This window comes from Mobula birostris, unplaced genomic scaffold (genome assembly GCF_030028105.1).
Source record: "Mobula birostris isolate sMobBir1 unplaced genomic scaffold, sMobBir1.hap1 scaffold_268, whole genome shotgun sequence".
Classification (NCBI taxonomy): Eukaryota; Metazoa; Chordata; class Chondrichthyes; order Myliobatiformes; family Myliobatidae; genus Mobula; species Mobula birostris.
This window is the reverse complement of record NW_027275732.1, coordinates 3153-73938: the sequence shown is the minus strand read 5'-3', so window position 1 is coordinate 73938 and position 70786 is coordinate 3153. Positions and strand designations below refer to the sequence as shown.

At 52.6% G+C, this 70786-nt stretch overlaps 2 protein-coding genes across 2 annotated transcripts; both read left to right on the top strand.

Annotated features, from left to right (window-relative positions):
- Positions 1–5407: 5407 nt before the first annotated feature.
- LOC140192803 (cathepsin F-like) lies at positions 5408–20381 on the top strand. The gene is made up of 12 exons (XM_072250281.1): positions 5408–5487; positions 6093–6224; positions 7340–7406; positions 7754–7867; positions 10003–10166; positions 11653–11749; positions 12402–12482; positions 14471–14590; positions 16154–16218; positions 18345–18435; positions 19440–19498; positions 19608–20381. Exons 2-12 carry the CDS (start codon positions 6132–6134, stop codon positions 19677–19679), a joined length of 1023 nt encoding a protein of 340 aa, XP_072106382.1. The 5' UTR covers positions 5408–5487; positions 6093–6131; the 3' UTR covers positions 19680–20381.
- Positions 20382–35244: 14863 nt separating this feature from the next.
- On the top strand, positions 35245–52798 carry LOC140192804 (cathepsin F-like). The gene is made up of 12 exons (XM_072250282.1): positions 35245–35317; positions 36136–36264; positions 37372–37438; positions 37983–38096; positions 40148–40311; positions 43884–43980; positions 44076–44156; positions 46183–46302; positions 46872–46936; positions 49002–49092; positions 49862–49920; positions 51909–52798. Exons 2-12 carry the CDS (start codon positions 36163–36165, stop codon positions 51978–51980), a joined length of 1032 nt encoding a protein of 343 aa, XP_072106383.1. The 5' UTR covers positions 35245–35317; positions 36136–36162; the 3' UTR covers positions 51981–52798.
- The last annotated feature ends 17988 nt before the right edge of the window (positions 52799–70786 follow it).

Below are 70786 nucleotides of genomic sequence, written 5' to 3'. Positions count from 1 at the left end.
CCTGAACCAGCGAGGACAACCTCAACTCTGAACTGATTCCATCAACCAACAGAATCACTTTGAAGGACTCTACACCTCATGTTCTCAGTATTACTCATTTATTATTCATTTTATTTGTGCAATTTCTCTTGCTTTACACATTCGCCAGTCTTTGTTTATGTATATTTTTTATGAGTTCTATGTTATTTCTTTAAAATTCAGGTAAATGTCTGCAATGAAAACTAATCTCCAGGTAACCTGAGAACATAAAATAGGGATGTAGAATTAGGCCCATCGAGCCTGATCGGCCATTTCATAAAGTCTGAGTTATTATCCCTCTCAACGCCGTCGTCTTGCCTACTTCCTGTAACCTTTGATGACCCAACTAATATAAAACCTATCATCCTCCACTTTAAATAGACACAATGACTGGCCTCCACAGTCATTGAATGAATTCCACAGATTCACCACCTGCTGTTTTAAATGGGCGTACCTCTGTTTTGAAGCTGTGCCCTCTGGTCCTAGACTCCCCCACTACAGGAAACATCCTCTGCACGTCCACTCTATCTGTGTCCTCTGGTCCTAGACACCCTCACTATAGGAAACATCCTCTCCACATCCACTCTATCTGTGTCCTCTGGTCCTAGACTCCCCCACTATAGGAAACATCCTCTCCACATCCACTCTATCTGTGTCCTCTGGTCCTAGACTCCCCCACTATAGGAAACATCTTCTCCACATCCACTCTATCTGTGTCCTCTGGTCCTAGACTCCCCCACTATAGGAAACATCCTCTCTACATCCACTCTATCTGTGTCCTCTGGTCCTAGACTCCCCCACTATAGGAAACATCTTCTCCACATCCACTCTATCTGTGCCCTCTGATCCTAAACTCCCTCACTATGGGAAACATCTTCTCCACATCCACTCTATCTGTGTCTTCTGGTCCTAGACTCCCTCACTATAGGAAACATCCTACCCACATCCACTCTATCTGTGTCCTCTGGTCCTAGACTCCCCCACTATAGGAAACATCTTCTCCACATCCACTCTATCTGTGTCCTCTGATCCTAGATTCCCTCACTATAGGAAACATCTTCTCCACATCCACTCTATCTGTGTCCTCTGATCCTAGATTCCCTCACTATAGGAAACATCTTCTCCACATCCACTCTATCGGTCCCCAGCTATAGGAAACATCCTTCTGATGTCCACTCTAACTCGGCCTTTCAACATTTGATAAGTTTCTATGAGATCCCTCCCCCCCGAATCTCATCGTTCTAAACTCCAGTGGGTAACAGCCCAGAGCCATCAAATGCTCCTCATGTGACAAGCCTTTCAAGCCCAGTATCATTCCCGTGAACCTTCTGCAAGGTCAGCACATCCTTTCTTAGATAAGGGGCCAAAAACTGCCCACAATACTCCAAGTGCTGCCTCACCAGTGGCCTATAAAGCCTTAGCATTACATCCTTGTTTTTATCGTCAGTCCTCTGACGTTACTGACTTAATGAGCTCCTTCAGTCATGGACTTCATTGATTCTGTTATGGTTATCATTGTAGGATGAATTTATTGAGTATGCCTGCCAGAAAATGAATCAGGGTACTTATAAGCAAGATTGTGGTCAATGATGTTCGCCACTTGATTGTCAACTGCTGCAGGATCCTGTCGCATGTTGGATTGTCTCCAGGTTTCTCCATCGATCATCTTCAATACGTGCTCTTGATAACTTTTTGTGTTAACCACCTGGTCCTGTCTGGAACTTCTCTGTTCCTAGGAAGGTGGTCTCCAACTCTGAGCAGCTTCCTTGTGGACATCTAGGCTGCTCAGATCGTGGAGATGCCTTCGGTGGAGGGCCATGGTCTTCCATTTGTTAAGTCTTTCTTCTGTAGTTATAATTTCTTCAGTTTTTTGGGCTGTGCTTTCATTTAGGTTTAGTGTTGTGTCCTTCTTATATCACAAATGCATATCTTTGTGTCGCGCGCAGATTCCTGTTTTCGTTGATGAAAATATATCTTTGGAAGTTTTATCTAACTGTTGGGTAAACCTTTATGTGTCTGTTATACCTCTTCCTCCTTCTGTCCAACCTACGTGTGTTCGGGTGTATGTTGTGTTTTCTAAAGCTCGTCATTCCAGTCCTTATGTTTCCCTGTGAATTTTCCAGACCAAGATATTGTGCCAAAAGATGATATTAATACGGGTGAAAGACTCCAGTCTGTCAGCAGTGTAAGTCCAGGGAAGACAATCTCTGGCCCCACCAAACCTCTGAGATGGAGGCGCAAGCCCACCCACAAACCACTTGTTTGTGTGGATGGTGCGTGATTCATTACCCTGTTATAAATAAGTGCCCACGATATACAGACAGTACACAGCTTACATTTAAAGTTTTTAGCTTTATAATTCTTCATTTGACTGAAGGGTTATTAAAGAAAGAGCGAAAAAGGGCCCATTTTAACGGAGCAGTCCAATGTGCTCAGGTTGGAGCTCACGGTTTCCCCTTCACCGATCCTCCTTCGATCAACCCGGGCTTCGTCGAATCATGGCCCCGCTCCTGTTCGAATCCGACGACCTCTTCTCCCTGGCGTCTACCCTCTTCCTCTCCTTAACAAAGGACCCCAAGCCCCACATTAGTGCCCCTCACCAGAGAAACCTCCCCTTAAACGTCTCTCACTGGACAGCACACAATTCCCCTATCTCTTATCTTCAACAGTAACTCAAACAGGCAGCTTATACAGAACCAAATGCAGAACAGTAAAAAAAATACAAACCAGAGCATTACATGGGTGTAACGAAAGTGCTTTTTGCCTCTGATATATATTTACTGTTAAAATCTATTTGGTAGATTTCCTTAAGCCTTGAAGTAAATTCTGTCAGAAGATTTTCCTTTCTCACAGTATGATCTATTTTCTTTTGTTTGCTGATATCCCAGATATTGAAATGTTTCAAATTCACCCCTCGACTGTATGGTATCCTGTTACTCTGTTCCCTATTCTGGACAATTAATATTATTATTAGCATTTTTCTCTCTTTTTATATTTGTAAAGTTTGCTCTTCTTTTGCACATTGGTCGTTTGTCCAGTTTGCGGGGGGGGGGGGGGTGGGGGTGGCGCGATCTTTTGTTGGTTCTATTGCGTTTCTTGTATTGACTGTGAATGCCCACCAGAAAATGAATCTCGGGTTGTATGTGGTGACACAGACTTGTGCTGAGATAATGAATTTACTTTGGCTAGCACGAGAGGGCACAGTTTTAAGGTGCCTGGAAATAGGTACAGAGGGGATGTCAGGGGTAAGTTCTTTTACGCAGAGAGTGGAATGGGCTGCCGGCGACGGCGGTGGAGGTGGATACGATAGGGTCTTTTAAGAGGCTCCTGAATAGATGCATGGAGCTTAGAAAAATAGAGGGTATGGGTAACCCTAGGTAACTTCGAAAGTAAATACATGTTCGGCACAGCAGTTTTCCATGTTTTCAGGTTTTCTATGTTTCTAATGAGGCTCTAAGTTTCTGGTGGATCCTTTTACGCTTCCTTGTACAAGAACCGATGAATTAACACTCACAACACGCTGGAGGGACTCAGCAGCATCCGTGGAAACGAAGAGTCAACGTTTCGGGCCAGAACCCTTCGTCAGGACTGAAGAGAGAAGGGGCAGAGGCCCAATTCAAACAGGTCCAGAGGTTCTCTCAGCGTCCCGCCGGGCTCCATCATTGTGTTACAGAAGCTGCAAGGCACCTTACAGTCCTTACGGAGAACTTTAGAAGTTGACGAGAAGCTCTCCTGGTTTGTGGCGTTCACTGCGACCATTGTAGACAAAGGGTCCGAGGCATTGTCGAGGACCGCTACCTCCTGTCCCGCAATCTCTCCGACCCACTGCCGCCAGCAAGGAGGCACTTTAGGAGGACCAGTCAGGGTAGATCTTACACAGAGAATGGTAGGGCACTGAGGATAGAACGAGGCATCTGGGAATACAGAGACACACCCAGCCCTGAGACACCAGGCTATGTCATTTAATTTCAAACAATTGGTTTATTGATCATTACAGAATGTCTCTCTGGTGCTTCCCGCTCCCTCCCCTCTCCCTTCCCGTTTTCACAGCCAGGATTCCCCTCTCCCTGCCCCCTTCCCACTCTCAGTCCACAATAGAGACCCAGATCAGAATCAGGTTTATCATCACTCACACATGTCAGGAAATTTGTTTTTTTGTGTGACAGCAGTACAGTGCAATGCATAAAGTTACTACAGGACTGTGCGAAAGTCTCAGCCTATATAGGGGGCCAGGACTTTTACACAAGTATGAGCCTATGATGCCACTCCCCCGTTCGACCAAAGGGCAGTAGCTGATGGCAAATCCAATTCCACCTTCTCTGAAAGTAGCCACCCTTGTCCACAGGGCTGTCCAGGAAGCCGACGACAAGCTCGTCTTTCTTAAGTTCAGGAGTCAGGAAGTAACGTTGCAGCTTTCTGCAACTCTAGTTGAGCCACTTCTGGAGAAATTTCCCTCAGTTCTGGCCTCCCCTCCACAGGAAGGGTGAGGAGGCTTTGGAGGGCTGCAGAGGAGTTCCACCCAGATGCTGCCTGGATTACAGGGTGTGTGCTGTTGCGAGAGGCTGGAGAAGCTTGGGTGGTTTTCTCTGGAGCGGCGGAAGCTGAGGGGAGATGCCATAGAGCATCACAGCGCAGGACTGGCCCTTTGGCCCACAATGTGGTGCCAACCTCTTCTATCCCTTCTCACTTGGACTGTGTGGAGGACAATGAGATAGTGAGTGAGGGAGTGCCGAGGGCTGCTGACTCCACTCTGCTGCCCCCCAGATCCCCGTGGCTTCTCTGGAGTGGGAGAAAGAGATACCGGGACCCCGGGGAGGGCAAGATGGAGTAGGCAGCTGGTACCTTTCCATCACCTGCATTGTAACGTCTAAAACTAGAGGACATGTGTTTAAGTTGAGAGGGGGAAATTCAAATGAGATGTGTGTGTGTGTGTGTGTGTGTGTGTGTGTGTGTGTGTGTGTGTGTAGAGGTGTGACAGGCCATTCAGCCCATCGAGTCTGCTTCTCTATCCCATCTTGGCTGATTTATTATCCATCTCAACCCCATTCTCCTGCCTTCTCCCTATAACCTTTCAAGGCCTGTCTAATCAAGAGCTTATCGACCTCTGCTCTAAATTCACTCAGTGAGTTTGCCTCCACAGTCGACTGTGGCAACGCATTCCTCAGATTCTGAGGCAGAGCGGCGAGGGCTGCTGCTTCAGTAGAGAGGGCCGAGGAGAGGGTTACTAACGTCCGAGCAGTTCGGGAGGGTGGGGGGAAGTGGGCGACGGTGGGCGACCGTTGGTGGAAGGGGGAAGTGGGATTGTAACATCGTTCAGGTCCTTATCAGTTCGGGGTGTCCATTGGACGGGGGCGGGGGGTTGATAGGATCAGATGGGGGGGGGGGGTGAAGGGGCCAGACAGGGACTATAAGAGACGGTAGACATCCTTGCAGTCCACCACAGCGGCTGGAGTTGTCCGAACGAGTGTGGTGAGTGAGCACGATGTCAGGAATTGCCAGTGTTCGTCCTTGGAGAGACTGGCTTCCTGGAACGGGGCTAGTCTGACGGGTGGGGCAGAGGATGTCGATCTCCCTCTCAGTCAGTCACCGTCTCCCCCACCCAGCTCAGTGCAGTGAGGCACCCCTGGTGTCAGTGCTGAGGGAGGCGCGAGTGAGGAGGGATCCCTCACCGAGGTGGGGTGTGAGGGAGATCTGCGCTCCGGGACAGTCAGGGGGTGAGACCACCGCACTGCTGGAGGGGCAAATCAGGCAGGATCTCCGCACAGTGTAAGCGGAGGGGTGGGGAACAGTGCTGGTGAGGGGGGACTCCGCACCGTAGGAAGGGTTTGAGGGATCCGTGTTGAGAGGGGAGTGGGACGGGAGGGAGGGAGGGGGTTCCTAATGGTCAGAGGAGTGATGACGGTGCTCCATTCTGAGTCAGGGAGGGCTGCGCTGTGATGGGCGGTGAGGAGGAGGTTCGCACTGTGGTGGGGTGCTGAGGGAACTCTGCCCCACGGAAGGGCGCGACCCTTGTACAATTTTCTGAGCCGCCCATCGGTTCGAAATTGTTTTATCACTCTCACCCCCAACTCCAGGTCCTGCTCTGTTGTTCGGTATCGGGTGCGGATATCGCAATGTTCCGGCTTCTCGTTGCCTGCCTGGTGGCGACCCAGGTCGTCCCGTCTCGGTGCTCCTCCCCGGCGGATCTGCCAGAAGATGAGGCGATGGTGAGTGAGGGAGCGCCGAGGCGCGCTGACCATGAGGTCCCTTCGGCCGTTTCGGAGCGGGACGTCGGGACCCTGGGGGACCCGCTCGCCTACGACCCGGGACACCAGGCAGCCGAGGCGGCTGCTGAACAGCGGTAGTGCTGGAGAGTCTCACCGCTGCGGGGTCTCGGAGGGGACAGGCCATTCGGCTCAACCAGTCGCTGCCGACCACGGTGCCCGCCCTGCGTTCGGTACTGGCCCATCACGGTCCCTTCCGAATGTGGACGGATGGAGCTGCCCTGGGAATAATCCGGCTCACCCTTACTTCACCCGGCAGCTCGTCCCATGCATTCAGTACCCGCTGGGTGTAGAATTTACCGCTCAGATTCCTGCTCAGCCTTTCACCACTCAACCTAAACCTCTGCCCCACTCTTGCAGAGACCACCCCCCCCCCACCCCACCCCATCCAACAGCATCGCCCATTCCTCTCGGTTCCTTTTCATCCCGTTTCAAACTCTGCGTCCGTCTTCCCTCCCTTCACCCAACACAACCACTCATCCCCCACCGTCCACATGCACTCACTTCAACTCCACACTCACTCCCTCCGTTCCCTCCCCCAACACTTCCTGTCCTCACCCCATCCGGCCTCCCTCCCTCGCCACTGCTCCACCTCATTTCCCTTCCCCTCAGTGCCCTCCCTCGCCCTTGACCTCACTCCCCTACCGCCTGTCCCCTCACTGCCCTGTATTTTCCTTTCGCTCCCCACTCCGTCCCCATCCCCCTCCCTCTCCATCCCCATCTATCCCCCTACAACCCCCTCCACCACTCCTCACTCCCCTCCCCTCTAAACCGCCCCCCCTCCATTCCTCTTCACTCCCGTATTCTCGACAGTTTCATCCCCCTCCACTGCATCAACCACCACGGCCACTTCCACACTGTCCCCTTCCCCTCTACCGCACCTTCACTAACCCCGTCGCCCTCCACGCCCTCCACACCAAGGGTGTGTCCGTACCGGGGAGAGGGCGGGCGGGGGCGGCCCGCACTGCTCAGGGCTGGGATGGCCTTCTCAGAGGTTCCCAGCGACACGGATTGAGGGAAGGAGATTCCCGACTAACGGCAACTTCTTCCGTCCCCAGTTCCAAATGCGGTCCGATTTCGAGGAGTTCAAAGTGGCTTACAACAGGAGTTATGACGGAGAGGAAGGTAAGGGGAACCGGACTCGTTCTGTCCCGGGAAGGGATGGGGAGAAGGGGGTCGGGCAAAGGGAGTGGGGAGGGAGGGAGAGAGGGGTGGAGGAACAGAGGGTTCTACTGGGCACCAACAACCCCTTCTACACCCTCCCCCACTCCCTTTTTCTCTGTCCTGCTCTCTCTTACACATTCACACTCTCCTCCTCGCCCCACTCTCTCCTCCTCATTCTGTCCCTTCTCACTTTCTCTCTGTCCCCACACACACACTTTACATTTCTCTCACCTCTTTATCTCTGCCTCTCACTCTCATCCTCCTCTCCCCTCTCTCCCTCTCCTTACACACTCCCTCTCTCTCGGCAGAAGAGAATCGCCGTTTCCAGATCTTTGTGGAGAACATGAAGAAGGCTCAGATGTTTGAGAAGGACGACACAGGAACGGCCGAGCATGGAATCACCGAATTCAGTGACATGACAGGTACCGGCAGCCTGTTGTGACACAACACCCCTCCCCACCCGTGCGGCTGTGGGAGAGTCCGGTCCACATTCGCACAGCACAGCACCTGCTCTCCATGCCAAATGGCCGGTGTGAATTTGGACCTGCCCAAAAGCCCATTGAGCCGGTTGGTTAATTACAGTGATTCACACATACGTACCCCTCTCTCTCTCACACACACATAACTCTACTCACACACACACGTATCTCTCTCACACTCACACACATAACTCTCTCTCTCTCACACACACGTACCGCTCTCTCTCTCTCTCACACGCACACACACACGTATCGCTCTCTCCCTCTCACACACACATGTATCTCTCTCTCTCTCTCTCTCTCTCACACACACACACACACACACGTATCGCTCTCTCCCTCTCACGCACACATGTATCTCTCTCTCTCTCACACACTCACACGTATCTCTCTCTCTCACACACACACGTATCTCTCTCTCTCTCACACACACACGTATCTCTCTCACACACACACGTATCTCTCCCTCTCTCACACACACGTATCTCTCTCACACTCACACACTCATAACTCTCTCACACACACACACGTATCGCTCTCTCTGTCTCTCTCTGCCTCTCTCTCACACACAAACGTATCTCTCTCTCCCTCTCTCTCTCTCTGACACACACACACGTATCTCTCTCTCTCTCTCCCTCTCTCTCTCAGACACACACACACGTATTGCTCTCTCTGTCTCTCTCTCCCTCTCTCTCACACACACACGTATCTCTCTCTGTCTCTCTCTCTCACACACACACGTATCTCTCTCTCTCTCTCACACACACACGTCTCTCTCTCTCTCTCTCCCTCTCTGTCACACACAGAAACACACGTATCGCTCTCTCTGTCTCTCTCTCCCTCTCTCTCACACACAAACGTATCTCTCTCTCCCTCTCTCTCTCTCTCACACACACACGTATCTCTCTCTCTCCCTCTCTCTCTCTCTCTCACACACACGCGTATCGCTCTCTCTGTCTCTCTCTCCCTCTCTCTCACACACACACGTATCTCTCTCTCTCTCACACAAACACACGTATCTCTCTCTCTCTCTCTCACACACACACGTATCTCTCTCTGTCTCTCTCTCACACACACACGTATCTCTCTCCCTCTCACACACACGTATCTCTCTCTCTGTCACACACACACGTATCTCTCTCTCTCTCTCACACACACACACACGTATCTCTCTCTGTCTCTCTCTCTCACTCACACACACGTATCTCTCTCTCTCTCTCTCACACACACACACGTATCTCTCTCTCTCTCTCACACACACACGTATCTCTCTCTCTCTCTCACACACACACACACACACACACACACACACACACACACACACACATGACTGGAGACGGGGATCGAACCCGGATCTCTGGATCACTGACGCAGTGGCTCAACCCTCTGCGCCACTGTGGAAGAAAGGAACTTTGTTTTGCAGCACTCTCCCTGCTTCCATCACCACAGACGCTGTCTGACAAGCTGCGATTCTAGAATCTGCTGTGTTCATCAGAGAAGGTGCTGTCTCGATAAATCAGTATTACATGTCAGGAGAAGTTGGCCAAACTTGGGTTGTTTTCTCCAGCAAAAGTTCATAAAGTTGTTAAGCATAGTCCGGAATGAGACTGATGGTCCTGTTCCAAGAGTGCACGGGTCAAATAGAAGAGGGAACATCTTTGAAACGAGGCTACCCAGACGAGACAATCTTTGAGAAGGGGTGAAGGGAAAAGTTTAGGGGAGATGTGAGGGCAGATATTTTACACAGTGGTGGGAGTCCGGAATGGGCTTGCAGGGCGGTGCGGAAAGCCGCTACAAGCGTGGTATGTAAACGGCATTTAGGCAGACACGCAGACATGCAGGGAATAGAGGGATGTAGTTCCCGTGCAGTCAGATGAAGAGAGTTGAATTTGGCATCAGAGTTGGCACAAAGAGGGCCGAAGCACGGGCTCCAGTGCAGTACATCTGAAGCCCAGCATTCCCAGGCCTGCCAGCCATAAACCTCCAGCCCACGACTCCACGCCTCCAGAGGAACTGCCTGCGCCTGGGCAGAAACGTCGATAATTCTAAAATGCATCCCTTCCTTCCCCGCTCCTCAGACGAAGAATTCAATCAGTTCTACCTCAACCCGGTAATGATGAACGACTCATCCTGGATGGAGGAGATGGCGAAGATACCCATGGCCAAACCCCTGACAGAATGTCGGATAACACGCCAATGGGACTGGCGTAGCAAAGGAGCTGTAACTGTGGTCAGAAATCAGGTGCGTCCCAACTTCTGTTTCAGAACTTCGACAGTTTCCTTTAGTAGGAGAGTCTAGGACCAGAGGACACAGATAGAGTGGATGTAGAGAGGATGTTTCCTATAGTGGGAGAGTCTAGGTCCAGAGGACACAGATAGAGTGGATGTGGAGAGGATGTTTCCTATAGTGGGGGAGTCTAGGACCAGAGGACACAGATAGAGTGGATGTAGAGAGGATGTTTCCTATAGTGGGAGAGTCTAGGACCATAGGACACAGATAGAGTGCATGTGGAGAGGATGTTTCCTATAGTGGGGCAGTCTAGGACCAGAGGACACAGATAGAGTGGATGTGGATAAGATGTTTCCTGTATTGGGGAAGTCTAGGACCAGAGGGCACAGATAGAGTGGATGTGGAGAGGATGTTTCCTGTAGTGGGGGAGTCTAGGACCAGAGGACACAGATAGAGTGGATGTGGAGAGGATGTTTCCTATAGTGGGGGAGTCTAGGACCAGAGGACACAGATAGAGTGGATATGGAGAGGATGTTTCCTATAGTGGGAGAGTCCAGGACCAGAGGACACAGATAGAGTGGATATGGAGAGGATGTTTCCTATATTGGGAGAGTCCAGGACCGGAGGGAGCAGCCTCTGCTTAGAGGGGTGTCCGTTAAGAACGGAGATGAGGAGGTTTGCAAAATTATGAGGGGTGTAGACAGAATGAATGTGAATAGGCTCTTTCCACTTAGATTAGGAGAGATAAATACGAGAGGACAATGCTTTAGGGTGAAAGTGGAAAAGTTGATGGGGAACATTAGGGGGAACTTCTTCACTGAGAGAGTGGTGGGAGTGTGGAACGAACTGCTTTCAGACGTGGTAAAAGCAGGGTCGCTCTTAAGTTTTAAGAATAAATTTGATAGGTACATGGATGGGAGCGGTCTGGAGGGTTATGGACTGCATGCAGGTCAATGGGAGTAGCGGAATACATTAAAGTTTCGGCACAGCATAGAGGGGCCGAATGGCCTGTTTTCTGTGCTGTAGTGTTCTATGGTTCTATGGTTCAATGCATTTCTTTTGTCAGAGCTGGTGAATCTGTGGAATTTGTTGCCACAGACAGCTGTCGGGGACAAGTCATCGGGCAGATTTAAATCAGGCGTCGGCAGGTCAGTCAGAGTGTCAAAGGTTGCGTGAGAAGGCAGGAAAATGTGGTTGAGAGGGACAATAAATCAGTCGTTGAGGAACGGCGGAACAGGTCAGTGAGCCGAATGGCGTATTTCCAATCCTATGTCATATGCTCTTACTACACGGTGCGTTGAAGTGGAACAAGGTAAGACAATAACCGCGCAGAATAGAGTGTAACCGTTAAAGTGTGTACAGACAAAATCCGGAATAGAACAGGTAACTGCGGGAAGGTCGAGTGGAAGTTGGGGAGTGGGTGGAGGCTGCTGAGGGGGGCCAGATTGCAGAGGCAGGAACAGACAAAACATATGCATGCTCTCATCTCTCCCTGCAGAGGAGGTGCTCTGCGTCCTGGGCTTTTGCGTGCGTTGCCAATGTCGAGTCGCTGTGGTACTTGAAGACGAAATCACTGACTGTCCTCTCGGAGCAAGGTAATGCCCGCGTATACCACCCTCTCCCCAACCCGCACCCCCCTGCCGCCCCGATTCCGCTCAACCCCAACCACCCGCACACAGACACACAAAGACACACACACACACAGACACACACACTCACACTCACACTCACACACACACTCACACACACACATACACACACACACAGACAGACACACACACACTCACACTCACACACACACACATACACACACAGACGCACAGAGACAGACACAGACACACACACAGACACACACTCACACTCACACACACACATACACACACACGCACACAGAGACAGACACACACACACACACACAGACACACACACACACACACTCACACACACACACACACATACACACACACGCACACAGAGACAGACACACACACACACACGCGCACACACACACACGCACACAGAGACAGACACGCACACACTCACACTCACACACACACATACACACACACACGCACACAGAGACAGACACGCACACACTCACACTCACACACACACAGACACACACACACTCACACACACACACACACTCACACACTCACACACACACACACACACACACACACACACACACACACACACCTCATCCCTGTCGCCGTGACTGAAGTCTCCTCTGGTTTATGTCCGCAGAGATCCTGGACTGTGACTCGTACGACAGGGCTTGTAAAGGTGGTTTTCCCTTCAGCGCGTTCTACAGTATAGTACGTCTAGGTAAGCATGTTCTCTGTCTTTCTGATCTGTGAAGACCGGCACACTGCACGGAAAGCCCGAATGGTAACACGGAATCGCAAACCTCTCCTCTCCTCTCTCTGTAGCATTGAAAGGCATTGAATAAGGCTAGAGGGAGGCCGTTATCTATCGTCCCCCACCTTATCCTTACTCCTTCCCAAACATCTGATCTTAATATTAGCCTCCCCATCTGCAATTCCCGCTGCCTCGAGGAAGCAGCCAGGATAACTGAGGACTTCTCTCATCCTGGTCAGTTTCTCTTCACACACCCCGACCCCCCAAAAAAATCAGGCAGCAGACACAGCGGCTGATTGAAATGTACACCAGGCTTAAGGAAGGCTCCGATGCTGGTGTTACGAGCCTTCATCTGCCGACCTCCCTCTTCGTGGTCCGTGCACTCGATCTGCCTCCCCACGCTGCGCTTTCTCGGTAACTGGAACACTTCATTTTATGTTTATTTCCACGGCAGCCCTTCGAGCTGCGCCGCCCCGCAACCTGCAATTGAACCCGAGACTAACCACGGGGCAAGTTACAATCTACCAACCGGAGCACCCGGGGAGAAGTCATTGGGTCACGGGAGAACGTGCAAGCTGCTGGAAGACAGCGGTTAAAGGGAGTTGAAGCCGGACCGTAGAGTGCCGTGCTAACCACTGCGCTACCGCGCTGCCCTGCCTTCCGTTTCATTCTGTGACCTCAGTGTAATGACCGGTCTGGATGACGCAAGCTTCTCACCGTGCCTCCCAACCACAAGATGTTCTGCAGATGTGGGAAGTCCGGAGAAAGACTGACAAAATGCTAGAGGAACTCAGCAGGTCAGGCAGCGTCTACACAGAGGACTGAATTGCCCATTCATAGACCTGCTGAGTTCCTCCAGTGTTGGGGTGCACTTCCCATTCTGTCTCTTTAAATGTGACCATCGTGTATACATAACCCCAACTGTACGCATGCCCATTCACTTATCCCATCTATATCCCTTCCCTGCACCCCCTCGTGGCACTGATACCAGGTCCAGTGTGACACTTTATCTCAGCCTCTCTCTCCGCGGATGCCGCCTGACTGGTGGAGTGTTACCGGTGTTTGAGAGGCCGGTGGGGAACGGGCTGCCCCTGCGATGGAGGACGGACATTTAGGGGAAGGGCTTTGGGGCAAGACTCAATCAATCTGAGATCACAGATCGCCTGTGGTGGGGGTGGACCCCGAGGCGATCTGGACTGGCCAGGGCAGTTGGATGATCGCTTTCTGATGCGGAGCGGCTTGAAAAACAGGGCTGGGGGCTGGGGGGAGGGGGGCTATTCCGCCTTTCGATTGTGATGGGCAGAAGAGCGATAGCCAGTATAGACAGGTGAGGGGAAGAGTGAGGCGGATAGGGGAGCCCAGGCGAGGGCTGGTGATAGTGATAGGGGGAGTGAGGTGGAGGGGAAGGGTACAGTGTCAGATGCGGGGAGTTGATGGGAGGAGGTGACGGAAGAGTGCCCGGGGGGGGGGTGTTGGGTGCGGTGTTACCGGGGTTAACGTAGGGCCAGAGGCTGGCCCGTTGGCTGTGGCTCAGAGGGTAGTGCGGCTGTCCAACGGCTCCAGAGAACCGCGTTAATCGGAAGGGGAAACGAAGGGCGAAGGGGAAGCAGATTACCGGAAAGAGGAGAATTAGAGGTGGAGATAAAACTCAGGCGGTTAGGACCGTCTTGTGCTGAGTGTTTTCAGATCCCTGACAGGGGTGGTGGTAGAGGCTGATACATTCGGGGCATTTAAGAAGCTCTTAGATGTGAGAAAAATGGAGGGCTGTGTGTAAGGGGAGGATTAGATTGATCTTAGAGCAGGGTAAAGAGTTGGCTCAATGCCGTGATCCGCCCTGTGTTCTAAGCGTGGGGGCCGGGTGAGTCTCTGGGATCCTCTCCCCCTCAGGGCTGTGCAAGGTGGGGAGGCGAGGTGGAATTGAAGAGGAGGGAGATAATCCTGCTTTCTGTTAACAGGGGGGTTGATTTCTCGAAAGGAATACCCCTACAAGGCCAGGAAGTGTACGTGCAGACAAGTAAGCCGGAGACGTGTCGCCAAGATAAAGACCTTCCGATGCATCACCCCTTATGAGCGAGGTGAGTATCCGGGGTGTAGAGGGTGGGGAAGGGGTGGGGAGGCAAGAGCGCGGTGCCTCTCGCTGTTCTCTTCCCCTACCCCAACCCGACTCGCCAAATAGACCAGAATGGTTTGGAGGACGCAATGGAGCGTGGGGGTGGGGGGGTGGGGGGTGGGGAGAACTTTGTAAACCGGGTCGCTTTTGTCGCCGTGCACACTTGCAGAGACAGGCGGAGAGGGCGTGACCCGTAGTCGCTTTGAAGGGGCAGGTCCGTAGGTTCGCTGTGGAAGCCCTTATACGAGGGCCAGAGGCTGGCCCGTTGGCTGTGGCTCAGCGGGTAGTGCGGCTGCCCAACTGCTCCAGTGAACCGCGTTCGATTCCGACCACTGGTGCTGTGTGTGTGTGTGTGTGTGTGTGTGTGTGAGAGAGAGAGAGAGAGAGAGAGAGCTGTCGTTTCAGGAGGACTAGAATATGTAAAACACAAGGAGGTAATATTGAGGTTTTCTAAAGCACTGGCGAAGCCTCGCTTGGAGTGTTGTGAGCTGTTTTGGTCCGTTATCTTAAAAGAAAGGATGTGCTGACACTGGAGAGGGTTCAAAGGAGGTTCAGGAAACTGATTCCGGGAGTGAAGTACCTGTCGTATGAGGAGCGTTCGGTGTCTCTGGGACTGCAGTCACTGGAATTCAGAAGAATGAGGGGCGACCTCGTAGAAACCTATCGAGCGGTGATAGGCCTCGATAGAGTGAATGTGGAGAGGATGTTTCCTATGGTGGGAGAGTCTCAGACCAGAAGACAGAGTCTCAGAATAGAGAGTCATCTCTTTTCAGAACGGAGATGAGAAGGAATCTTTTTAGTCAGAGAATGGTCTGTCTGTGGAATTTGTTAGCACAGGCGGCTGTAGAGGGCAAGTCTTTACGTACATTTATGGCAGAGGTTGTCAGAATCTTGTTCAATCAGGGCACGAAGGGATACGGGGAGAAGACAGGAGATTGAGGCTGAAAGGGAAAATGGATCGGCCGTGATGAAATGGCGGAGCGGACTCAATGGCCCGAATGGCCTCATTCTGCTCCTATATCTTTTGGTCTTATGGTATAATCTCGTAGCCCTGGTCTGTGAGTGAAAGGTGAGGAGGGCGGAGGGGTGAGGTTGTTGGTTAAATGGGGTAGGTGTTACGATTGCAGGGAGAGCAGCACTAACTTGATGGGCTGAATGTCGTCGGGGAAAATCACGAGATAATGTTCTGTCTGCCGGCAGCCGAATTGAGGGGAGAATTTGTTGCGAGAAAAGCTGCGGGGTCACGTTTCCCTTCTTTTTAACCTGCCCAGTGTGCGGGTCAGGGTGGGAATGACGGGGGTGGGGGGTGGGGGGTCATGTGAACAGGCTAGATAGGAACTAGCTGCGAGTTGGGGTTTGGGATTGCGGGCAGTCGTGGCGCAACTCGATGGGCCAAATACCCTGCAGTGTAAATACCCGATAACGTACGCCCTGCGCGGCGTTCAAGCTGAGGGGGGATAGAATGGTGGGAGACGGCCTGAAGGGCCACAGCTCACCTCTTTGTGACGTTTCACTTTTTCTCCTTCAGAAATGCAGAAGTGGGTGTACCGAAGAGGACCCATTGTCGTCTCAATGAACGCCGTCCTGCTGAAAGTAAGCTGTTCGCTTCTCCCGATCGCACGAAAAGAGTCGAGATCCCCACCCGCCTGTCGGTATCTACGCCCCCTCCTCCTATAAACCCTGACGCAACTCTCTGCCCCTTCTGCGACCATTTCTCCCGCTCCCACCCCCCGCCGCACAGATGTGACGAGACCGCTGCTGGCTGTCTCCACGGTTTTCAACACCCGGCTACGATTCAGTGCAGCATCGCCGTCGAGCGGGGCCTCGGCTGGTGTCCTCAGGGAAGCGTGGTTTCAAACGGGATGACGGTGTCAGAGAAACCCACTCGTAGTGTCTACTGGACGTTCTGCCCCAAGACAGCAACGTTCACCGTGAAACATCGCCCACCATCCCTGCACACGTGGATGACAATAAGCTCGACAACTTAATGGGAATTTTAGAGTTTTTTTTCCAGCAGACAGCACTGAATATTACAAATAATACTTACAGCCCGTGACGCTGCGGACGCTTTCGGCAGCAATGGACGACCTCCATCTCTGGGGGTGTAAATGGCGGTGTTCAATGCTTCCTTATTTATGTTAGCAGCTTCCACTCGGTTTTCACTATGTCAGTCGTGCAAGTCCCGGGTCAGCCTCAGGAACTCAGACGTAGATATTCCAGACGTTCTCTCCCATCTCTCTCTGTTCTCTCTCCCTCTCTCTCACTCACTAGAGGTCCTCTCCCATCTCTCTCTGTGTTCTCTCTCTTCTCTCTCTCTCTCTCTCGCTCACTAGAGTTCTTTGCATCTCTTTCTGTTCTCTTCCGTCTCTCACACACTCACTAGCGGGCCACTCACACTCACACTCACACACACTAGCATTCTAGTAAATCTCCTCTGTACTCTCTCAATTTTATTGATATCTTTCCTATAATTCGGTGACCAGAACTGTACACAATACTCCAAATTTGGCTTCACCAATGCCTTGTACAATTTCAACATTACATCCCAACTCCTATACTCACTGCTCTGATTAATAAAGGCCAGCATAGCAAAAGCTTTCTTCACCACCCTGTCCACATGAGATTCCACTTTCAGGGAACTATGCACCATTATTCCTAGATCCCTACGTTCTACAGCATTCGTCAATGCCCTACCATTTACCATTTACCATGTAGTCCTATTTTGATTAGTTCTACCAAAATGTAGCACCTCACATTTTTCAGCATTAGACTCCATCCGCCATCTTTCAGCCCACTCTTCTAACTGGCCTAAATCTCTCTGCAAGCTTTGAAAACCTCTTTCATTAGCCACAACGCCACCTATCTTAGTATCATCTCCATACTTACTAATCCAATTTACCACCCCCTCATCCAGATCATTAATATGACAAACAACATTGGAGCCAGTACAGATCCCCGAGGCACCAATCTGACACACAGTCATCCACCACTACTCTCTGGCGTCTCCCATCCAGCCACTGCTGAACCCATTTGACTACTTCGATATTAATGCCTAACGATTGAACCTTCCTAACCAACCTTCCGTGTGGAACCTTGTTATTTATCATCTCTCTCTGTTCTCTTCTCTATCTCTCTCACTCACACTCACACTCACATTAACTGGAGGTCCTTTCCCATCTCTCTCTGTACTCTCTCTATCTCTCTCACTCACTAGAGGTCCTCTCCCACTCTCACTCTGTTCTCTCACTCACACTCACTCACTAGACGTCCTCTCCCATGTCTCTTTGTTCTCTCTCTCTCTCTCTCTCTCTCTCTCTCTCTCCCTCACATACTCACTAGAGGTCCTCTCCCGTCCCTCTCTGTTCTCTCTCTCTCTCTCTCTCTCTCTCTCTCTCTCTCTCGCTCACTCACTCACTGGAGGTCTCCCCTCTCTCTGTCCGCGTTCTCTCACTCTAACCCTTCAGCGTGGAAACAGCCCTACAACCCAGTAAGTCCTTCCCACCCAATCTCGTCACTCCGGGTCCTCTCCCTGTCTGTATGCCTGTCCACGTGTCTCACGGCTTGGCCCATTTTGGCTCCGAATGAACCCCACGATCCCATTCCTGGGGCTCATCCCCGACGCTGAGCGAGCTCCCGTCCTAACCTACAGGACCTGGGACCGTGGGCGAAGGGTAAGGCTGTAAAGAAGCTGACACTTATCTTTTCTCGCTTTCCCACAGACCTACAGGAGGGGAATACTGCGTCCTAGCTCATTCAGGTGCCCTTTGAGGAAATTGAGCCACGTGGTGTGCATTGTGGGATTCGGCTACCGTGAGTACCACCTCCCGTCTCTGATCAGCGGGGCGCTGTGCCGTGGACGGTGCGCTGTGCCATTCATCAAGTCCGAGACACAGAGACATTTACTAATTATCCATCTCTGTATCCTACCTCCCTGCGCATCTCACGCCGCGCCCCCCCGCCCCACGCACTGGGAGTATTCGCAAACAGTGACCAGCACCTCGACCTTACAAGACCGTAAGACGTTGGAGCAGGATTAGGCCATTCGGCCCGTCGAATCTACTCCGCCATTCAATCGTGGTTCATTTATCATGACTGCCAAACCCATTCTCCCACTTCTCCCTGACACCCGGACTAATAAGGAACCTGTTGAACTCTGCTTTAAACCCAATGGCTTGGCCGTTCACCACCCTCCGGATAAATCAATTCCTCCTCACTCATCTCTGGCCGGCTCTATCTCCGTGATACAACCACTTGTCCAATGCTGCTACAGCATTTTCCTCCAAGCGGAAAATCCCTCCAGATCCCCTTCATCCTCCCGCCCTTCCGCCTGGGGCTGCAAACAGAGCCTTCGCTTAGTGCTAACACGCAGAGAACACACAGTGCCAAGGGCGTATCTGCGCGGAGCAGAACCGGGGTAAAAGAGCGACCATTGTTCCATATTTAAAAGTTAAGCTACTGTATTGCTATTATACTTTCATCTCTGATTAACGCACGGTGTTCCTTCTTCTCAGTTAATCATTGAATCTTTTCCTAGCCTTCCCCGTCCACCGCCCAGAGTAAATCCCTCTGACCACTCTCACATTCCTGGTTCTCCACGCCCTCGGTGTGCCCAGCGATGGTTCTCCCTGTGAACAAGGTTGAATGCCCGGTCTGAGCCTCTCCTACCCTCGCACGCCGTGCGTCGGATCCCTCTCTACCCCAGCGCCCGGTCCCTGGAGAACAGGCCAGCGACGCGGGGCTCAGCGAGGAAGTGTGAGGGGTGCGGCCGCTGATTCGGAGGAGAATCTCACTCTGTCCGTTTTCTGATTTTTTAGAAAGGGGGATGCCGTACTGGATCGTGAGGAATAGCTGGGGACGGACATGGGGAGAGGGGGTAAGTTTTTCAAGCTTAGAAGTCAGAAAATACTGTACGGGATCAGATCCCATTCACGCTTCACGGCACAGAAACTCACTAACCTCTTCCATTCCACTTTCCGTGACAGGGATATTTCCGCCTCTACCTTGGGGAGAAGTGCTGTGGAGTGAATCGCTTCCCAATGACTGCAGTTCTTTAAATCATGCGGTCCGGGGCGCACCGCTGTCGCCCTGGGCGATCTGAGGCGGCGAGGAGTCAGGAGGAAGATCCTCCACCTTTGCAGCTTGGCGTGGCGTTTCTGCACAAATACGACCCATTCCAACACACACCCCTACCACAGCATCACGTCACTACCCACGTCACTGCCCCTTTCTACCCTGTCCCATTCCAGTCACTCGGGCACACACAGCAGCATCTTCGGCTCTCTGAAAGCCCCCGCGGCCGCCCCCACCGCGAGTCCGACCCGCCTGGACTTGTCAGCAGACTCCACCCGGCTAACGTGAGCCCTGGTATAGAACCCACCCCCACCTCCCAGGGAGGCATCAGTCAGAGACCCCGAGCGACGTAGTGAGTGGAACAGGCAGCCGTGACGCCGTCCATCGGGAAAACTTGGTTTCACTGCAGTGGATTTGTTAGGGAGAGGCGGGTCCCATTCGAATTCTGGCTCATTGGAAGGGATGGGTTCAAGGCATCAATTTCTTTAGATCACGGGGTTGTCAGTTGGAATGTTTCCGATTGGAATGAATGGATTCCGACCGATAGCTTTTCCAGTGGAACACTTTTCCTTGGGAAGGGTTTGGTTCATTTCCCTATTGTGTCCCACCCTGACGTTTCTGTGGTTGAACAAGCTCTGCATTTTTGTGGCTTTTGCAAAGACTCAATAAAATAACTTGAAGCATCACCCTGACTGGTTGTGTTTGTCCGGCGCTGCCTCCAGGGAACAATCGTCTCCATCCTACGCTCCAAAGAATATAGACCCAACTTGTTAAACCTTTCTCTGTAACTCAGGAGATGAAACCCAGGTAACATTCCAGTAAATCTTCTCTGTACTCTCTCAAATTTGTTGACATCTTTCCGATAATTCGGTGACCAGGACTGTACACAATACTGCAAATTTGGCCTTACAAATGCCTTATACAATTTCAACATTATATCCCAACTCCAATACTCAATGCTCTGATTAATAAAGGCCAGCAGACCAAAAGCTTTCTTCATCACCCTGTCCACATGAGATTCCACCTTCAGGGAACTATGCATCATTATTCCTAGATCCCTCTGTTCTAAAGCATTCTTTAATGCCCTACCATTTACCATGTATGTCCTATTTTGATCAGTCTTACCAAAATCTAGCATTTATTTGCATTTGTATTGGGGGAGTCTAGGACCAGAGGACACTGAGTATATGTGGGGAGGATGTTTCCTACAGTGAGGGAGTCTAGGACCAGAGGGCACATATAGAGTGGCTGTGGAGAGGATGTTTCCTATAGTCGGGGAGTCTAGGACCAGAGGGTACAGACAGAGTGGATATGGAGAGGACGTTTCAGATAGTGGGGGAGTCTAGGACCAGAGGGCGCGGATAGAGTGGATGTGAAGGGGATGTTTACTATAGTGGGGGAGTCTAGGAGCAGAGGACACAGGTAGAGTGGATGTGGAGAGGATGTTTCCTATAGTCGGGGAGTCTAGGACCAGAGGGTACAGACAGAGTGGATATGGAGAGGATGTTTCAGATAGTGGGGGAGTCTAGGACCAGAGGACACAGATAGAGTGGATGTGGAGAGGATGTTTCCTACAGTGGGGAGTCTAGGACCAGAGGGCACAGATAGAGTGCATGTGCTGAGGACGATATCTCTAGTGAGGATGTCTGGGACCAGGAAAAAGAAATAGCGTGGACGTGGAGGTGGTGTTTCATGTAGCGCGGGGATCTTGGACCAGAATGTATAGATAGAGTGGATGTTGTGAGCATGCTTCCTAATTTTAATGGAGTCTAGGAGCAGAGGGCTCAGAAAGATTCGATGTAGAGAGGATGTTTCCTAAACTGGGGGCGTCTACGGCCATAGGACACAGCTAGAATGGAGGTGGAGGCGATGTTTCCTATAGTAACGGAGTGCAGGACCCAGTCAGTGTAGATGCAGTAGTTGTGGCCAGGATGTTTCCTATAGTGGGGGAGTCTAGGATCAGAGGGTACAGATAGAGCGTATGTGGAGAGGATGTTTCCCATCATTTTGCATGTCAACAAATACACTCAAAAACTTCTATAGTTGTACCGTGGAGGCATTCTGATAGGCTGCATCACTGTCTGGTATGAAGGGTCTACTGCACAGGACCGAAAGAAGCTGCAGAGGGTTGTAAATCTAGTCAGCTCCATCTTGGGTACTAGCCTACAAAGTACCCAGGACATCTTCAGGGAGCAGTGTCTCAGAAAGGCAGCGTCCATTATACAGGACATCCAGCACCCAGGGCATGTCCTTTTCTCACTGTTACGATCAGGAGGTACAGAAGCCTGAAGGCACACACTCAGCGATTCAGGAACAGCTTCTTCCCCTCTGCCATCCGATTCCTAAATGTATAATAAAGATTTGGACACTACCTCACTTTTTAAATATACAATATTTCTATTTTTGCACATTTTTAAATACCTATTCAATATACAGAAGTGATTTACTTTGTTTATTCATTTTGTTTTGTTTTATATACTATTATTTGTTTCTCTCCTGCTGGATTATGTGCTGCATTGAACTGCTGCTGCTAAAGTTAACAAATTTCACATCACATGCTGGTGATAATAAACCTGATATTTTCTAGTTCTCTTGTGATCTTTCTTGTGAAAATTGTAGATTCAATTTCATTTTACCTGTGAACGCAGCTGACCTGATGCTCTGTGCCTGGGACACTGCCGAAAGGTTTCTCACTGGAACTGTGCCGACCTGTTCCTGAGCTTCTGACTGCACACTCGACTGTGACACTGACCGTTGAAATTTGTGGGAATGAATGTCGTTCTCAATCGGCCCAAGTCTGAGGCGACCAGTGGAGTCACGTAGTGTTTGAGAATCCTTCAGTTAGTAGGTCAGGATTCACCAGTTTGTTGGGCCTGGTGAGGACATAGATCTCACCCCCAGTTGTTGGTTAATGTCAATTTCGTGGACATCATGGGCTTCACGGAATCGGACCCATTATGCCTGGGAATTGACTGGGATCAGGAGAATTGACAGGAACTCTTAGTTTCCAGGTCCCGGATAGTTCCCAGATCCCAGTCAGTTCCCAGTTCCGAGTCAGTTCCCAGCTACCTGTCAATTCCAAGGTCCTTGTCAGTTCCCTGGTCGAAGTCACTGCGTCAGTTCCCAGATCCCAGTCAGTTGCCAGGTCCCAGTTGTTCCCAGGTCCCGATCAGTGCCCACGTTCCAGTCAGTTCACAGATCCCAGTCAGGTCCAGTCAGTTCCCAGGTCCCAGTCAGTTCCCAGATCCCAGTCAGTTCCCAGGTCCCGGTCAGTTCCCAGGTCCCGGTCAGTTCCCAGATTCCAATCAGTTCCCAGGTCCCGTTCAGTTCCCAGCTCCTGGTCAGTCCCAGGTGTCTATCTGTGCCCAGGTTCCAGTCTGCCATCTGGCAAAAGGCACCGAAGCATTCGGGCTCTCACGACCAGACTATGTAACAGTTTCTTCCCCCAAGCCATCAGACTCCTCAATACCCAGAGCCTGGCTCGTCACCAACCTACTATACCCTCTACTGTGCCTAATGTCTTGTTTATTATTTATTGTAGTGCCTGCACTGTTTTATGCAGTCCTTGATAGGTCTCTAGTCCAGTCTGGTTTTTATGTTTTTTCTTACGTAGTTCAGTGTAGTTTTTGTATCGTTTCATGTAGCTCCATGGTCCTGAAAAACGTTGTCTGGTTTTCACTATGTTCTGTACCAGCAGTTATGGTTGAAATGACAATAAAAACTGACTTGACTTGACTTGACTTGACTTGTTTTGGTTTACCAGTGTCATACGTACCAAGATACATTGAAATGCATAAATATTTTTTCATACAGATCAGATCATTTACACAGTGCTTTGAGGGAATTCAACGTGAAACAATAACAGAGTGCAGAATAAACGAGAGAGAGAGTGCAGTGCAGGCAGGCAGTCGGGTTTAATGTCATAATGAGATGGATTGAGTGGTCAAGAGCTCTCACCTGACACATTTTCCTGGCCTTGTACAATGGGTCATCCCAGGACATGCTCAATCTTCTTGCAGAAGCAACACATGGAGGACAGTGTGTTGTCCGGCTGCATCACGGCCTGGTATGGGTACGCCAGTGCCCTTGAACAGAAAATCCGTCAGTGTAACTCGCATAAAAGTTGCTGGTGAACGCAGCAGGCCCGGCAGCAATCTAGGAAGAGGTACAGTCGACGTTTCGGGCCGAGACCGTTCGTCAGGACTAACTGAAGGAAGAGTGGTAAGAGATTTGAAAGTGGGAGGGGGAGGGGGAGATCTGAAATGATAGGAGAAGACAGGAGGGGGAGGGATGGAGCCAAGAGCTGGACAGGTGATTGGCAAAAGGGATATGAGAGGATCATGGGACGGGAGGTCTGGGGAGAAAGACAAGGGGGAGGGTGAACCAGAGGATGGGCAAGGGGTATAGTCAGAGGGACAGAGGGAGAAAAAGGAGAGAGAGAAAAAGAATGTGTGTGTATAAATAAATAAATAAATAACAGATAGGATAGGAGGGGGAGGTGGTGCATTAGCGGAAGTTTGAAAAGTCAATGTTCATGCCATCAGGTTGGAGGCTACCCAGACAGAATATAAGGTGTTGTTCTTCCAACCTGAGTGTGGCTTCATCTTGACAGTAGAGGAGGCCGTGGATAGACATGTCAGAATGGGAATGGGACGTGGAATTAAAATGTGTGGCCACTGGGAGATCCTGCTTTCTCTGGCGGACAGAGCGTAGGTGTTCAACGAAATGGTCTCCCAGTCTGCGTCGGGTCTCGCCAATATATAGAAGGCCACATCAGGAGCACCGGACGCAGTATATCACCCCAGCCCACTCGCAGGTGAAGTGTCGCCTCACCTGGAAGGACTGTCTGGGGCCCTGAATGGTGGTGAGGGAGGAGTGTAAGGGCATGTGTAGCACTTGTTCCGCAGGGTGCGGAATTACGTTCTGTCGGCTTGGCAGAGCAAAAACAGAACCTCAATTTAGATCAGATTAACAACGGTCAGTCTTCATCTCAACTGTAATGATATAATAACCCTTGCCTGGCAGGAGGGAATGGACGCAGCCCGAGATGCTACACTGCTGGATTTCACTGGCATTTCCCGGCCACAGCCGAAGTTCCAGCTGGTCACCTCGACTGATGTAAGACTCCAATGGACAGGCAGGACTTCCAACTTCCATTGGGCAGGAGATTCCGAAGCCTGGGGTCCTTCCGAACCAACATTCAGGACCAGTTGTTGTATCTCCCTTCAATCATTTGATTCTTGAACCAACTGGCACAACCCTCATCACTACATTTCTGCAACAATATGACTACTCTATCGCCACAATAATTCAACGGCAGACGCTATCTCAATGGCTCTCCACATGGCTTTAGAAGACCGAGACAGCACAGACACCTGCGTCAGGATGCTGTTCATCGACTATAGCTTAGCATTTAATACCATCATTCCCACAATCCTGATTGGGAAGATGCAGAATCTGGGGATCTTTACTTCCACCTGCAATTGGATCCTTGACTTCCTAACTGGAAGACCACAATCTGTGCGTATGGGTGATAACATATTCTCTTTTCTGACAAGCAACACTGGTGCATCTCAGGGGTGTGTGCTTAGCCCACTGCTCTACTCTCTCTATACCCTTGACTGTGTGGCTAGGTATAGTTCAAATACCATCTACAAATTTGCTGACTATACGACCGTTGTTGGTACAATCTGAGGTGGTGACGAGAGGGCGTACAGGAGTGAGATATGCCAACTGGTGGAGTGGTGCCGCAGCAACAACCTGGCACTCAACGTCAGTGAGACGAAAGAGCTGATTGTGGACTTCAGGAAGGGGAAGATGAAGGAACACATACCAATCCTCATAGGGGGATCAGAAGTGGAGAGAGTGAGCAGCTTCAAGTTCCTGGGTGTCAAGATCTCTTAGGATCTAACCTGGTCCCAACTTATTGATGTCGTCATAAAGAAGGAGAGACAGCGGCTGTACTTTATGAGGAGTTTGAAGAGAATTGGCATGTCAACAAATACACTCAAAACTTCTATGGTTGTAACCGTGGCTGCATCGCTGTCTGGCATGGAGGGGCTACTGTACAGGACCGAAAGAAGCTGTAGAAGGTTGTAAATCTAGTCAGTTCAATCCTCGGTACTAGCTTACAATATACGCAGGACATCTTTCGGGAGCGGTGTCTCAGAAAGGCAGCGTCCATTATTAAGGATCTCCAGCACCCAGGGCATGCCCTTTTCTCACTGTTACCATCGGGTAGGAGATACAGAAGCCTGAAGGCACTCACTCCGCGATTCAGGAACAGCTTCCACCCCTCTGCCATTCGATTCCTAAATGGACATTGAATCTTTGGAGATGACCTAAATTTTTTCAATATAGAGTATTTCTGTTTTTGCACATTTTTAATCACCTATTCAATATACGTAATTGATTTACTTGTTTATTTATTATCATGTTTTATTTTATTTATTATTTTTTTCTCTCTGTCTGCTGGATTATGTATTGCATTGAACCGCAGCTGCTAAGTTAACAAATTTCACGTCACAAACCTGATTCCGATTCTGATTCTGCACTAAAGTGGACAACATTCGTTTCTAGTTCTCTTGTGATCTTTCTTGTGAAAATTGTGTATAATGTAGATTCAATTTCATTTTACCTGTGAACGCAGCTGACCTGATGCTCTGTGCCTGGGACACTGCCGAACGGTTTCTCACCGGAACTGTGCCGACCTGTTCCTGAGCTTCTGACTGCACACTCGACTGTGACACTGACCGTTGAAATTTGTGGGAATGATGTCGTTCTCAATCGGCCCAAGTCTGGGGCGACCAGTGGAGTCACGTAGTGTCTGAGAATCCTTCAGTTAGTAGGTCAGGATTCACCAGTTTGTTGGGCCTGGTGAGGACATAGATCTCACCCCCAATTATTGGTTAATGTCAGTTTTGTGGACATCATCGGCTTCACGGAATCGGACCCATTATGACTGGTAATTGACTGGGATCAGGAGAATTGACAGGCACTCTCAGTTCCCAGGTCCCGGTGATTTTCCAGGTCCCAGTCAGTTCCCAGATCACAGTCAGTTCCCAGGTCACAGTCAGTTCCCAGGTCACAGTCAGTTCCCAGATCCCGGTCAGTTCACATGTCCCGGTCAGTTCCTGGTCAATATGCAGGTCCCGGTCCGTTGGCAGGTCCTGGTCAATTCCCAGATCCCAGTAGGTTCCCAGGTCCCAGTCAGTTCCCAGGTCTCGATCAGTTCCCAGGTCCCAGTCAGTTCCCAGATCACAGTCAGTTCCCAGGTCACAGTCAGTTCCCAGATCCCGGTCAGTTCACATGACCCGGTCAGTCCCCAGGTCTCGGTCAGTTCCCAGGTCTCGGTCAGATCCCAGGTCCTGGTCAGTTCCCAGATCCCGGTCAGTTCCCAGGTCCCAGATCCCAGTCAGTTCCCAGGTCACAGTCAGTTCCCAGATCCCGGTCAGTTCACATGTCCCGGTCAGTTCCTGGTCAATATGCAGGTCCCGGTCAGTTGGCAGGTCCTGGTCAATTCCCAGATCCCAGTAGGTTCCCAGGTCCCAGTTAGTTCCCAGGTCTCGATCAGTTCCCAGGTCCCAGTCAGTTCCCAGATCACAGTCAGTTCCCAGGTCACAGTCAGTTCCCAGATCCCGGTCAGTTCACATGACCCGGTCAGTTCCCAGGTCTCGGTCAGTTCCCAGGTCCTGGTCAGTTCCCAGATCCCGGTCAGTTCCCAGGTCCCAGATCCTAGTCAGTTCCCAGGTCACAGTCAGTTACCTGGTCTGGACAGACCTAATCTACCTCAGTGTAGCAAGACGAAATTGGTAAACTGGTTTATCATTGTCATATGTACCGAGGTGCTGTGAAATGCATAAATATTTTTTCATACGGATCAGATCATTTACACAGTGCTTTGAGGGAATTCAACGTGAAACAATAACAGAGTGCAGAATAAACTAGAGAGAGAGTGCGGTGCAAGCAGGCAGTCGGGTTTAACGTCATAATGAGATAGATTGAGTGGTCAAGAGCCCTCACCTGACACATTTTCCTGGCCTTGTACAATGGGCCATCCCAGGACATGTCATGGTCCAGTCCGTGAAGTCTGCATTCTGATTCATGGTCTTGTCCATGGACTCAGGACGCCGGGTCTTCCAGCTGTGCCTTGTTTTGATTGAGTTAAGCATAGGCTCCTGATTCCCGTCTTGGGGCTTGGAATATCAGTAGCCTTGGGGTTGAGTGTGGGCTGCTGGCTTGTCTTGTCAGTCCCCTTTGGAGCAACCTGCTGATGGAAGGCTAGTGAAACCATTCGTGAACTCTAGGTTTGGTTGGAGGACCACTGCTTCATGGAGTCTTGTTACCACTCGTCGGAGTAGTCATCATGGTATGGATTTGGCTGTTTCTGTAGCCAGCCTAGGTTGCTGGCTGCCCCGAGGCTCAGAGCCACCCTGTATTGAGCTCCTTTCCCGTCCCTTGCCTCCTTCAGGTCAGCCAGGCCGCTTACCGTTACCCTGCGGTTGGGTCCGTCCCTCCCTGTCCTTGCCTCCGTGGGGTGAAGTTCCTCGTCCTGCCCAGGAGATCCGCATCCTGCTCAGGAGAAGCTCCAAGAACCCAAGCCTCCAGGATCCCAAGCCAAGCTCCAAGAACCCAAGTCCCGAGGATCCCAAACCAAGCTCAAGAACCTAAGCCTCAAGGATCCCAAGCCAAGCTCCAAGAACCCAAGCCTCGAGGATTCCAAGCCAATCTCCAAGAACCCAAGCCTGATTTCCCCAGACTACAAGCTCCAGACACGAGACCACAGCCTGCAGCCAAGATCAAGACCCAAGACGCCAGCCTGCGGCCAAGCTCAGGACCCAAGACGCCAGCCTGCGGCCAAGCTCAAGATCCAAGACCCCAGCCTGCAGCCAAGCTCAAGACCCAAGACCCCAGCCTCAAACCTCAAGGGCAAAGACCCCAGCCTGTCTCCAAGCTCAGGCCTCTAGACCCCAGCCACGTCCTGTGCTGAAGCCACGTCATGTCCTTGCCTGGTTCTGGAGACCGAGCCCGAGGCAAGACCTAGGTTCTGGATCCTTGTCCAGTCTCGATCTCGGAGTCGAAGCCTTGTCTCCTAGTCCATGGTTTCTAGTCCTGGTCCCGCTTTCCCTAGCCCAAGCCTGCGTTCTTGTCCCTGCTCCTGGTCTGTATCCTGTCATGTCCCTGCTCTAGTCAAGTTCTGTTCCTTGTACTTCAGTGTCTGTGTTCTGCATTTGGGTCGGTTACCAGCGCACCTTGTGGCAGGACATGCTCAATCGTCTTACAAAAGCAACACTTTGAGGAGAGTGTGTTGTCCGGCTGCATTACGGCCTGGTATGGGAACACCAATGCCGGTGAACAGAAACTCCTTCAGAGTAGTGGGTTCGGCCCAGTCCATCACGGGTAAAGCTCTCCTCACCGCTGAGCACATCTGCACAAAACACTGTCGTAGAAAAGCAGCATCCATCATTAGGGACCCCACCACGCAGGACATGTTCCTGTCTCACTGCTGCCATCAGGTGGAAGGTGCGAGTCTCACACCACCAGGTTGAGAAACAGTTATTTACCTCAACCATCAGGCTCCTGAACCAGTGAGGACAACCTCAACTCTGAACTGATTCCATCGGGAAGGAGGTACAGGAGCCTCAGGTCCCACACCACCAGCTTCAGGAGCAGTTATTACCCCTCAACCAGCAGGCTCCTGAACCAGAGGGGATAACCTCAACTCTGAATTGATTCCATCGGGAAGGAGGTACAGGAGCCTCAGGTCCCACACCACCGGGTTCAGGAACAGTTATTACCCCTCAACCATCAGGCTCCTGAACCAGAGGGGATAACCTCAACTCTGAACTGATTCCATTGGGAAGGAGGTACAGGAGCCTCAGGTCCCACACCACCGGGTTCAGGAACAGTTATTACCCCTCAACCATCAGGCTCCTGAACCAGTGAGGATAACCTCAACTCTGAACTGATTCCATCGGGAAGGAGGTACAGGAGCCTCAGGTCCCACACCACCAGCTTCAGGAACAGTTATTACCCCTCAACCATCAGGCTCCTGAACCAGAGGGGATAACCTCAACTCTGAACTGATTCCATCGGGAAGGAGGTACAGGAGCCTCAGGTCCCACACCACCAGGTTCAGGAACAGTTATTACCCCTCAACCATCAGGCTCCTGAACCAGTGAGGATAACCTCAACTCTGAACTGATTCCATCGGGAAGCAGGTACAGGAGCCTCAGGTCCCACACCACCAGCTTCAGGAACAGTTATTACCCCTCAACCATCAGGCTCCTGAACCAGAGGGGATAACCTCAACTCTGAACTGATTCCATCAGGAAGTAAGTACAGGAGTCTCAGGTCCCACACCACCAGGTTCAGGAACAGTTATTACCCCTCACCCATCAGGCTCCTGAACCAGAGGGGATAACCACACTCACTTCCTCACCCATTGAAATGCTCCCACAAGCAAATGTGTCACGTTTATGAATCTTTGGCTTGTTATTTCATGTTCACGTTATTGGTTACTGATTATTTATATTTGCATTTACACAGTTTGCTGTCTTCTATCTGATCTTTTATTGATCCTGATTACAAATCCACTTATTTGTTGAGTGTGCCCGCAGGGAAATAAATCTTTGGGTTCTTTGCGCTGACGTGGGTGTACTCTGAGCATAAAGTGTACTTTGAACTTTGAACCGATATTACACATTTTCAGGCTTTTCATTTGCTCTTCCCGATGGGAGGAGGGATAGGAGAGAAGGTCCGGGGTTACTGAGGTCTTCGATAATGCTGGCTGCCTCAACGAGTCAGTGGGAAGTGAAGGCAGAGTCCACGGAGGCGAGGCTGATTTCTGTCATGTCCGGAGCTGTGCCCACAGCACTCGGCAGTTTCTGGTGCTCATTGGCAGAAATGGCACGGACAAGGGAACAAACAGGGAGCAGGGAGACGACACGGAGCAGGGAGACGACACGGAGCAGGGAGATGACACGGAGCAGGGAGCGGACACGGAGCAGGTAACGGACAGGGAGCAGGGAGCGGGCAAGGAGCAGGGAACTGACAAGGACCAGCGAAATGACAGGGAACAGGGAACTGACGGGGCCCAGGAAACTGACGGGGACCAGGGAACTGACACGGACCAGGGAACTGACACTGACAAGGGAACTGACACGGACAAAGGAACTGACACGGACCAGGGAACTGACACGGACCAGGGAACTGACACTGACAAGGGAACTGACATGGACAAGGGAACTGACAGGGACCAAGGAACTGACACGACCCAGGGAACTGACACGGATCGGGAAACTGACACGGACCAGGGAACTGACGTGGTCCAGGAAACTGACACGGACCAGGGACTTGACACGGACCAGGGAACTGACGGGGGCCAGGGACCTGACACGGACCAGGGAACTGACACGGACCAGGGAACTGACAAGGACCAGGGAACTGACACGGACCAGGGAACTGACACGAACTAGGGAATTGACAAGGACCAGGGAACTGACACGGACAAGGGAGCTGACACGGACCAGGGAACTGACACGGACCAGTGAACTGACAAGGACCAGGGAACTGACGGGGACCAGGGAACTGACAGGGATCAGGGAACTGACAGAGACCGGGGAACTGACAGGGATCAGTGAGCTTGACCGCCACAGAAGTCTGGGAATGAATTCCATAGATCTGTCACCCTCTAGCTGTTGAAATTCTTTCTTGTCCTGCGCCAAACCTTTGTCCGATGGGCTAGGCCGGCTGAGAACATGCACAGACGCGGCGGGAGATCGGCGGGTGACAGTGGCGGCTTCAAACTGTAGCTCAAGCGGAGTGCGCGATAAAATGCCAGTTGAAAGCTGCGGAATTATGCCTTATCGGCTTGGCAACAACAGAACCTTAGTGTAGATCAGATCAACAACGGTCAGTTTTCATCTCAACTGTAACGATATATTAACCCTTGCCTCGCAGGAGGGAATGGATGCAACCCTAGATGCTACACTGCTGGATTTCACTGGCATTTCCCGGCCACAGCCGAAGTTCCAGCTGGTCACCTCGACTGATGTAAGACTCCAATGGACAGGCAGGACTTCCAACTTCCATTGGGCATGAGATTCCGAAGCCTGGGGTCCTTCTGCACCAACTTCAGGAACAGTTGTTGTATCTCCCTTCAATCATTTGATTCTTGAACCAACTGGCAAAACCCTCATCACAACATTTCTGCAACAATATGACTACTCTATCGCCACAATAATTCAACGGCAGACGCTATCTCAATGGCTCTCCACATGGCTTTAGAAGACCGAGACAGCACAGACACCTACGTCAGGATGCTGTTCATCGACTATAGCTCAGCATTTAATACCATCATTCCCACAATCCTAATTGGGAAGATGAAGAACCTGGGTCTCTGCAATTGGATTCTCAACTTCCTAACCGGAAGACCACAGTCTGTGCGGGTTAGTGATAACTTTTCCTCTTTTTTGAAGATTAACACTGGTGCCCCTCAGGGGTGTGTGCTTAGTCCACTGCTCTACTCTCTATATACACATGACTGTGTGGCTAGGCATAGCTCAAATATAATCCATAAATTTGCTGATGGTAACACCATTGTTGGTACAATCTGAGGTGGTGACGAGAGGGCGCACAGGAGTAAGATATGCCACCTATTGGAGTGGTAGCGCAGCAACAACCTGGCACTCAACGTCAGTAAGACGAAGGAGCTGATTGTGGAAGTGGAGAGAGTGAGCAGCTTCAAGTTCCTGGGTGTCAAGATCTCTAAGAATCTGAACTGGTCCCAACATATTAAGGTAGTCAAAAAGAAGGCATGACAGCTGCTATACTTTATGAGGAGTTTGAAGAGATCTGGCATGTCAACAAATACACTCAAAAACTTCTATAGTTGTCCCGTGGAGAGCATTCTGACAGCCTGCATCACTGTCTGGTATGGAGGAGCTACTGCACAGGACAGAAAGAAGCTGCAGGAAGTTGTAAATCCAGTCATCTCCATCTTGGGCACTAACCTACAAAGTACCCAGGACATCTTTAGACATCTTTGTCTCAGAAAGGCAACGTCCATTATTGAGGATCTCCAGCACCCAGGGCATGCCCTTTTCTGTCATGTGCTGAGGTGTGCCCACAGCCCTCGGCAGTTTCTGGTGGTCATGGGCAGAGTTGGCACGGACAAGGGAACAAATAGGGAGCAGGGAGAGGACACAGACCAGGGAACTGACAGGGACCAGTGAACTGACACGGACCAGGGAGCGGACACAGACCAGGGAACTGATAGGGACCAGGGAGCTGACACGGACCAGGGAGCTCACATGGAGCAGGGGACTGACAGAGACCAGGCTACTGTCACAGACCAGGGAACGGACAGGGGCCATGGGTCTGACGGGGACCGGAGAACTGACACGGTCCAGGTTACTGACACGGACCAGCTGTGATGTTTCTCTGGTGCATCAGCGGCTTGCCAGTTCCTTTAGTCTCCCGAGGGGAGTAGAGGTGCTGGTGAGCACTCTGGGTTGTGGTGTCAGCGCGGTGGGATCTGAACAGGGAGCTTGAAGATCACAACCCTCTCTTCCTCAGTCCCATTGATGGAAACAGGAGGTGGAGCCCCACCATTCCTCTGAATCCAGTCACCAACTCATTTGTTTTGTCAACGTTGGGGGAAAGGTTGTATTATCTTGACACCATGATCCAGATGGGATGACTTCACCCAACTTCACTGGCCCCAACTCTTCCTACAACCTATGGACTCACTTCCAGGGTCTTCATCTCATGACCGCGATATTTAATGCTCATTTGTTATTTTCAGCTCAGGATGGTAAAACCTGAGCTGCAGGCATGATCAAGGGCGCACTTTATTTTATTTTTCAGTTTCTAGGAATGTTATAATGATGGTTAGTGTTTCGGATTTCTGAAGGTTTACAGGGATACTGCCGTGTAGGCCTAATTGTTTGATGCTATTGTGTAGTCACTTTGGGACAGTAGCAGTTGTAGATATTACCATTGGAACAATGTATACCCTGTTCATGTTCCACAGTCTTTCAACTTCATCGTTTAATTCCGCATCTTCCTGCTGTTTTTCACTAATTGATATCTGTAGGCTATGTGTGTTTGGAATGCTACAAAACAACCAATTTCACGACTTATGTCAGGGATATTAAACCTGATTATGATTCTGACTCTATTGAGCAAGCTGTTCTTGAGTGTGTATCCTGTAACATAATATCAGGGGGTCATCATGGATTGTCCTCTCTGTAGTAATGTGTTGGTCAGAATATAATTTGTCAGACTTTGAACTTAATATGAATGCTAACAACAATTATTACATTTTAATTTCACAAACAGCAGAGAATCTGCAGATGCAGGGATTCGAAGCAACACATGCGATGTGTTGGAGGAACACACAGTAGGGCAGCCAGCAGTGACAGCAAAGCGAGAGCGGTCCATGTTTCGGGCTGAGACCTTTCATCAGGACTGATTGATATTACTTTTTGTATCAGCGTAGATTGTCGTCGTCTGCACGTTGTTTGTTTGTCAGACCTGTTGGCTGCTGCCTTTCATTAATTCTGCTGTCTTTCTTCAATCTACTCAGCATGCGGGCGAGAAAGTGTATCTCAGGGCTGTGTATGTGGATGTAGGAATCTCAGGGTTGTGTACGATGACGTGAGAATCTCAGGGTTGTGTATGCTGACATCTGAAGGCAGAAGGCAGTGGGGGCCAAGTCTCTGGATGCTTTCAAGAAAGAGATGGATAGAGCTCTTAAAGATATCAGAATCAAAGGTTATGGGGATAAAGCAGGAACTGGATACTGATTGTGGATGATCAGCCATGATCACAGTGAATGGCGTTGCTGGCTCGAAGGGCCGAATGGCCTACTGCTGCACCTATTGTCAATTGTCTATTGAATCAGTTCAGAGTTGAGGTTATCCTCACTGGTTCAGGAGCCTGATGGTTGAGGGTAATAACTGTTCCTGAACCTGGTGGTGTGGGACCTGAGGCTCCTGTACCTCCTTCCCGATGGCACACGTACCCACAGGCGCTCGTGTGCACTGAATTAAACTTGACTTCGTCTGTGCTTGGTTTAACTCAGGGTCGGGGACGGCTTTGTTTCCTTAAGGCCACAAGACATAGGAGCTGAATTAGGCCATTCAGCCCATCGAGTCTGCTCCTCTATCGCATCCTGGCTGATTTATTATCCCTCTCAAACCCATTCTCCTGCCTTCTTCCTGTAACCTTTCAAGGCCTGTCTAATCAAGAGATTATCGACCTCCACTCTAAATTCACTCAGTGAGTTTGCCTCCACAGTCGACTGCGGCAACTCATTCCTCAGGTTCTGAGGCAGAGCGGCGAGGGCTGCTGTTTCAGTAGAGAGGGCCGAGGAGGGGGTTACTAACGTCCCGAGCAGCTCGGGAGGGTGGGGGGAAGTGGGCGACGGTGGGCGTCCGTTGGTGGAAGGGGGAAGTGGGATTGTAACATCGTTCAGGACCTTATCAGTGCGGGGTGTCCGTTGGACGGGGGGCGGTGATAGGATCAGATGGGGGGGGAGGGGCCAGACAGGGACTATAAGAGACGGTACGCGTCCTTACAGTCCACCACAGCGGCTGGTGTTGTCCGAACGAGTGTGGTGAGTGAGCACGTTGTCAAGAATTGCCAGTGTTCGTCCTTGGAGAGACTGGCTTCCTGGAACGGGGCCAGTCTGACGGGAGGGGCAGAGGATGTCGTCTCCCTCTCAGTCAGTCACCGTCTCCCCCACCCACATCCCGCCCCACCCACCTTTGTCCAGTGAGACTTGCTATTAATGCTGAGGGAGCTCTGCACTCTAGGATGGGTGGTGAGGGATCTCTGCATTGTGGAGGGGTGGTGAGGGATCTCTGCGCTGTGGGGGTGGGGGTTGTGAGGGATCTCTGCATTGTGGGGGGTGGCGAGGGATCTCAGCGCTGCGGGGGGTGGTGGTGAGGGATCTCCGTGCTGTGGGACGTGGTGGTGAGGGATCTCTGTAGTGAGGGAGGGGGTGAGGGATCTCCGTGCTGTGGGACGTGGTGGTGAGGGATCTCTGTATTGAGGGAGGGGGTGAGGGATCTCCGTGCTGTAGGGGGTGGTGAGGATTCTCTGCATTGTGGGACGGGGTGTTGAGGGATCTGCGTGCTGTGGGAGAGCGGTGAGGGATTTCTGCACTGTGGGAGGGGAGGGGGTGCTCCCATGCCGTTGACTGGGCCACGCACGGGTTCCACCTCCCCACTAAAACGTTACTGTGCTCCCCCACCCATGGCACACTCGCGCTTCCTCCGTACTGACGAGGGAGGGACCGCTCCGTGTAGTGAGTCAAGGACCCTCGGGAGATGAGGTAGCAACCCCGGGGAGTGGAGTAAACGGAGGGAACAGCCGCAGTTTTCACTGACCATTCCTCCGCACCGCACCACCCCCCTTCACCCCCGACTCCAGGTCCTGCTCTGTTGTGCGGATATCGCAATGTTCCGGCTTCTTGTTGCCTGCCTGGTGGCAACCCAGGTCGTCCCGTCTCGGTGCTCCTCCCCGGCGGATCTGCCAGAAGATGAGGAGGACGAGGAAATGGTAGGTGACGGAGCGCCGAGGCGCGCTGACCATGAGGTCTCTTCGGCCGTTTCGGAGCGGAGCGTCGGGACCCTGGGGTATCCCCTCGCCTGCGACCAGGGAAAGCAGGCAGCCGAGGCGGCTGCTGAACAGCGGCAGTGCTGGAGAGTCTCACCGCTGCGGGGTCTCGGAGGGGACAGGCCATTCGGCTCAACCAGTCGCTGCCGACCACGGTGCCCTCCCTGCTTTCGTTACTGACCCATCACGGTCCCTCCCGAATGTGGACGGATGGAGCTGCCCTGGGAATAATCCGGCTCACCCTTACTTCACCCGGCAGCTCGTCCCATGCATTCAGCACCCGCTGGGTGTAGAATTTACCGCTCAGATTCCTGTTCAGCCTTTCACCACTCAACCTAAACCTCTGCCTCCCTCTGGCAGAAACCCCCCCCACCCCATCCAACAGCATCGCCCATTCCTCTTGGTTCCTCTTCATCCTGTTTCAAACTCTGCGTCCGTCTTCCCTCCCTTCACCCAACACAACCACTCATCCCCCACCGTCCACATGCACTCACTTCAACTCCACACTCACTCCCTCCGTTCCCTCCCCCAACACTTCCTGTCCTCACCCCATCCGGCCTCCCTCCCTCGCCACCGCTCCACCACCCTTTCCCTTCCCCTCACTGCCCTCCCTCGCCCTCGACCTCACTCCCCTGTCGGCTTTCCCCTCACTGCCCTGTATTTTCCTTTCGCTCCCCACTCCATCCCCCTCCCCCTCCCTCTCCATCCCCGTCCTCTCCCCCTACAACCCCCTCCACCACTCCTCACTCCCCTCCCCTCTAAATCGACCCCCCTCCATTCCTCTTCACTCCCGTATTCTCCACAGTTTCATCCCCCTCCACTGCATCAATCACCACGGCCACTTCCACACTGTCCCCTTCCCCTCTACCGCACCTTCACTAACCCCGTCCCCCTCCACACCATCCACACCAAGGGTGTGTCCGTACCGCGGAGAGGGCGGGCGGGGGCGGCCCTCACTGCTCAGGGCTGGGATGGCCTTCTCAGAGGTTCCCAGCGACACGGATTGAGGGAAGGAGATTCCCGACTAACGGCAACTTCTTCCGTCCCCAGTTCCAAATGCGGTCCGATTTCGAGGAGTTCAAAGTGGCTTACAACAGGAGTTATGACGGAGAGGAAGGTAAGGGGAACCGGACTCGTTCTGTCCCGGGAAGGGATGGGGAGAAGGGGGTCGGACAAAGGGTGTGGGGAGGGAGGGAGAGAGGGGTGGAGGAACAGAGGGTTCTACTGGGCACCAACACCCCCTTCTACACCTTCCCCCACTCCCTCTTTCTCTGTCCTGCTCTCTCTTACACATTCACCCTCTCCTTCTCGTCCCACACTCATTCTCTCCCCTCTCACTTTCTCTCTCCCCCACACACACACCTTACATCTCTCTCACCTCTTTATCTCTCTCCCCTTCTCCCTTCCCCTCTCTGTCACACACTCGTCCCCCAGCTCCAAAACTGTCTCTGCTCGCACATTTTCTCTCTCTCTCTCTCTCTCTGAACTCTCACATTCGTTCCTGCCCCCTTCGCTCCCCTCACACAGTTTTCCTGCTCTCTCCTCACACACTTCCTCAAATCCCCCTTCTCTCGCTCTCTGCATCTCTTTCGCACTCCCATCCTCTCCTCTTCTTCTCTCTCTCTCCTGTCGCTCCTTACACACTCCCTCTCTCTCGGCAGAAGAGAATCGCCGCTTCCAGATCTTCGTGGAGAACATGAAGAAAGCTGAACAGATGGAAGACGACGACAGAGGGACGGCCGAGCATGGAGTCACCAAATTCAGTGACATGACAGGTACCGGCAGCCTGGGGTGACAACAAACCCCCCACCCACCGGTTCGGCTCTGGGAGAGTTCGGTCCAGACTCTCTATTCTAAAAGTCCTGTTGTGCAGTGTGAATCTGGGAGCTGCCCTTTGGGCCATTAACTCTATGCTGACCATTAACCTCGAATTACACCGATTGCATTTTATTCCCCCTCCCACCCCACCCCACCCCGTTGGGGTTGGAGAATTTACAGTGAGTAGTTTACACACATGCACACAAAGCCGGAGGCTGGGATCGAACCCGCGTCTCTGGGTCACTGAGGCAGCAGCTCTGCCCCCTGCGCCACCATGCTGACCCTCACAAAGGAACTTGGTTCCGCAATGTTTCCTGTGCTTCCGTTCCCTCAGACGCTGTCTGACCAGGTGAGAGTTTCTCTTTTCATCGTAGAGGGTGCAGCAGAGGTGCTGACCGGAATAGAGAGTATTATCATCTTATTAGAGCGTCCTGTTCGAAGGATACACGTGTCAAGTTGTAGAGAGAACGTCTTTAACATGAGAAAACCTGCGGATGCTGGAAATCTGAGCAACACACACACACACACACAGAACAGTGGAGGAACTCAGCAGGCCAGGCAGCGTCTATGGAGAAGAGTGCACAGTCTGACACTCTTAATCAGGACTGGGAAAAAGAAATGAGCAGCCAGAGTAAGAAGCTGGGAGGAGAGAGGTGGAACCGGGAGAGGGGGCACGGTGAAGTAAAGAGCTGGGAAGGTGATGAGATAGGAGAGGCGAGCAGGCCAGGGAAGAAAGAGAAGGAGGGGGGCACCAGTGGGAGGCGATGGGCAGGTGAGGAGATGCGTTGAGAGAGGAAAGTGGGGAAGGGCGGGGTGCAATTCCCGGACGTTTGGGAAATCGATGTTCGTGACATCAGGTTCAAGACTGGGGCATCGTTGAGATGGGAGTGAGGGGAGATGTGAGGGCAGAGAAGGGGCGGTGTGGGGAGCGGCATTTAGACACGCAGGGAAGGGAGGGATGTGGATCCCCGGGCAGGCGGATAAAGAGGGTTAACCTCGGCAGCAACAAGACGTAGAGCAGGGTCTGTCCCCGTGCTGTGCTCTGCTCTGTCCTACTGAACTGAGAGGTGAGCAGTTCAGGCAGGGACACGCGGGGAAGCTGCTACGCTCCACGGGCCAGGGGTCCCCGAGGCCTGCTCTGGGCAGCGGATACGAGAGACCAAGTGGGAGTCACCTGTTCGCTCAGAGACCGACTGTCCTGACCACGGAGCAGCTCACAGGCACAATGTTGAGTCCAACCCTTCACAGCAGTGGGAATGTGAGAACGGGGTTCCACCCCCGCCACTGTCGGTAACGAGTTGGTACACCCTCCCCGTGAATGCAGGGGTTTCTTCGGGGTGAGGGGGGGGGCTCTGGTCTCCTCCCACAGTCTGAAGATGATTGGTTGGGGTTAGTAGGTTGGGGAATTACTGCATTAGCAAGCAGAGCTGATCTCTTTAAAATCTGTCCAGGGTGGACTTTGAAGCAATCAGGACTTTAAAAGGGTCTAGATAAGGCCCAGTCTCCCCGGGGCCCTGGGCCAAGAGACACCAGAGGGGTTCTGGGGCTGGCACAAAGCAATGGGCCAAGTGGCCTCCTTTGGCCAAGACGTGGCGCAACAGCGCGGCGGAGACCGGGAGGGGACCAATCCCTGTCGCTGCCAGTGAAGGTGTGGGACGTCTCCAAGTATACTCCCACCGTCTAGAGGCGTATTGCTTTTGGGTTAGAGAGTTGGTGGTGACACCGTCGGCTGCCCCCAACGCAAACCCGCTGATCTAATTGGATGCAAACGAATCACAGAGCATCTGAGTCTTCAAGTGACAAACATGTCCCATCTTCATCTCCGACAAGAGGACAGGCTCAGTCTGAAACAACCCGATCCCATCAAAACAAGCCCCCACATCCCAAGCTCAGCGTCCCCAGTCCCTCTGAACTTGAATTCTGCTCGTTATACGCTCCCCGAGCTGACCCCAGCCCATCGTGCCTGGGCAGGAACGGTCGGTAATTGTCTTCCTTCCCCTCTCCTCAGACGAAGAATTCGAGCAGTTCTACCTCAACCCGTTGATGATGAACGACACGTCCTGGATGCAGGAGATGGCGAAGGTGCCGGTGGCCGAACCGATCGCGGACTGTCGGATTCGTCGGCGAATAGACTGGAGAAGTTATGGTGCGGTAACGTCAGTCAAAAATCAGGTACGTCCCTACCAGGACGGGCCAAGACTCTACTTGATCAGATGTCCCTGGAGGAGAGACTGCAGGAGGGAGAGGATGGCGATGAGATGGGTGTGGACAGCACCTCACCATCCAGGGTCTGTATGGGTCAGACACAGAGTGAAGCTCCCTCCATACCATCCCATCACACACTCCCGGGGTCAGACACAGAGTGAAGCTCCCTCCACACTGTCCCATCACACACTCCCGGCTCAGACACAGAGTGAATCTTCCTCCACACAGTCCCATCACATATTACCGGGGTCAGACACAGAGTGAATCTCCCTCCACACCATCCCATCACTCACTCCCGGCTCAGACACAGAGTGAATCTCCCTCCACACAGTCACATCACACATTACGGGAGTTAGACACAGAGTGAATCTCCCTCCACACCATCCCATCAAACACTCCCGGGGTCAGACACAGAGTGAAGCTCCCTCTACACCGTCCCATCACACACTCCCGGCTCAGACACAGAGTGAATCTCCCTCCACACAGTCCCATCATACATTACCGGGGTCAGACACAAAGTGAAGCCCCCTCCACACTGTCCCATCAAACACTCCCGGGGTCAGAAACAGAGTGAAGCTCCCTCTACGCTGTCCCATCACACACTCCCAGGGTCAGACACAGAGTGAATTTCCCTCCACACCGTCCCATCACAGACTCCTGGGGTCAGACACAGAGTGAAGCTCCCTCCACCCCGGACCATCACAGACTTCTGGGGTCAGACACAGAGTGAATCTCCCTCTAAACCGTCCCATCATACACTCCCGGTGTCAGACAAAGAGTGAATCTCCCTCCACACCGTCCCATCACACACTCCCGGGGTCAGAAACAGAGTGAAGCTCCCTCCGCACCGTCCCATCACACACTCCCGGGCTCAGACACAGAGTGAAGCTCCCTCCACGCCGTCCCATCACACACTCCCAGGGTCAGACACAGAGCGAAGCGCCCTCCACACTGTCCAATCACACACTCCCGGGGTCAGACACAGAGTGGAGCTCCCTCCACACCGTCCCATCACACACTCCCGGGGTCAGAAACAGAGTGAATCTCCCTCCACACCGTCCCATCACATACTTCCGGCTTCAGACACTCTCTGGTTCTTCTTCAGGGACCTTCAGTCAGAGATCAACCCTGAGCAGAGGTGCAGAATCCTGCTGCCTGGAACGAAAATTGGCTTCTCGGAAAGGTCCGGGGTAAACAGACCAGGAGTTTGACTGGCCTTCCCTCCCTATCCACACACCTCCGCACTGTCTGTCCAACCAACACATCCTCCTTACCAAAATTAGTATTATTACCAACCCTGAATAAATTTCCTTTCCAACATAAAAAAGTTGAAAAATGTTTGATAACTCAGAGTCTGCACTAGGCAGAGTTCAGAAGAAAGAGTGGACAGGGGGAAGTGTCGGTGGGGGCGGGGAGACTCATTGAAAGAGAGCAAATATTGAAAGGTCAAGATACAGTGGATGTATCCTATGGTGGGGGAGTCTAAGACAAGAGGGCACAGAAAGAGTGGATGTGGAGAGGATATTTGCTGTAGTGGGGGAGTCTAGAACCAGAGGACACAGATAGAGTGGATGTGGAGGGGATGTTTCCTATAGTGGGGGAGCCCAGGACCAGAGGGCACAGATAGAGTGGATGTGGAGGGGATGTTTCCTATAGTGGGGGAGTCTAGGACCAGAGGACACAGATAGAGTGGATGTGGAGAGGATGTTTCCTATAGTGGGGGAGTCTAAGACCAGAGGACACAGATAGAGTGGATGTGGAGGGGATGTTTCCTATAGTGGAGGAGACGAGGACCAGAGGACACAGATAGAGTGGATGTGGGGAGGATGTTTCCTATCATGGGGGTCTTTTTATTGTGAGGACGATTCAAGAGTCGGGATCGAAGCTGTCCTTGACTCTAGTGTTTCGTGCTGCCTCACACTTTTACCCTCTGTCCGACGTGCCCGGGGAGAAAAGGGAAGGACTGAAGGGTGTGGGGGCGGGTTGGGGTGAGGGCTGTGGAGTAGCTGGTCGTTGATTATGTTAGTTTCTTTTCTGAGTGCAGGCTGGGCTGGGTACAGATGTTGCCGTACCAGGCTGGGATGGGTACAGATGTTGCCGTACCAGGCTGGGATGGGTACAGATTTTGATATATCAGGCTGGGATGGGTACAGATTTTGATATATCAGGCTGGGATGGGTACAGATGTTGCCGTACGAGGCTGGGCTGGGTACAGATGTTGCCGTACGAGGCTGGGCTGGGTACAGATGTTGCCGTACCAGGCTGGGCTGGGTACAGATGTTGCCGTACCAGGCTGGGATGGGTACAGATTTTGATATATCAGGCTGGGCTGGGTACAGATGTTGCCGTACCAGGCTGGGATGGGTACAGATGTTGCCGTACCAGGCTGGGCTGGGTACAGATGTTGCCGTACCAGTCTGGGATGGGTACAGATTTTGATATATCAGGCTGGGATGGGTACAGATGTTGCCGTACCAGGCTGGGATGGGTACAGATGTTGCCGTACCAGGCTGGGATGGGTACAGATGTTGCCGTACCAGGCTGGGATGGGTACAGATTTTGATATACCTGGCTGGCCTGGGTACAGATGTTGCCTACCAGGATGGGACGGGTACAGATGTTGCCGTACCAGTCTAGGATGGGTACAGATTTTGCCGTACCAGGCTGGGATGGGTACAGATGTTGCCGTACCCGTCTGGGATGGGTACAGATGTTGCCGTTCCAGTCTGGGATGGGTACAGATTTTGATATGCCTGGCTGGGCTGGGTACAGGTGTTGCCGTACCAGGCTGGGATGGGTACAGATGTTGCCCTACCAGCCTGGGATGGGTACAGATTTTGCCGTACCAGGATGGGATGGGTACAGATGTTGCCGTTCCAGGCTGGGATGGGTACAGATATTGCTGTACCAGGCTGGGATGTGTACAGATTTTGATATACCTGGCTGGGCTGGGTACAGATGTTGCCCTACCAGCCTGGGATTGGTACAGATGTTGCCCTACCAGGCTGGGATGGGTACAGATGTTGCCGTACCAGTCTGGGATGGGTACAGATGTTGCCGTACCAGTCTGGGATAGGTACGGATATTGCCGTACCAGTCTGGGATAGGTACAGATGTTGCTGTACCAGGCTTGGATGGCTGCAGGTTTTGGTATACCTGGCTGGGCTGTGTACCGATTTTGCTGTACCAGGCTCGGATGGATACAGATAGCAATGGGAGATGAGTCAGGTCAAGCTGGGGGTAAGAGACAGCAGAATAAATCAGCCATGATGGAATAGAGTAGCAGACCTGATGGGCTGAATGGCCTAATTCTGCTGCTATGTCTTTATGCGGGCATTGCAGACTGTTCCCAGACATGAGATCACAGGGCTTCGTAGTAAAACAGTCACAATGCAGAATAGAGCGTAACAGTGCCGTGCGGGCAGACGAGTTCTGTGGAGGAAGAGGGTACTGAGGGATGGAGGAGGGTAACAGCAAGGGGAATGTGGTGAGAGAAACAGACTGAAGCAGGCCACCGGGCTCTCTCTCTGTCCCTGCAGGGGCGGTGTGGCTCCTGCTGGGCCTTCGGAACCATCGCCAACCTGGAGTCCATGTGGTTCCTCAAGACCAAGCGACTGATCAGCATGTCGGAGCAAGGTAATGACCCGCGCCCTCCCCCACCGTCCCGGGACACGCCCCGCAGCACCGCTGCCTTCGCTGTAACCGAAGTCTCCTCTCATTGATATCCGCAGTGCTCCTGGATTGTGACCACTTTGACAGAGCCTGTAAAGGTGGCTACCCTTACAACGCCTTCAGAAGCATTATGCACCTGGGTAAGTGAGCTGCCCGATAACCCTCCTGGCGTGCGAGGACTGGCCCATAGCAGGGACAGACCGCTTAGCAGCGGCGTCGCAAGCTTCCCACTCTGCAGAGGATGGTAGATTCGGGACCAGGTCCACCAGTGAAGCTGAGGACCTTGAAATGACTTCATTACTTACATCCTTCATACACACCAGGAGTAAAAATCTCTCCGTTACATTCAAATGGGCATTGTGCAATCTATAATAATTATAATGCACCACGGGACCGTCAATATAGCAGAGAAATACAGTTGTGTCAGCATGAACTTAGCAGCCTGATGGCCTGGTGGAAGAAATTGAATAAGAGAAATTGCTCCAAACTGACCAATGCTCCATATGCCCTCTTAACCACAGAGTCAACCTGCGCAGCAGCTTTGAGTATCCTATGGACTCTGTCCCCAAGATCCTTCTGATCCTCCACACTGCCAAGAGTTTTACCCTTAATACTATATTCTGCCATCATATTTGACCTACCAAAATGAACCACCTCACACTAATCTGGGTTGAGCTCTCTCTGCCAGTTCTCAGCCCGGTTTTGCATCCTATCGATGTCCCGCTGTGACCTCTGACAGCCCTCCACACTATCCACAACACCCCCAACCCCTGTGTCATCAGCAAATTTACTAACCCAAATCTCTACTTCCTCATCCAGGTCATTTGTAAAAATCACAGAGCGAAGATCTCCCAGAACATTTGAGTGCATCAGTAACCCCAAACCATATCCAGGCCCATTCAATTATCCTATCTATATCCCTTCACGAGCTCTCACTGCACTGATATCAGGTCTCAAGCGTGACATGTTGACTCAGTCTCTCTCTCCCTCTCACTCTCTCCTGCCTGACCTGTGGAAAGTTTCCATTTCTTCTCCACAAGATGGGAGGGTGGATTGTTGCATTGGAGGGGAGGGAACATGTTTCTGGTATGGAGGACATGGGGGATAACTTTTGATCAGCCGGAGACCGGTCCAGACCAGCCTAGGGACAGAACTTGAGTCAATCAAGATGGTCGAGGTGTTCACTCTGATTTATAGAGCTTTGGATAATGGTGAGAAGTGGAGGCCATTCTTCCTTTACAACCTGTTCCTCTGCTCAATGCATTGTCTGATTCAGTATCTCCCTTACACTCTCGGTCTCACTTCACAGATCTTGTCTTCTCAAAGCGGATGCAGAGTAAAATCCAGTCTCCGATATTCTGCAAATCTGGATGACTTGACATCTGGTTCATTTAGTAGTATTTCCCTCGCTCCCTTTAATCCTACCGGGACAACTTCTCCCGCTCGCTTAATCCCATTGGGACCCGTTCTCACTCGCATTAATCCCACCGGGACCCGATCTCCCACTCCCTTTAATCCCACCAGGACCTCGTCTCCCACTTCCTTTAATCCGACCAGGACCCCGTCTCCTGCTCACATTAATCCCACCAGGTCCCCGTCTCCCGCTCGAATTAATCTCTGTGGGACCCCGTTTCCCGCTCGCATTAATCCCACCGGGACCCCGTCTCCCGCTCGAATTAATTCCTATGGGACCTCGTCTCCCGCTCGCATTAATCCCACCGGGTCCCGTCTCCCGCTCCCTTTAATCCCACCGGGACCCTCTCTCCCGCTCTCTTCAATCCTATGCCCCCCCCCCGCTCCTTTTAATCCCACAGGGACCCCATTTTGCACTCCTTTATAACCCACCATAACCCTGTCTCCCGCTGTCTTTAATCTTTAGTCTCTCCCCAACCCCCACCCCCAACTCCGCTCCCGTTAATCCCAATGCGATCCCGTCTCCCACCCGCTTAATCTCACCCGGGACCCCCCTTCTCCCTGAGTAAGGAGAGTCGACCTGCTCCGTTTGGAGTCTGGGACGTTCTGAATGCCGAGGGGTGTTGCTGTCCGTAGGAGAGGCTCGAAGGACAGGCACGCTGGGGCGGCGGGGTCTTCTTCTCTCGGGCAATTGGTGGGGGATTCCCGGGGAGGACGGAAGACAGCGGAGATAATGCGGACCTTTGTTGACAGGGGGGATGATGTCTCAGAGGAGCTATCCCTACCGGGCAGCGAAGCACCACTGCAGGTTCCGGCGCAGTCTCAGCGTTGCCCGTGTCCTGACCTACAGGAACATCAGGCCTCATGAGCGCGGTGAGTCGCCGCGGCAGCCCTGAGCGGTGGGTGGGGTGGTCAGTGCGGGCGGACACACCCCCTTCCCGGTTTACCACCCACCGAGACCGTGCCAGGCGGTCTGCCCACCTTCGGCGCTGGCAGCCGGAGAGGACCGGACCCTGGGGTGGGCACCGTTTTACTGCGGGTGGTGAACCGGTTGAAGCAGGGTGCCCAAGGAAGCTGAGGCAAACCCCTCACCGGTGGCTGGGAGGTTCCTGGGACCCTGACTGCCTGCGTTCCCTGTGACCGTGTGAATCTCCCGCCGGGTGCTCCGGTCACGTCCCACATCCCGGGGGTCGCTGGGTTAATTGCCTTGACCACCCCCCGCCCAGTGTGTGTGGGGCAGGAGTGGACAGGACAACTGGGTGGGGTTTGGAGATGGTGGGATATGAATTGGGGTTGCTGAGAGGGCAGGCCATCGTCTTGCTGGGCAACAATGAGACGTCGTATGGCATTCAGATGGTCGGGGGAGGGGCGAGGGAGGGGATAGCTTTGGGGAGATGGGCCGCACCGTTTCCATTTGTGACGTTTCCCTTTCTCTCCTGCAGAAATGAAGAGGTGGGTGGCCAAGAGAGGACCCATCCTCGTCATGATGAATGCGCGAGCACTGAAAGTAAGGCCCCCTCTTCCCGACCCGCCTCGCCCGACCCGCCTCTGCCTTCTCCCGACCCGCCTTCGCCCGAAACCCTCCGCCTCCGCCTTCTCCGGACCAGCCTCCGCTTTCTCCCGCCCGCTCGACCCTGCCTCCGCCCGACCACCCCTGCCCGACTCTGCCTCCGCCCGACCCTCCTCCGCCTCCGCCCGACCCGCCTCCGCTTTCTCCCGCCCGCACACCGCTGCCTGGGAACGTCGTCGTCTCCTCCTCAGAAGCCGGTGCCGGGCTTTCGGTGTGGCACCATGAGAAAGAGCTTGGGGTCAGCCCACTGATCACAGGCTCCTGTCGACGTGGTACCCCGCAGGCGCCTGCTCCGTACCGGCAGACTCTGGAGGATAACACCCACCCTGAAATATCTCTTCAGACCTTCTCCCTCTCTCCCTCTACCCATCCCTCCCCATCTATCTCTCCCTACTCTCTTCCTCATCCCCTCATCGCTCACCCCCACTACCCCTCAACCCCACTCCCCCTCTCCCTCTCTCCCTCTCCCTCACAAACTTCCCTTCCCTCTTGCTCCCTCCCCTCTCTCTCTCCATCTTCTCCTCCCTCTCGCCCTCCTCCCCTCTCCCTCTGACCATCCTATTACCACGCTCTCCCCCTCACTCCCCTCTGACCCGCCTCACTCTCCCCCCCCCCCCCACCACCTTGCTTTCCCTCCCCCCCGCCCACACCCAGACTCGCACGGCTCTGCCTCCGACGCATACTGGTGTAAACGTTTCTGATCGAAACCCTGACCAGTTTCAGTCTAAATTCCACAACCGATCTCATTCCTGCGTCACCCACCCACCACATCCCTATGAGGTTCTGAGGAGATTCACCAGAAAGATTCTGGGAATCAAAGGATTAAAGTTCGAAGAGTGCTTGATAGCTTTGGTCCGTACTCACTGGAGTTTGGAAGAATGTGGGGTGGGGAATCTCACTGAAACCCATCAAATATTTGAAGGCCTTGATAGAGTGGATGTGGAGAGGATGTTTCCTGCAGTGGGGGAGTCGAGGCCAGAGGACACAGATAGAGTGGATATGGAGAGGATGTTTTCTATAGTGGGGGAGCCTAGGACCAGAGGACACAGATAGAGTGGATATGGAGAGGATGTTTCCTGCAGTGGGGGAGTCTAGGACCAGAGGACACAGATAGAGTGGATGTGGAGAGGATGTTTCCTATAGTGGGGGAGTCTAGGACCAGAGGACACAGATAGAGTGGGTGTGGAGAGGATGTTTCCTGCAGTGGGGGAGTCTAGGACCAGAGGACACAGATAGAGTGGATGTGGAGAGGATGTTTCCTATAGTGGGGGAGTCTAGGACCAGAGGACACAGGTAGAGTGGGTGTGGAGAGGATGTTTCCTGCAGTGGGGGAGTCTAGGACCAGAGGACACAGATAGAGTGGGTGTGGAGAGGATGTTTCCTACAGTGGGGGAGTCTGGGCCAGAGGACACAGATAGAGTGGATGTGGAGAGGATGTTTCCTGTAGTGGGGGAGTCTAGGACCAGAGGACAGAGATAGAGTGGATGTGGAGAGGATGTTTCCTATAGCTGGGGAGTCTAGGACCAGAGGACACAGATAGAGTGGATGTGGAGAGGATGTTTCCTATAGTGGGGAGTCTAAGACCAGAGGACACAGATAGAGTGGATGTGGAGAGGATGTTTCCAATGCTGGGGGAGTCTCGAACCAGACACCACAGCCTCAGAATAGAGGGACGTCCATTTAGAACAGAGATGAGGATTTTCTGTAGCCAGAGGGTGGCGAATCTGTTGAATTCAGTGCCATAAATGGCTATGGAGGCCAAGTCATTGGGTGTGTTTAAAGCAGAGGTTGATAGTTTCTTGATTAGTCAGGACATGACGTGTTATGGGGAGAAGGCAGACGAGTGGGTTTGTGAGGAATCGGATCAGCCAAGATGGAATGGCAGAGCAATATCCCTTGCCGGGCGGCTCAGTTCTGCTCCTATATCTAATGGCCGTCTGGTATTCTGCGGACCAGTATCGGACTTTGGAAATGAATCGTTTATTTTCTCTCCTTTGCCCAGGGCTACAAGGGAGGCATCCTCCGTCCCAACTCGTTTTGGTGCTCCCCCTACAGACTCAATCATGTGCCACTGATTGTGGGGTATGGAGTCGGTGAGTCCCACACAAAAACAGACCCTTCAGCCCATCGAATCCATGCAAACCACTGCACCTAATCTACACTGGGAGAAAATCTCACAGATCTGCTGTTACCAGCATATCAATTAAAAGAAAATCAACCAAAATCTCTAAAATAGATACATTTTTAAAGAAGAATATTAAATTTCATTAAATCAGGTACTCCCCACCCACTCTTGCCCTTCTAGAGTAGGCCCACTCATCCGCAAATTTAGAACACAGAGCATTGAACTTTACAGCACAGTACAAACCCTTCAGCCAACAATGTTGTGTCAAACTATTTTTTTATCATCCGTGTGTCTGTCTATGAGTCACTTAAATGTCCCTAATATATCTGTCTCTACACCACCCCTGGCAGGACATTCCACACACTCACCACTTACCTCCGATCACCTTAAATGTCCCTGATGTATCTGTCTCTACACCACCCCTGGCAGGACGTCCCACACACCCACCACTTACCCCCGATCACCTTAACTGATGCCCTGATCCCATTCACCACCTTTATACAGATCTCCTTACACTCCCCCCAACATTCCTAGCAGTTCCCCAAAATGCTACCCGTCACCTCTACATCAAGGGCGCCGTCTGCAGTGATCGGCCTTCCCATTCACCCTGCGTCTCCGACCTTCGCACTTGCTGTCAGCTCCCACTCCACGCTGGTGCTCTTCCCCGGGGGGAGTGTGTGCGGAGCGGCGGCGGATGGCGATGGGACGCTCCCTTGACCCTTTTTTCTGTGTTTCAGAAAGGGAGTTGCCTTACTGGATAATAAAGAACAGTTGGGGAAGGAACTGGGGCGAAAACGTAAGTGAGCTCAAACGCGAGCAGAAAATTACCGTGTGGTCTGAATCTGTTGGCTCCGTACTATCCCCGCTGGTTTGGAAGAGGAGTTGTTAATCCACCCCCACCCCCAAAATAGCAAACGCAGGCTCCTGTGGGTCTTCAATGCTCCGGGGCCCGTCCCCGGGGCTGTATGAACGTGGGAAGGATTTCAAGCCATAAGTTCCAGATCCTCATCGCTCACTGAGTGAAAGAACCTTCTTGCTCCAGTCCACATCCCGCTCCGACCCGATCACTGCAGAGAGAGATGGACCCAGCCTGGTACATCACAGTCACATCCCTCCCCACCATCGGTCGCATCTACAGGAGGAGCTGTCTCAGGAAGGCAGCGTCCACCAACATAGACCCTCCCCCCCAATCCGAGCATTGCCATCTTCTCGGACCTCCCACCGGGCAGGAGGTACAGAAGCCTGAAGTCCCACAGCACCAGGTTCAAGAACGGCTACTTCCCTTCAACCATCCGGTTCTTGAACCGACAGACAAAACCCTAATCATTACCTCAGTGTAGCATCACTCCTGTCTGTCCGCCAATCTTCCATCCATGCTAGAATATTTCTTTTGGTACCATGGAAGCTTTGTTAAGCAGCCTTATGTGTGGAACCTTGTCAAAGGCCGTGTGAAACAACTTCCATCAATTCCTCCTTTGTCTATCCTGCTCGTTATTTCCTCAAAGAATTCCAACAGATTTGTCAGGCAAGAGTTTCCCGTGCTGACTTTTCCCTATTTTATCATGTGCCTCCAAGAACCCCGAAACCTCATCCTTAACAATCGACTCCAACATCTTCCCAACCACGGAGTTCAGATTAATGGGCCTACCATTTCCTTTCTACTGCCTCTGTCCCTACTTGAAGAGCGGAGAGACATTTGCAATTTTCCAGCCTTCTGGTACCATTCCAGAATCTAGTAATTCTTGGAAGGTCATCAGTAATGCCTCCACAGTCTCTTCAGCCGCCTCTTTCAGAACCCTGGGGTATGCACCATTTGGTCCAGGTGAATTAACAACCTTCAGACCTTTCAGTTTCCCAAGCACCTTCACCCTAGAAATTACAATTTCTAGAAATTCCAACTTCTACGCCCTCCCCCCCGCCAACACTAACGAATTTTTGGCTTTCTACAAGTGTCTTCCGCAGTGAGGACTGATACAAAATACTTATTAAGTTCATCTGCCATTTCTTTGTCCCCCATTACGACTTCACCGGCATCATTTTTGCAGTGGTCCAATATCTATTCTCGTCTATCTTTTATGCCTTTTATGTCTGAAAAAACCTTAGGTATCATCTTTTAAATTGTGGGCTAGCTTACCTTCATATTTCATCTTTTCCTTCCTTGTGGCTTTTTATTTGCCTTCTGTTGGTTTTTAAAAGCTTTCCAATCCTCCAACCTTCCACTAATTTTTGCTCTATTATATGCCCTCTCTTTGATTTTATGTTGGCCATGACTTCCCTTGTCGGCCACTGTTACATCACCCTCCCTTTAGAATACTTCTTCATCTTTGAGCTGTACCTATCCCATGTCTTCTAAATTGCCCCCAGCACTCCAGCCATTGCAGTTCTGCCATCGTCCCTGCTAGTGTCTCCTTCCAGTCAATTTCGGCCAGTTCCTCTCATGCTTCTGTTATTCCGTTTGCTCCACTGTAAACCTGACTTTATTATCTTCTTCTCAATGGTCTCCTTTTGGACAGAGACCATTCATCCGAAATCCTGATAAAGGGCGTCAGCTTGAAACGTCAAACCATTTATTCCTCTCCATAGATGCTGTCTGACCTGCTGAGTTCCTCCAGCATTTTGTGTTGCTCCGGATTTCCAGCATCTGCAGAATCTCTTTTGTTTAAGATGACAGATTATCTGTATCTGTCACGTGTAGATCAATGCATACAGTGAAATGTGTCGTTTGTGACGTGCTAGGGGCAGGCCACAGAAACTTACCTCTCGCTCCTTTCTACTCCTCGACAGGGATACTTCCGCATCTACCGGGGCGTGGAAGCCTGCGGACTGAACCGCTTCCCCATGACTGTCATTGTGTAGTCGGCAGCTCCGAGGCGAACCACGGCCGATCCTGGGTGGTCCCAGGCGGTGTGTCGTCTGGAGGAAGACTCCAGTACCGCAGCTTAGCAAACCTTTCTCGACAAGTGGGAGTGCCTTCCACCCTCCAACCTCGCCTTCCCATTCCCCATCTCACCTCTCCATTCCTCAGTACTATTCCAGTGGCTGTCCCTGGTCACTCAGCCACACTGCAACACTGGCCAGTGCCCAGTGCCCCTGCAAACACGCCCACAAGCCCCACCACTCCGATTTGCAGTCCAATGCATGAGAGAAGCACCTGGGGTTGTCGGGAGACCCTGCCCAGATAACCAGAGCTCTTGTATTGACCTCACACCAATCAGAGACCCCAGGGCGACGTAGGGAGGTGATTGGACAATTACCACACCATCCATCGGGAATGATTGGTTCACTGGAATGGATCCATCTTGGGATAGCAGCGTTTCGTTGGAATGCGGGCTGGTTGGAAGAGGAGGAATCAAGGTGCCACTTCCCGTTGGTCCCTGGTATGGATGGATTCCCTTGGGAATGAATGGGTTCCCTCCGGCATCTTTTACTTGGAAGCGGGTGATCAATTAGATCATAAGACACAGGATTAGAATGAGACCATTCGGCCCATTGAGTCTGCTCCGCCATTCAGACTTGGCTGTTTTATTCACTGGAAAGGTCTCCCTTGTGGGATGGCGGGGTTGGGATTGGCCCATGTCCCCACCGTTTTCCCATTTGTTTTGACGTTAATTGACCCCAGCCCTGCATTTTCCTTTGGCTTTTGCAAAGACTCAATAAAAATGTTCTGAAGCTTGGGTGTGAGTGATTGTGTTTGTCTGCTGCCGTCTCTGGGGGACTACAGACCTCCGTTCTGCAGCTCACCCTGAGATTTGTGGAGGTGATGGCGGGTGGGCTGTGGGTCCATGCCCGACGGCACAGTTTGGCCCATAGCGTTGTGCTGAGCCAGTTAAATTAGTCATCACGTGGCCAACTATACTAATCTCGTCTGTCCACCAAATGTTCCCATTCTCCACTATCCTCGCATTCAAGTTCCTTTCTAAATATCCCTTAAATATCTTTAATGTATCTGTCTCTACACCACCCCTGGCAGGACGTCCCACACACCCACCACTGACTTCCCATCACCATAAATGTCCCTAATGTATCTGTCTCTACACCACCCCTGACAGGACGTTCCACACACCCACCACTTACCTCCCATCACCTTAAATGTCCCTAATGTATCTGTCTCTACACCACCCCTGACAGGACGTTCCACACACCCACCACTTACCTCCCATCACCTTAAATGTCCCTAATGTATCTGTCTCTACATCACCCCGGCAGGACGTTCCACACACCCACCACTTACCCCCCATCACCTTAAATGTCCCTCATGTATCTGTCTCTACATCACCCCGGCAGGACGTTCACACACCCACCACTTACCCCCGATCACCTTAAATGTCCCTAATGTATCTGTCTCTACACCACCCCTGGCAGGAAGTCCCACACACCCACCACTTACCCCCCATCACCTTAAATGTCCCTAATATATCTGTCTCTACATCACCCCGGCAGGATGTCCCATACACCCACCACTTACCTCTGATCACCTTAAATGTCCCTAATGTATCTGTCTCTACACCACCCCTGGCAGGATGTCCCATACACCCACCACTTACCCCCCATCACCTTAAATGTCCCTAATGTATCTGTCTCTACACCACCCCTGGCAGGACGTTCCACACACCCACCACTTACCCCCCATCACCTTAAATGTCCCTGATGTATCTGTCTCTACACCACCCCTGACAGGACATTCCACACACTCACCACTTACCTCCCATCACCTTAAATGTCCCTAATGTATCTGTCTCTACACCACCCCTGGCAGGACGTTCCACACACCCACCTCTTACCCCCGATCACCTTAAATGTCCCTGATGTATCTGTCTCTACACCACCCCTGGCAGGACGTTCCACACACTCACCACTTACCTCCCATCACCTTAAATGTCCCTAATGTATCTGTCTCTACACCACCCCTGGCAGGACGTTCCACACACCCACCACTGACCTCCGATTATCTTAAATGTCCCGAATGTATCTGTCTCTACACCACCCCTGGCAGGACGTTCACACACCCACCGCTTACCTCTGATCACCTTAAATGTCCCTAATGCATTTGTCTCTAAACCAGAGAAACAAAGCTTGGCCCCTCACATCTTTGAAATGAGCTCCTCAGAATCAGAATCAGGTTTAATATCACCAGAATAGAAGACCATAAGATATACCATCAGAATTAGGCCATTTGGCCCATCGAGTCTGCTCTGTCATTTCATCATGGCTGATCCGTTTCACTCTCAGCCCCAATCTCCTGTCTCCTCCCTTCACGTCCTGAGCAATCAAGAATCTATCAACCTCTGCCTTAAATATACCCAAAGACCTGGTTGCGACAGCTGCCTGTGGCAATGAATTCCACAGATTCACCACTCTCGGGCTGAAGAAATTCCTCCTCATCTCCATTCTAAAGGGACACCCCTCTATTCTGAGGCTATTCTTAGACTCTCCAACTATAGGAAACATCCTCTCCCCATCCATTCTCTCGGGGCCTTTCAGCATTCGGAAGGTTTCAATGAGGTCACCCCTCATTATTCTGAATTCTAGTGAGTACGGGCCCAGAGCCATCAAACGCTCTTCATGTGACAAGTCATTCAATCCCGGAATCATTTTCGTGAACCTCCTTTGAACCCTCTCCAATGCCAGCACATCCTTTCTAAGGTAAGGGGCTGAAAACTGCTCACAATACTCCAAGTGAGGCCTCTCCAGTGCTTTATAAAGCCTCAACATTACCTCCCTACTTTTATACTCTAGTCCTCTTGAACACAATGCTAACATCGCATTTACCTTCCTCACCTCCCAATCAACCTGAAAATTGACCTTTAGGGAATCTCCCACACCCCTTTGCATCTCAGAGTTTTGTATTTTCTCTCCCTTCGACAAAATAGTCTATTTACCCTTTTCATTTCTTTTACCAAAGTGGATGACCATGTTGTCTTTGTTGCAGCAGTACAATACTACATTAGAAAAGAAAATGTGAATGAGATAATGTATATACATTAATATATAAAGTTGTTAAATGAAATCAGTGATTCAAAAATGGAAATAAAGAAGTAGTAAGGTAATGATCGTGGGTTCCCCCTCTCACTTTAAACACATGCCCTCTGGTATTAGAAATTTCAACCTGGGGAAACGACACTATCCACTCCGTGTCTGTCCCTCATAATCTGATAAACCTCTAACCGCTCTCCCTTCCAGAAAAAAACAACCCGAATTTGTCCAGCCTCTCATGATAGCACACGCCCTCTAAACCGGGCAGCATCCGGGCAAACCTCTCCTGTGGCCTCTCCAAAGCTTGTAACGAGGTGACCAGAACTATTTGCCATTGTGACACCCCGGGAAAGGTTTCGCTGCCGACGTAATGGTCTCTCTGTAGAAGCAGTGGTTGGGTTACGGTTAGAGATAACGGGTGCTTTGGAATGCGAGCCGTCCAATGACGGGAGGGTGCTTTTCATGTTGTGTGCCTGACACCGGGGTGAGCTGGGTCTTTGGTTCGGCGGGAGATGGAGGGAGAAGACGCGGGAGAGAAGTAGTCGTAGGACTCGACCCGGAGCGGCGCCATGATTCGACGGAGCCCAGGGTGAGATCGAAGGAGGATCGGCAATGGGGAAACCGTGTGCACATTAGACCGTTTCATTAAAATGGTCCCTCTTTTTTTTTTTGCTTTTTCTTTACCAACCCTGTAGTCAAATTAAGAATTATAAAGCTAAATTCTTCAATTGTATGCGGAGTACTGCCTGTTATTTCCTGGCACTGATTTGTAACAGGGTGACGAATCACGCAGCGTCCACACAAGCAGGTGTTTTTTTTGGGGGGGGTGGTGGTGGTGTTGTCTGGCACTTCCATCTCTCACGTTTGACGGGGCCGGAGATTGTCTTCCCGATTGTCTTACGCAGCCGACGGAATCGGAATGTTTCATCATACGGCTGATCCAGCCTAACCAGAGTTTTAAAAAGCTGCAACATAACGTTCTGACTGTTGAAGTTACCAGGGCGAGCACTCCGTATCTATTCGCAACCACCATACTGGGCTGTGTGGCCACTTTCAGGAGCTATGACCTTGGATTCCAAGAATCGCTCTTCGCAGAAACACTGCTAATCTCTTGCCCTTAGCAATGTACCGTCTTAGATAGATCAGGGCAGAGGGCAAAGGAGTGGCAAACGGGATACACTGTTGGAAGGAGTATGGTCATGCACTTTGGTGGCAGAAATAAACAGGAAGACTATTAGTTAGATGGGGAGAGAATTCAAAATGTAGAGATGCAAAGGGACTTGGGAGTCCTTGTGCAGGTTAACCTCCAGGCTGAGTCGGTGGTGAAGAAAGCGAATGCAATGTTGGCATTCATTTCTAGAGGTATAGAATATAAGGGCAGGGATGTGATGTTGAGGCTCTGTAAGGCACTCGTGAAACCACACTTGGAGTATTGTGTGCAGTTTTGGGCTCTTTATTTTAGAAGGGATATACTGACATTGGAGAAAGTTCAGAGAAGATTCACGAGAGTGAATCCAGGAATGAAAGAGTTACTTTATGAGGAAAGGCCGGCAGCTCTTGGGCTGTATTCCCTGGAGCTCAGGAGAATGAGGGGGGATCTCATAGAAACATTCCGAATGTTAAAAGGCCTGAACAGATTAGATATGGCAAAATTATTTCGCATGATAAGGGAGTCTGGGACAAGAGGGTATGACGTCAGGATTGAAGGACGCCCATTTAGAACTGAGATGCGGAGAAATTACTTTGGTCAGAGGGTGGTAAATCTGTGGAATTTGTTGCCAGGAGTGGCTGTGGAGGCCAAGTCATTGGGTGCATCTAAGGCAGAGCTACATAGCTTCTTGATTAGTCAGGGCATCACAGGGTGTGGGGAGAAGGCAGAAGAGTGGAGATGACTGGAAGAATTTGATCAGCTCATGACTGAATGGCAGAGCAGACTCGACGGGCTGAATGGCGTACTTCTGCCTCCCTATATTCTGGTGTCCCTAAATCTGTCCTATCCAAGTGCAAAACTTTACTCTTTCGAAAAAACGTGGATGAACCAGAAAGTAAGCCGAGTTTTGCCAGGAGGAGAGAACCCAAGTTAAAGGAAGAGGCCTAGAGAGACGAGGACTTTATCCCCAAGGCAAAGCACATAAAGTGCAGGCGGATCTCTGCAGGTCAGGCAGCATCCGTGGAAATGGACAAACAGTCAACGGTTCTGGCTGACAACCTTCTTCAGGGCTGGGAAAGACAGGGAGCTAAGTGGTTGCCAGAATAAGAAGGTGGTGGGTGGGTGGGGGATGACAAGCTGGAAGGTGATAGGTGAGGGGAGGAGGAAGCACGAAGCAAGAACTTGTGGGGTGATGGGTGGGAAAGGAGAGGAGAGTGGACATTGGGAGAAAGGGAAGGAGGAGGGGCACCAGGGGTAGGTGATGGATGGAAAAGGCGAGGAGAGTGGACATTGGGAGAAAGGGAAGGAGGAGATGCAACAGGGGAATGTGATGGGTGGAAAAGCAGAAGAGAGGGGACATTGGGAAAAAAGGAAGGAGGAGAGGCGCCAGGCGGAGGTGATGTGTGGAAAAGGAGAGGAGAGTGGATATTGGGAGAAAGGGAAGGAGGAGGGGGACCAGGGGGATGTGTTGGGTGGAAAAGGGGAGGAGAGTGGACATTGGGAGAAAAGGAAGGAGGAGAGGCACCATGGGGAGTTGGTGGGTGGAAAAGGGGAAGAGAGCGGACATTCGGAGAAAGGGAAGGAGGAGAGGCACCATGGGGAGTTGGTGGGTGGAAAAGGGGAAGAGAGCGGACATTCGGAGAAAGGGAAGGAGGAGAGGAACCAGAGGGAGGTGATGGCTGGAAAAGGAGAGGAGAGTGGACATTGGGAGACAGGGAAGGAGGAGAGGCACCGGGGGAGGTGATGGGAGGAAAAGCAAGGAGAATGGACATTGGGAGAAAGGGAAGGAGGAGAGGCACCAGGGGGAGGTGATGGGTGGAATAGGAGAGGAGAGTGGACATTTTGAGAAAGGCAAGGAGGAGAGGCACCAGGGGGAGGTGATGGGTGGAAAAGGGGAGGAGAGTGGACAATGCGAGAAAGGGAAGAAGGAGAGGCACCCGAAGGAGGAGATGGGTGGAAAAGGGGAGGGGAGTGGACATTGGGAGCAAGGGAAGGAGGAGTGGAACCAGCGGGAAGTGATGGGAGGAAAAGGGGAGGAGAGTAGATATTGGGAGATAGGGAAGGTAGAGAGGCATCGGGGGAGTTGGTGGGTGGAAAAGGGGAGGAGAGTGGACATTGGGATAAAGGGAAGGAGGAGTGGAACCAGCGGGAGGTGATTGGTGGAAAAGGAGAGGAGAGTAGATATTGGGAGAAAGGGAAGGAACCAGCGGGAGGTGATGGGTGGAAAGGGGGAGGAGTGGACATTGGGAGAGAGGGAAGGAGGAGAAGCACCAGGGGGAGGTGATGGGTGGAAAAGGAGAGGAGTTAAAATTGGGAGAAAGAGACGGAGGAGAGTCACCAGGGGGAGCTGAAGGGTGGAAAAGGGGAGGAGAGTGGACAGTGGGAGAAATAGAAGGAGAAGAGGCATCACGGGGAGGTGAAGGGTGGAGAAGGAGAGTAGTTGACATTGGGAGAAAGGGAAGGAGGGGATGCACCTGGGGGAGGTGATGGGTGGAAAATGAGTGGAGTCGACTTTGGGAGAAAGGGAAGGAGGTGAGGAACCAGGGGGAGGTGATGGGTGGAAAAGGAGAGCAGAGTGGACATTGGGAGAAAGGCAAGGAGGAGAGGCACCAGGGGGTGTTGGTGGGTGGAAAAGGGGAGGAGAGTGGACATTGGGATAAAGGGAAGGAGGAGAGGCATCATAGGGAGTTGGTTGGTGGAAAAGAGGAGGAGAGTCGACATTGGGAGAAAGGGAAGGAACCAGCGAGAAATGATGGGTGGAAAAGGGGAGGAGAGTGGACAATGTGAGAAAGGGAAGGATGAGAGGCACCAGAGGGAGGTAATGGGTGAAAAAGGAGAGGAGAGGACATTGGGAGAAAGGGATGGAGGAGAGGCACCAGGGGGAGCTGAAGGGTGGAAAAAGTGAGGAGAGTGGACATTGGGAGAAGGGGAAGGCGGAGAGGCGCCAGCGGAATCGATTTGTGGAAAAGGGGAGGAGAGTGGACATTGGGAGATAGGAAATGAGGAGAGGCACCAGCGGGAGGTGAACGGTGGAAAAGTAGAGGAGTTGACATTGGGAGAAAGGGAAGGAGGAGAGGCACCAGGGGGAGGTGATGGGTGGAGAAGGAGAGGTGAGTGGACATTTGGAGAAAGGGAAGGAGGACAGGCACCAGGGGGAAGTGATGGGTGGAAAAGAAGAGGAGAGTGGGCATTGGGAGAAAGGCAAAGAGGAGGGGCACAAGGGGGTGTTGGTGGGTGGAAAAGGGGAGGAGAGTACACATTGGGAGAAAGGGAAGGCGGTGTGGAACTAGCGGGAGGTGATGGGTGGAAACGGGGAGGAGAGTGTATATTGGGAGAAAGGGAAGGAGGAGAGGAACCAGGGGGATGTGATGGGTCGAAAAGGGGAGGAGTGCACATTGGGAGAGCGGGAAGGAGGAGAGGCACCAGGGGGAGGTGATGGGTGGAAAGGAGAGGAGTGGAAATTGGGAGAGAGGGAAGGAGCAGGGGCACCAGGGGGAGCTGAAGGGGGGAAAAGGAGAGGAGAGTGGAGATTGGGGGAAAGGGAAGGAGGAGAGGCACTAGGGGGAGGTGATGGATGGACAAGGAGAGGAGCGTGGACAATGGGAGAAAGGGAAGGAGGAGAGGCATCAGGGGCAGGTGAAGGTTGGAGAAGGAGAGTAGATGACATTGGGAGAAAGGGAAGGAGGGGAGGCACCTGGGGGAGGTGATGGGTGGAAAATGAGTGGAGTCGACTTTGGGAGAAAGGGAAGGAGGTGAGGAACCAGGGGGAGGTGATGGGTGGAAAAGGAGAGCAGAGTGGACATTGGGAGAAAGGCAAGGAGGAGATGCACCAGGGGGTGTTGGTGGGTGGAAAAGGGGAGGAGAGTGGACATTGGGATAAAGGGAAGGAGGAGAGGCATCATAGGGAGTTGGTTGTTGGAAAAGGGGAGGAGAGTGGACAATGTGAGAAAGGGAAGGATGAGAGGCACCAGAGGGAGGTAATGGGTGAAAAAGGAGAGGAGAGGACATTGGGAGAAAGGGATGGAGGAGAGGCACCAGGGGGAGCTGAAGGGTGGAAAAAGTGAGGAGAGTGGACATTGGGGGAAGGGGAAGGCGGAGAGGCGCCAGCGGAATCGATTTGTGGAAAAGGGGAGGAGAGTGGACATTGGGAGATAGGAAATGAGGAGAGGCACCAGCGGGAGGTGAACGGTGGAAAAGTAGAGGAGTTGACATTGGGAGAAAGGGAAGGAGGAGAGGCACCAGGGGGAGGTGATGGGTGGAGAAGGAGAGGTGAGTGGACATTTGGAGAAAGGGAAGGAGGACAGGCACCAGGGGGAAGTGATGGGTGGAAAAGGAGAGGAGAGTGGGCATTGGGAGAAAGGCAAGGAGGAGGGGCACAAGGGGGTGTTGGTGGGTGGAAAAGGGGAGGAGAGTACACATTGGGAGAAAGGGAAGGCGGTGTGGAACTAGCGGGAGGTGATGGGTGGAAACGGGGAGGAGAGTGTATATTGGGAGAAAGGGAAGGAGGAGAGGAACCAGGGGGATGTGATGGGTCGAAAAGGGGAGGAGTGCACATTGGGAGAGCGGGAAGGAGGAGAGGCACCAGGGGGAGGTGATGGGTGGAAAGGAGAGGAGTGGAAATTGGGAGAGAGGGAAGGAGCAGGGACACCAGGGTGAGCTGAAGGGGGGAAAAGGAGAGGAGAGTGGAGATTGGGGGAAAGGAAAGAAGGAGAGGCACCAGCGGGAGGTGAAGGGTGGAAAAGTACAGGAGTGGACATTGGGAGAAATGGAAGGAAGAGTGGAACCAGCGGCAGGTGATAGATGGAAAAGGGGAGGAGAGTGGACAATGGGAGAAATGGAAGGAGAAGAGACATCAGGGGGAGGTGAAGGGTGGAGAAGGAGAGGAGTTGACATTGGGAGAAAGGGAAGGAGGAGAGGCACCTGGGGGAGGTGATGGGTGGAAAAGGAGAGGAGTGGACTGTGGGAGAAAGGGAATGAGGAGAGGCACCAGGGGGAGGTGATGGGTGGAAAAGGAGAGGAGAGTGGACATTTTGAGAAAGGCAAGGTGGAGAGGCACCCGGGGGAGGTGATGTGTGGAAAAGGGTAGGAGAGTGGACTATGTGAGAAAGGGAATAGGGAGAGGCATCCGAGGGAGGTGATGGGTGGAAAAGGAGAGGAGAGTGGATATTGGGAGAAAGACAAGGAGGAGAGGCACCACGGGGAGTTGGTGGGTGGAAAAGGGGAGAAGAGTGGACATTGGGATAAAGGGAAGGAGGAGTGGAACCAGCGGGAGGTGATTGTTGGAAAAGGAGAGGAGAGTAGATATTGGGAGAAAGGGAAGGAACCAGCGGGAGGTGATGCGTGGAAAGGGGGAGGAGTGGACATTGGGAGAGAGGGAAGGAGGAGAAGCACCAGGGGGAGGTGATGGGTGGAAAAGGAGAGAAGTTAAAATTGGGAGAAAGAGACGGAGACGAGTCACCAGGGGGAGCTGAAGGGTGGAAAAGAGGAGGAGAGTGGACAATGGGAGAAATGGAAGGAGAAGAGGCATCAGGGGGAGGTGAAGGGTGGAGAAGGAGAGGAGTTGACATTGGGAAAAAGGGAAGGAGGAGAGGCACCTGCGGGAGGTGATGGGTGGAAAAGGAGAGGAGAGTGGACATTGGGAGACAGGGAAGGAGGAGAGGCACCGGGGGAGGTGATGGGTGGAAAAGGGGAGGAGAGTGGACAATTGTAGAAACGAAGCAGGAGAGGCGCCAGGCGGAGGTGATGTGTGGAAAAGGAGAGGACAGCGGTCATTCGGAGAAAGAGAAGGAGGAGTGGAACCAGCTGGATGGAATGGGTGGAAGAGGGGAGGACTGGACATTGGGAGAAGGAGACGGAGGAGAGGAACCAGGGGGAGCTGTAGGGGGGAAAAGGAGAGGAGAGTGGAGATTGGGAGAAAGGAAAGGAGTAGACGCACCAGCGGGAGGTGAAGGGTGGAAAAGTACAGGAGTGGACATTGGGCGAAAGTGAAGGAGGAGAGGTACCAGGGGGAGGTGATGGGTGGAAAACGGGAGGAGAGTAGACAATGGGAGAAAGGGAAGGAGGAGAGGCATCAAGCGGAGGTGAAGGGTGGAGAAGGAGAGGAGTTGACATTGGGAGAAAGGGAAGGAGGAGAGGCACCTGGGGGAGGTGACGGGTGGAAAAGGAGAGGAGTGGACTTTGGGAGAAAGGGAAGGAGGAGAGGCACCAGGCGGAGGTGTTGTGTGGAAAAGGAGAGGAGAGCGGACATTCAAAGAAAGGGAAGGAGGAGTGGAACCAGCGGAAGGTGATGGGTGGAAAAGCAAGGAAAATGGACATTGGGAGAAAGGGAAGGAGGAGCGGCGCCGGGGGAGCTGATGTGTGGAAAAGGAGAGGAGAGTGGACATTTTGAGAAAGGCAAGGAGGAGAGGCACCAGGGGGAGGTGATGGGTGGAAAAGGAGAGGAGAGTGGACATTGGGAGAAAGGCAAGGAGGGGAGACACCAGAGGGAGTTGGTGGGTGGAAAAGGGGAGGAGAGTGGACATTGGGATAAAGGGAAGCAGGAGTGGACCCAGCGGGAGGTGATGGGTGGAAATGGGGAGGACAGTGGACATTGGGAGAAAGGGAAGGAGGAGAGGCATCGGGGGAGGTGATGGGTGGAAAAGGAGAGCAGAGTGGACATTGGGAGAAAGGCAAGGAGGAGAGGCACCAGGGGAAGGTGATTGGTGGAAAAGGGGAGGAGTGTGGACAATGGGAGAAAGGGACGGAGGAGAAGTACCGCAGGAGGTGATGGGAGGAAAAGGAGAGGAGAGTGGACATTGGGAGAAAGGGAAGGAGGAGATGCAACAGGGGGATGTGATGGGTGGAAAAGCAGAAGAGAGGGGACATTGGGAAAAAAGGAAGGAGGAGAGGCGCCAGGCGGAGGTGATGTGTGGAAAAGGAGAGGAGAGTGGATATTGGGAGAAAGGGAAGGAGGAGGGGGACCAGGGGGATGTTTTGGGTGGAAAAGGGGAGGAGAGTGGACATTGGGAGAAAAGGAAGGAGAGGCACCATGGGGAGTTGGTGGGTGGAAAAGGGGAAGAGAGCGGACATTCGGAGAAAGGGAAGGAGGAGAGGCACCATGGGGAGTTGGTGGGTGGAAAAGGGGAAGAGAGCGGACATTCGGAGAAAGGGAAGGAGGAGAGGAACCAGAGGGAGGTGATGGCTGGAAAAGGAGAGGAGAGTGGACATTGGGAGACAGGGAAGGAGGAGAGGCACCGGGGGAGGTGATGGGAGGAAAAGCAAGGAGAATGGACATTGGGAGAAAGGGAAGGAGGAGATGTGCCAGGGGTAGGTGATGGGTGGAAAAGGAGAGGAGAGTGTACATTGGGAGAAAGGGAAGGAGGAGAGGCACCAGGGGGAGGTGATGGGTGGAAAAGGGGAGGAGAGTGGACAATGCGAGAAAGGGAAGAAGGAGAGGCACCCGAAGGAGGAGATGGGTGGAAAAGGGGAGGGGAGTGGACATTGGGAGCAAGGGAAGGAGGAGTGGAACCAGCGGGAAGTGATGGGAGGAAAAGGGGAGGAGAGTAGATATTGGGAAATAGGGAAGGTAGAGAGGCATCGGGGGAGTTGGTGGGTGGAAAAGGGGAGGAGAGTGGACATTGGGATAAAGGGAAGGAGGAGTGGAACCAGCGGGAGGTGATTGGTGGAAAAGGAGAGGAGAGTAGATATTGGGAGAAAGGGAAGGAACCAGCGGGAGGTGATGGGTGGAAAGGGGGAGGAGTGGACATTGGGAGAGAGGGAAGGAGGAGAAGCACCAGGGGGAGGTGATGGGTGGAAAAGGAGAGGAGTTAAAATTGGGAGAAAGAGACGGAGGAGATTCACCGGGGGAGCTGAAGGGTGGAAAAGGGGAGGAGAGTGGACAGTGGGAGAAATGGAAGGAGAAGAGGCATCAGGGGGAGGTGAAGGGTGGAGAAGGAGAGGAGTTGACACTGGGAGAAAGGGAAGGAGGAGAGGCACCTGCGGGAGGTGATGGGTGGAAAAGGAGAGGAGAGTGGACATTGGGAGACAGGGAAGGAGGAGAGGCACCGGGGGAGGTGATGGGTGGAAAAGGGGAGGAGAGTGGACAATTGTAGAAACGAAGCAGGAGAGGCGCCAGGCGGAGGTGATGTGTGGAAAAGGAGAGGACAGCGGTCATTCGGAGAAAGCGAAGGAGGAGTGGAACCAGCTGGATGGAATGGGTGGAAGAGGGGAGGACTGGACATTGGGAGAAGGAGACGGAGGAGAGGAACCAGGGGGAGCTGAAGGGGGGAAAAGGAGAGGAGAGTGGAGATTGGGAGAAAGGAAAGGAGTAGACGCACCAGCGGGAGGTGAAGGGTGGAAAAGTACAGGAGTGGACATTGGGCGAAAGTGAAGGAGGAGAGGTACCAGGGGGAGGTGATGGGTGGAAAACGGGAGGAGAGTAGACAATGGGAGAAAGGGAAGGAGGAGAGGCATCAAGCGGAGGTGAAGGGTGGAGAAGGAGAGGAGTTGACATTGGGAGAAAGGGAAGGAGGAGAGGCACCTGGGGGAGGTGACGGGTGGAAAAGGAGAGGAGTGGACTTTGGGAGAAAGGGAAGGAGGAGAGGCACCAGGCGGAGGTGTTGTGTGGAAAAGGAGAGGAGAGCGGACATTCAAAGAAAGGGAAGGAGGAGTGGAACCAGCGGAAGGTGATGGGTGGAAAAGCAAGGAAAATGGACATTGGGAGAAAGGGAAGGAGGAGCGGCGCCGGGGGAGCTGATGTGTGGAAAAGGAGAGGAGAGTGGACATTTTGAGAAAGGCAAGGAGGAGAGGCACCAGGGGGAGGTGATGGGTGGAAAAGGAGAGGAGAGTGGACATTGGGAGAAAGGCAAGGAGGGGAGACACCAGAGGGAGTTGGTGGGTGGAAAAGGGGAGGAGAGTGGACATTGGGATAAAGGGAAGCAGGAGTGGACCCAGCGGGAGGTGATGGGTGGAAATGGGGAGGACAGTGGACATTGGGAGAAAAGGAAGGAGGAGAGGCATCGGGGGAGGTGATGGGTGGAAAAGGAGAGCAGAGTGGACATTGGGAGAAAGGCAAGGAGGAGAGGCACCAGGGGAAGGTGATTGGTGGAAAAGGGGAGGAGTGTGGACAATGGGAGAAAGGGACGGAGGAGAAGTACCGCAGGAGGTGATGGGAGGAAAAGGAGAGGAGAGTGGACATTGGGAGAAAGGGAAGGAGGAGATGCAACAGGGGGATGTGATGGGTGGAAAAGCAGAAGAGAGGGGACATTGGGAAAAAAGGAAGGAGGAGAGGCGCCAGGCGGAGGTGATGTGTGGAAAAGGAGAGGAGAGTGGATATTGGGAGAAAGGGAAGGAGGAGGGGGACCAGGGGGATGTGTTGGGTGGAAAAGGGGAGGAGAGTGGACATTGGGAGAAAAGGAAGGAGGAGAGGCACCATGGGGAGTTGGTGGGTGGAAAAGGGGAAGAGAGCGGACATTCGGAGAAAGGGAAGGAGGAGAGGCACCATGGGGAGTTGGTGGGTGGAAAAGGGGAAGAGAGCGGACATTCGGAGAAAGGGAAGGAGGAGAGGAACCAGAGGGAGGTGATGGCTGGAAAAGGAGAGGAGAGTGGACATTGGGAGACAGGGAAGGAGGAGAGGCACCGGGGGAGGTGATGGGAGGAAAAGCAAGGAGAATGGACATTGGGAGAAAGGGAAGGAGGAGATGTGCCAGGGGTAGGCGATGGGTGGAAAAGGAGAGGAGAGTGTACATTGGGAGAAAGGGAAGGAGGAGAGGCACCAGGGGGAGGTGATGGGTGGAAAAGGGGAGGAGAGTGGACAATGCGAGAAAGGGAAGAAGGAGAGGCACCCGAAGGAGGAGATGGGTGGAAAAGGGGAGGGGAGTGGACATTGGGAGCAAGGGAAGGAGGAGTGGAACCAGCGGGAAGTGATGGGAGGAAAAGGGGAGGAGAGTAGATATTGGGAGATAGGGAAGGTAGAGAGGCATCGGGGGAGTTGGTGGGTGGAAAAGGGGAGGAGAGTGGACATTGGGATAAAGGGAAGGAGGAGTGGAACCAGCGGGAGGTGATTGGTGGAAAAGGAGAGGAGAGTAGATATTGGGAGAAAGGGAAGGAACCAGCGGGAGGTGATGGGTGGAAAGGGGGAGGAGTGGACATTGGGAGAGAGGGAAGGAGGAGAAGCACCAGGGGGAGGTGATGGGTGGAAAAGGAGAGGAGTTAAAATTGGGAGAAAGAGACGGAGGAGATTCACCGGGGGAGCTGAAGGGTGGAAAAGGGGAGGAGAGTGGACAGTGGGAGAAATGGAAGGAGAAGAGGCATCAGGGGGAGGTGAAGGGTGGAGAAGGAGAGGAGTTGACACTGGGAGAAAGGGAAGGAGGAGAGGCACCTGCGGGAGGTGATGGGTGGAAAAGGAGAGGAGTGGATTGTGGGAGAAAGGGAAGGAGGAGAGGCACCAGGGGGAGGTGATGGGTGGAAAAGGGGAGGAGAGTGGACAATTGTAGAAACGAAGCAGGAGAGGCGCCAGGCGGAAGTGATTTGTGGAAAAGGAGAGGAGTGGACATTGGGAGAAAGGGAAGGAGGAGAGGCACCGGGGAAGGTGATTGGTGGAAAAGGGGAGGAGTGTGGACAATGGGAGAAAGGGACGGAGGAGAGGTACCGGGGGAGGTGATGGGAGGAAAAGCAGAAGAGAGGGGACATTGGGAAAAAAGGAAGGAGGATAGGCGCCAGGCGGAGGTGATGTGTGGAAAAGGAGAGGAGAGTGGATATTGGGAGAAAGGGAAGGAGGAGGGGGACCAGGGGGATGTGTTGGGTGGAAAAGGGGAAGAGAGCGGACATTCGGAGAAAGGGAAGGAGGAGAGTCACCATGGGGAGTTGGTGGGTGGAAAAGGGGAAGAGAGCGGACATTCGGAGAAAGGGAAGGAGGAGAGGAACCAGAGGGAGGTGATGGCTGGAAAAGGAGAGGAGAGTGGACATTGGGAGACAGGGAAGGAGGAGAGGCACCGGGGGAGGTGATGGGAGGAAAAGCAAGGAGAATGGACATTGGGAGAAAGGGAAGGAGGAGATGTGCCAGGGGTAGGTGATGGGTGGAAAAGGAGAGGAGAGTGTACATTGGGAGAAAGGGAATGAGGAGAGGCACCAGGGGGAGGTGATGGGTGGAATAGGATTGGAGAGTGGACATTTTGAGAAAGGCAAGGAGGAGAGGCACCAGGGGGAGGTGATGGGTGGAAAAGGGGAGGAGAGTGGACAATGCGAGAAAGGGAAGAAGGAGAGGCACCCGAAGGAGGAGATGGGTGGAAAAGGGGAGGGGAGTGGACATTGGGAGCAGGGGAAGGAGGAGTGGAACCAGCGGGAAGTGATGGGAGGAAAAGGGGAGGAGAGTATATATTGGGAGATAGGGAAGGTAGAGAGGCATCGGGGGAGTTGGTGGGTGGAAAAGGGGAGGAGAGTCGACATTGAGAGAAAGGGAAGGAATCAGGGGAGGTGATGGGTGGAAAAGGAGAGGAGAGTGGACATTGGGAGAAAAGGAAGGAGGATGGGCAACAGGGGGAGGTGATGGGTGGAAAAGGAGAGGAATGGACATTGGGAGAAAGGGAAGGAGGAGAGGCACCAGGGGGAGGTGATGGGAGGAAAAGGAGAGGAGAGTGGACATTGGGAGAAAGGGAAGGATGATGGGCAATAGGGGGAGGTGATGTGTGGAAAAGGAGACGAGAGCGGACATTCGGAGAAAGGAAAGGAGGAGTGGAACCAGCGGGAGGTGATGGGTGGAAAAGGGGAGGAGATTGGATATTGGGGATAGGGAAGGAGGAGAGGAACCAGGCGGAGGTGATGGGTGGAAAAGCAAGGAGAATGGACATTGGGAGAAAGGGAAGGAGGAGAGGAGCCAGGGTGAGGTGATGGGTGGAAAGGGGGAGGAGAATAGACATTGGGATAAAGGGAAGGAGGAGTGGAACCAGCGGGAAGTGATTGGTGGAAAAGGGGAGGAGAGTAGACATTGGGAGAAAGGGAAGGAGGAGAATCGCCAGGCGGAGGTGATGGGTGGAGAAGGAGAGGAGAGTGGACATTGGGAGAAAGGGAATGAGGAGAGGCACCAGGGGGAGGTGATGGGTGGAATAGGAGAGGAGAGTGGACATTTTGAGAAAGGCAAGGAGGAGAGGCACCAGGGGGAGGTGATGGGTGGAAAAGGGGAGGAGAGTGGACAATGCGAGAAAGGGAAGAAGGAGAGGCACCCGAAGGAGGAGATGGGTGGAAAAGGGGAGGGAGTGGACATTGGGAGCAAGGGAAGGAGGAGTGGAACCAGCGGGAAGTGATGGGAGGAAAAGGGGAGGAGAGTAGATATTGGGAGATAGGGAAGGTAGAGAGGCATCGGGGGAGTTGGTGGGTGGAAAAGGGGAGGAGAGTCGACATTGAGAGAAAGGGAAGGAATCAGGGGGAGGTGATGGGTGGAAAAGGAGAGGAGACTGGACATTGGGAGAAAGGGAAGGAGGATGGGCAACAGGGGGAGGTGATGGGTGGAAAAGGAGAGGAATGGACATTGGGAGAAAGGGAAGGAGGAGAGGCACCAGGGGGAGGTGATGGGAGGAAAAGGAGAGGAGAGTGGACATTGGGAGAAAGTGAAGGAGGATGGGCAACAGGGGGAGGTGATGTGTGGAAAAGGAGACGAGAGCGGACATTCGGAGAAAGGGAAGGAGGAGTGGAACCAGCGGGAGGTGATGGGTGGAAAAGGGAGGAGATTGGATATTGGGGAAAGGGAAGGAGGAGAGGAACCAGGCGGAGGTGATGGGTGGAAAAGCAAGGAGAATGGACATTGGGAGAAAGGGAAGGAGGAGAGGAGCCAGGGTGAGGTGATGGGTGGAAAGGGGGAGCAGAATAGACATTGGGATAAAGGGAAGGAGGAGTGGAACCAGCGGGAAGTGATTGGTGGAAAAGGGGAGGAGAGTAGACATTGGGAGAAAGGGAAGGAGGAGAATCGCCAGGCGGAGGTGATGGGTGGAGAAGGAGAGGAGAGCGGACATTGTGAGAAAGGGAAGGAGGAGAGGCACTAGGGGGAGGTGATGGATGGACAAGGAGAGGAGGGTGGACAATGGGAGAAAGGGAAGGAGGAGAGGCATCAGGGGCAGGTGAAGGTTGGAGAAGGAGAGTAGTTGACATTGGGAGAAAGGGAAGGAGGGGAGGCACCTGGGGGAGGTGATGGGTGGAAAATGAGTGGAGTCGACTTTGGGAGAAAGGCAAGGAGGAGAGGCACCAGGGGGTGTTGGTGGGTGGAAAAGGGGAGGAGAGTGGACATTGGGATAAAGGGAAGGAGGAGAGGCATCATAGGGAGTTGGTTGGTGGAAAAGGGGAGGAGAGTCGACATTGGGAGAAAGGGAAGGAACCAGCCAGAAATGATGGGTGGAAAAGGGGAGGAGAGTGGACAATGTGAGAAAGGGAAGGATGAGAGGCACCAGAGGGAGGTAATGGGTGAAAAAGGAGAGGAGAGGACATTGGGAGAAAGGGATGGAGGAGAGGCACCAGGGGGAGCTGAAGGGTGGAAAAAGTGAGGAGAGTGGACATTGGGAGAAGGGGAAGCGGAGAGGGGCCAGCGGAATCGATTTGTGGAAAAGGGGAGGAGAGTGGACATTGGGAGATAGGAAATGAGGAGAGGCACCAGCGGGAGGTGAACGGTGGAAAAGTAGAGGAGTTGACATTGGGAGAAAGGGAAGGAGGAGAGGCACCAGGGGGAGGTGATGGGTGGAGAAGGAGAGGTGAGTGGACATTTGGAGAAAGGCAAGGAGGAGGGGCACAAGGGGGTGTTGGTGGGTGGAAAAGGGGAGGAGAGTACACATTGGGAGAAAGGGAAGGCGGTGTGGAACTAGCGGGAGGTGATGGGTGGAAACGGGGAGGAGAGTGTATATTGGGAGAAAGGGAAGGAGGAGAGGAACCAGGGGGATGTGATGGGTCGAAAAGGGGAGGAGTGCACATTGGGAGAGCGGGAAGGAGGAGAGGCACCAGGGGGAGGTGATGGGTGGAAAGGAGAGGAGTGGAAATTGGGAGAGAGGAAAGGAGCAGAGACATCAGGGGGAGGTGAACGGTGGAGAAGGATAGGAGTTGACATTGGGAGAAAGGGAAGGAGGAGAGGCACCTGGGGAGGTGATGGGTGGAAAAGGAGAGGAGTGGACTGTGGGAGAAAGGGAATGAGGAGAGGCACCAGGGGGAGGTGATGGGTGGAAAAGGAGAGGAGAGTGGACATTTTGAGAAAGGCAAGGTGGAGAGGCACCCGGGGGAGGTGATGTGTGGAAAAGGGTAGGAGAGTGGACTATGTGAGAAAGGGAATGAGGAGAGGCATCCGAGGGAGGTGATGGGTGGAAAAGGAGAGGAGAGTGGACATTGGGAGAAAGACAAGGAGGAGAGGCACCACGGGGAGTTGGTGGGTGGAAAAGGGGAGAAGAGTGGACATTGGGATAAAGGGAAGGAGGAGTAGAACCAGCGGGAGGTGATTGTTGGAAAAGGAGAGGAGAGTAGATATTGGGAGAAAGGGAAGGAACCAGCGGGAGGTGATGGGTGGAAAGGGGAAGGAGTGGACATTGGGAGA

Coding starts and splice junctions, on each gene's coding strand:
- LOC140192803 (XM_072250281.1), top strand. CDS start 6,132: ATGTTCCGGCTTCTCGTTGCCTGCCTGGTGGCGACCCAGGTCGTCCCG. Junction 7,407..7,753: donor GAGTTATGACGGAGAGGAAG/GTAAGGGGAACC, acceptor CTCTCTCGGCAG/AAGAGAATCGCCGTTTCCAG. Junction 11,750..12,401: donor GACTGTCCTCTCGGAGCAAG/GTAATGCCCGCG, acceptor TTATGTCCGCAG/AGATCCTGGACTGTGACTCG.
- LOC140192804 (XM_072250282.1), top strand. CDS start 36,163: ATGTTCCGGCTTCTTGTTGCCTGCCTGGTGGCAACCCAGGTCGTCCCG. Junction 38,097..40,147: donor CAAATTCAGTGACATGACAG/GTACCGGCAGCC, acceptor CCCTCTCCTCAG/ACGAAGAATTCGAGCAGTTC. Junction 49,093..49,861: donor GATTGTGGGGTATGGAGTCG/GTGAGTCCCACA, acceptor TCTGTGTTTCAG/AAAGGGAGTTGCCTTACTGG.